Here is a 60948-nt window from a genome sequence, read left to right as displayed (position 1 = left end):
TGATCGTGATCACGGAGTGTGCAGCTGCAGCAGCAGCACGCCCGGCGCCACATATCAGACAGCACACGGCTGCTCGTCCTGAATCCTAAAGAGCGCCTGTGCTGCAGATTCGGCGCTACAGGCACAGTCGGCCATGATAGTGTAGCCTACACACTGCCTGCCCCGATGAATTCATTTTGGCGGTATCGATCCAATGATTTACAAGAAAGAGGATGAAACCCTTTCCCTGCACGCTGATCTATTCCTTGTAGCGCTGCAAGGACGTTGCAGATCAAAGCTATGGGTTTTCGAGCCTCCTACACAGACGTTCATTTCTCTCTCTTTGCCTCCCACACACACCATTCAAACACACTGCATCGCTTAGGCGTGCATGTGCAGATAAATCTTCCTCCCACACAGACAAACAGGACTTCGGCCCCACACACCTGACCGCCATCGTGACTCACGCAAACAAAGCACTCGAGGCGTGCAAAATAAACACAGTTGAATCATTTTCTCCGTTAACTACATATGAAAGCGACTTGCAGTTATGACTGGCATTCATCTGACTGCACTCAGTGGTTTTAATTGTGCTACCACGCTGTTATTTTACTGTGCTTGAAAACAAAGCATCTCTGGAATGATTATTAATCTGGTTTCTGTTTAAGGCACAAATATACGCGGATACTTTCAGTTTAATGTGTTTGGAGGCCACTGGCAGGAGGACATTTCTACATCTATATTTTTGGTTGCGAAGTCAAATCAGATACAAATTATTATTCAAATCAGAGTACGGTAATCTGTGCTGCTAGGAAAACTACTTGGAGATGAAAAAGCCCAGAAGTGACTGATGGGTTCAAGGGCATCAGGGGTCGGCTCTGAGTACCTTGTTCTTTGCAGGGGGATACAGCTGCCAGGCAGGAGGACTTCGTGGATGTAGTGGAAGAGGAAATGCAGGTGAGCTGTCTGATAATGGAGAATGCTAAAGATAGATTGAGGCGGAGGCAAATGATCCGTTGTGGCGACCCCTAAAGGCAGCAGCCGAAAAACGAAGAGGAATTAAATGCGGCCCAACCTAAGAGCACTATGCTGCGTCACCCTAACACAAGATGGCGCTGTTGGCGGCTGTTCTAATGGTCTGCCGCCCAAACAGCAGTAGAAGAAGGAGTGAGTGCGCATTGCAGTGAAAAGCGGATCGCGCTCGTTCTTCTCCCTCATTCGACCTGCATCGCCGCTCCCAGTAACTTCCCTTATATCTCCGTGAGAGACAAAGGTAAACGCTTTCTCTTTGTTACGTGTTGTTTCTACACGTTGCAAGTTATAATCTTATTCATGCATCTATATTTGTAAAGTATGAAACGCATATTTTTTTTCCAATGTGACCTCTTTCTATTGATTGAAACTATTTTTAACCGGCGTTTGATCGCTTTTTTTATTTGATCGTTTTAGAATGTTTTTTCGATGTGTAAATGCTATGGTGCACTTTGCAGAAATAGGTTAACCTATTTTTTCCCCCCATATTAATTGGGGTAGTTAGATAAGCTGCAAAATAAGGCAGCTGGCCACCCCTTGAGATGGCGCAAAGTAGCTCGTTGAAACAAAAGCGTGTAGCGCGGTGCTACAAAATGGCGCTGGAAGAAAAACCGCCAGCTAATCCGCTAACGAAACTGCGCCACGTTTTCAGGCCCCAGGCCTAGGGTGACTCCATTTTGACTTTTGTCGACGATCATCGATTAAATATGACGTAGCTTTAAGATAAATTCAGATTTCATGGTCTGTTAAACGTCGGGAGGTATGTAGGCCATTACTACGCAATCAGTGATCGCCATTTTATGAAACTGCTCCGGTGACCTACTTTCTCATTGCGGCTAACCCTAACCCGACTGTGCGTGTCGACGGTTTTTCGCCGACAAAGGGACCCTTTTCAGTTTTAAGGATTTGTGGGGAGACTTTTTTTTTTAAATTGCTTTCATTTTTTTGTAGCTATAACAAAAATGTCGGACGAGGGAAAATTATTCATCGGAGGTCTGAGCTTCGAGACCAACGAGGACTCTCTGGCTGCGGCTTTCGGCAAATACGGAACCATCGAAAAAGGTAATTAAACCTCTTTACCCCTCTTGAGTATATAGTTTAAAATTACTTCAGACATCAATATTTTACTAAATATGTGGCCTAATCGGAATTTCTCCCTGATTAGTGGACGTGATCAGAGACAAAGAAACCGGAAGATCTCGCGGGTTTGGCTTCGTGAAGTACGACAATGCAGAGGACGCTAAAGACGCACTGGACGCCATGAACGGAAAGGTAAAAATCACGCTACTCAATTTATAATCGAATTAAAAAATATTTATAGTTAATGTAATTGTATTTATACGTTTTTACATTTCCTGTTGTATTGCAGACGCTGGACGGACGTGCTATTCGGGTGGACGAAGCTGGAAAGGGAGGGCGCTCAAGAGGAGGTTTTGGCTCTGGCCCACGAGGAGGCAGATTTAGCGGCTCCAGAGGGAGAGGTGGGCGTGGTTATTCCCGAGGTGCGACGTGGGAATATTTTTAAAAAGTTGAACTTAAAGGTTTATTCTAACACTATCGAAATTAAAACTGCTTTGTTTGTAATAGGTGGATATGGTGGAGACAGAGGGTACGGAGACAGGAGTTATGGTGACAGAAGCTTTGGTGGTGGAGACAGGAGCTTTGGTGGCAGTGGATACAGGAGTGGAGGATATTCCTCAGGTGGCTACAGAGAAAACAGGTAAATAATCGGAGCTTAAAATTGTTTAATGCACTTTATTTTTACTGTATTTTAAATGCAAGTTTCTTGTTTATATAGGGGGCAGGGTGGATATGGTGAGCGTTCAGGATCTGGATCCTACCGCGATGGATACGACAGCTATGGTAAGCATCAATAATATGTATTTCAGGTATTTGGGTGCATTTATGTTGGGGCTGTCTGTACAAAATCTAAAGGAACACTGAAAGCACATCTCAGTAACTGGCATAGTCAAACTGTGCAGCACTCTAATTTTTAAATACCTGCTTTAAGTGGCGGGTTGAGATGCTGTACACTCCAACACTGTAAATTGAGATTTCACAGCCCCAACATGGGAAGCCTATCACCATGTATGCCCCTCAGTTTTGTGCTTAACTTGATGCCTCTTTCCAAACGGTTGCCAGATTTCTTTTGTGCCCTTCTCTGACAAAGAGGCTGGAAACCATTTGAACCACTTAAAGCAAACCCCGAATTTCACGTGTTCTCAAATTGCGAGGAAGGCAAGGACCCCCTTATGCAAAAAGAGGGAGGGTTGTTAGGCGGGTTGAAAGGGGAATATTTGTAAAACTCCAGTGTTCGAACTTGCAGTGTCTTTACCTCTGTGCCCACTTCTTATCCTCAGCTACACATGAGTAAACATCTCCCTGATTCAAGATCTTCACTTGGCTGGCTGTTTTTCAAAGATGCGCTCCTCAAGAAAAATGTCCACGTGTTTGCTGACCTTAGTTCTGTAGTTTTGTTGTAATAGTTCAGCATCTTTAAAAAGAAGAAAAATGTAGCAATGGGTTTTGGTCATTCCTTATAAAACCTGTTACAAATTACAGTTAAAGAATCTTAACCATGCTTAATTGGACTCATTTCTCAAAGATCGTGCAACTAAAAGGCATCTGTAATCTGATACTGTAAAGTCCCATTTTTGGGGATCAAGACAGTTCTCAGTGTGGCTTTTCATTGAACAGCCACTACCATTGCTCTAAACTTTGTCCAGCACTTGAAGTGCTTCCTGATTTGATTCCTTTTCTTATATATTGCAATATCTGGGGCTTGTTTGTGTTCCTTATTTTCCCCCTCAGTCTCTGACTGACCTACCTCCTGCCAGGTTTTAAACTGAGAGGAAAGATATATGCTCATAAACAGACTTTTGGGAGACTTTATGCTAAATTCAAATTAATATTAAAAAAAGAGAAAAAAACCTTAGTTTAACTGAGGCTCCTGTTTGTTCAATTTCCCAAAAGAGTGAATTCCTTTCAGACTGGTGAACTACACATCCGAAGTGGCCGGCTGTTCATGAAGTTGCAAATTGCAGCATGCTACAGTCTGTCCAAGGTATCTTCTGTGCTCTGCTCAACATCTGCATTTTTAATGTGCTGTAAAATGGACTAATCTTGTTTAAAGTGATCGAGAAATGTAACTTTGTTTCCCTAAAGCTTATATATATCTCAAACCGGGAACAGTTTTGTACTTTTTGTTCTTTGTATGATCAACTTTTTTTTGTCAGTTTGGCTTCATGGAGCCTATTAAACAAATTGTGGAAAATCATCATGATTGTTGCCTCTTAAAACAACCGCATGGGGACTAAAGCTGAGCGCTGTAGGCTCATTTTAATGTAATGCTGCGTGAGAACTAAATCATCTGCTTGATGCAATCAGATGGTGCCCATCTCTGGACTAAAGTCAACAATTTGGTAGGCTAGTCAAAGTTCTCAAAGCTTAAAAGGGAGGGGAGGGAAGGCTGTTACTGGGTATCTGTAAAGATCCACACAAGTTTAAAAGGGGGGGGGGGGAGAGCACAGTTGAATCAAGTGAATCCTGTACATGTTAAACGATCCATGAGCCGAATGTTGTACCTACTAAGTGTGCTGATCAAACAAAGTGGCATATGGGGGAAGTTGGTGCCTGGTCATGTTCATGCTTCATTACGTTCAAGAGAGGTCAAGAGCTCCTTCAGTATCCTACAAGTCCTTGGAGAGTGAAGTGTTGCGCCTACCAACAAGTGCTCCTCAGAGATGAAAGCTGCTCTTGCCTAGTCAAATGTGAAGAAAGTAGGCCAGTGCACGTGAGGTAAAAATCTCCTTTTGCTTTGCTCACATCCTTGAAACTAAGTTCTCATTGTTGCCATGAATACCTTCAAGTTAGCTGCTGTTTAGTCCTCTGCTTCAGATGTCTCCTACAAACATCACAAGTCCTCTTACCTGATTCTAAAGTCCATTGGGAGGTGGGGTTTCTGTCTGGGATATTAGTGCTCCACCTTGAGTCCACCAAAAAAATGCATTGGTCCTTTAAGTCGGGTAGTTTTGTGCTCAGTCCACTTTGGTCACTAGTCCACAAATTTGCTCCTGTAATGTCCACAAGCCCCAATTCATGTGTAAGGTGTCTAGACTGCATTCACTTTTCCTTTGTACCTTATGTGGTGAGTCATTAATACTGCATGCAGTTTGACTTCAAGCATCAGTTGGCAGGTTTAATCCACCCATTTCTCCTCCTCTAGACTGAAAACTGACTGGATGCTTCAGTGGGTCTCGTCACAGCTGAAGTAGCTGGATTTTTAGGCTGCAAGATCTCATGCAGTTGCTGTATCAGGTAAGTTGTAAAGCATGTTGTTACTCAAAGCTTTTGGTGGTTTTCAGTTTTTTGTTTTGTTTTTTTGCTCAAAACTGGAATTTTGTCAGGCTAAATAAGATGTGTTTGTTTCAGGTCCAATGAGCAGTGGGGTGACTGTCAACACGAAGGAATCTCCCAAATTCCTGAAGCACATTTCCTGATGTTACAGTAAATGTCGCAAACTGGGAAAACAGCATTACAGAGCTGCAGTTGATAGACAAACCTGACTATGTAGTTTTGCTTTGGCTTGAAACGTGAATAAAATCTGACACAAAAGACCTTTCTGTGGTGTTTCTTTCTTTGTAAACACATGCCTGAGGATTTGCTTACTTTGAAACTCACATTGGCTTTTTATTTCTAAAGATATAGAGACATGTCAGAATGGTTTAAAGGTAGGAGGGGAAAGTAATGTAGTTGAGGAAATATTGTGTGCTTAAGTTTAATTGTCATCTTAAGGAAGATACACTAGGGCCAGATATACATTTGTGTTTAAGTATGTAGGGTAATGGGTCATTGGTACAAATTTGTAAATAGCTGGATATGAATAGTGTGTAAAATACTACAATCTAATTACCCAGCTCATTGTCTTTGCAGTAGTCTGGTGTATGTAAGCCAATTTCAATTGGTTAACGTCTCACTTGTCAAGCTGTTGTGTTTAGACACACTGATGCTACCAAGCTATTACTTGGTATTATTACATACTTGGTAGAGGTAATAACTAATACTTGGTCTTTGTAAGATTTGAAGGATTACATTAGAAGTTTAACGTGATATGAAGTTGAAATATAATCAATGCATCAGATATGGCAAAAGTGTAAGATGCAAATCTTGACTTATGACCCAATGTGTACGTGACAAATGCAGCCGACTGCGCACACTTACACACAGGCACATGAAACAAGTCCAGCAGGTTTTTTTTACTATGCAAACATGAAGGCTGCTGGTTTGTCTTGTAAATTAGGACAAACAAGTTTAACAGGATGCACCGCTGTACTTTTTCTGTGGTTTCATAATGGCTTCATCTGAAAAGGTAATCGGACAACTTTGTCTTAATCTTCAGTGTAATTTGATCAGTGAAATAAAAGCTAATTACTACCTCAGTTTGGAAAGCTGATAATCAGGCAGTGGCTCACTTTTGTCAGTGTGCACTGACCTCCACACTGTAGTTCACCAAACTCATCTTCCTGTACTTGGCACACGTGTGGTGTCACATTTTACAAAGGAAGAGCTTCAGACTAGTAGATTTTGTGCTTGAGCACTGAGTTACATGTACTAAAAATACAAAATAAGGATTCATATTTAAGTATATTAATTCATTATTTAAATAAATATCAAGCATTTGGATGTCACAGCTGGTAGGTGTGTTAGTACTGTGCTAGTTCCTGTAGAAAAATAAACAGTCAACTTCATGAAATAAGAAATAAAGTACACTACATGGCTATAAAATGCAGTGGAGTAGAAGTATGACGATAAATATCTGAAACAGTACTGACATAAGTAGTTTTAGTTTCGCCCAAATTAAAGAACTGACACAGAAGCCAAGATCAGGTACAGAAAAACAGACACTTTAATTTGGAACATTTACAAGCTGAAGTGAACGACCACACAGGTCCAGGTGGAGGAGCTCGGGATGCTGGTGGTCTCGGTGGTGTTCACACGTACCACAGGAAGCCGAAACGCTTGTGCAAAAGCTCTTCGCGGGGCCTGAGGTTGAACAGCTCCTCTGACAGAGGGGTGACCCAGCGGTCTGTGTGAAAGACGCTCTCGCCAACCTGCACGGGTTAAAAAGATGCACAGTCAGCATCAACACAGGAACGCTGAAGTTCAGCGACAGACCTGAACTAAAATATAGATTCATTTGTTACCCTGTTTACTGAGTCTTATGTATTTTCACTTTGCATTTTTACCCAAACATACTTGGATTTTTGCAGTTTCCTTTATTTATTTTTTCCTTTCAGCTGCAGTAGTACGGGGTTGTTTAAATTGTGTCTCAGGTTAACCTTTGCATCTCAGCAGGCTCACAGCAAGTAAGGTAGGTGGGAAATCTAGATAAGTGTTATGCTTACAAAACAAAGCTGAAAATAATACTGTCGGTCAGTGCGTTTAAGAGGAAAAGTCAATCATCTTTTCTGTGTTGGACTGTACGCACCTATCTCAGCTAATATTTGTACGAAATGCAAATGTTTATAGTATGATTTTTCTTTGGTGTCTGAACCGTTTTAAAAATGAAAACATCAAGTATATTAAAAACTAATGAAAAGGCATCTATTAAATAATGTTGGACAGGTCATGAAAAATTCTTCTCTATAATTATATCATAAAGATGCTGTATATGAAAAAAAGTAATAAATGACTAAAAAATAATGAATAAGCAGGAGCAACTGATTTTTTTTAAACTTCTTACCTTCCAACCTGGAACGTCCTTCATGATGACTACCTCCTCTTCCAAGTTTTCCCTCAGCATCCGTAAGGTCCTAGCACAGAGACAACATTCAGCTCAGCATTTAAACAGCTGACCTGTGTTTGCAAGCTTAGGCAGTATAAAAGATGGACATAGTTCATGTGTCTGAAAAGGTCAATGGCCTTCAATCTGCATTCTTTCTAATGGACAGCAGAGGGCGACTCCTGTGCTTGAAAAAAAAAACCCCAAAGCATTCCCAAATTCCTCTGAGACCCCAGTAAACACTTTCCTGATGTGTTTAGGGACTCAGTTTGTAGTTTGTGTTTGTACTGAACAAACCATTGAGGCCATTTTGTCAATGAAAGTCAATCTGGGAGTCAGGAAGGAGAAACACCTCAGTTTGAGGCTTCATAATAGACAATTACAGACCAACATTTAGGTGATCTAAACGTTGGTTGGCTGCCTATGTCTAACTATTATATACAGTCTATTGTTGTAAACACCATTGAAAGAAAAAAAAAAAAACATAGTAAGCATGCACAAAAGTGCTCAGTCACCTTCGGTCATGCTCTGCCTGCAGCAGAGGCATCAGAGCTATCCTGGCTTCCAGCTCTTCAATCTGCAGTCGCCTGCAACACGCACACACAGTTTGAGACTGAGCAGTGCACACAGGTGTGACAGTAAGCAAAACCACATCACAATTCCTTGACATTTCTTACCTCCTCTCTCTGTTCCACTTGAATAGCCTCCAGTACCCAAAGACCATGATGCCAATGCCAATGCCAAACATACTATATCCTGCAGGTTAAAGAATGAATGAAGCAACAGAACATTATTGAGTATTAATGCACATTTTTAACATCTTTAAGTAGGTTTACATATGTATTAAAGCATTTACTATAATAATAGCTGCACAGGCTTATGCTGTTCTAACGTATTATACAGGAGAACTCATTGAAATATCCATCAGAGAATTTGCTTTTTAACAACATCAGACCCTGTTGGAGGAGCTGACATTCACATACGGTGTCACCTGCGTTCGGCCACAACTTTGGAAATAAATTCCCATCATTACATGTGGAAGATGTGGAAAACCTGAGTACGCTTCATTTTAAAGCAGTTTCACTGTGATATAAAGTCATCAGACTGCTACTGCTGACTGATGCCTCTTTGAGACTCATTTCAGATCTTTCTCGATACTGTCAAGTAAATGGTGCTAAAATTCAGTGTCCTGTACTGCCCTACAACGCCTTATAAAATTACTATAAAATGGATATTACCACATACTTTTTGGTATAGGGAGGAAAAATGTGTGAAAATTTCACAAACCAACTTAATGAGGTTCCATTAAAACATTTTTCCTTCTTTTTTTTTTCAGATTAACCCATTATTCACATGACGAAACTAATCTGCTGGAGTGCTGGAGTAACAAACAGGAAATAATCTTAATTTAACACTTAACATTAATATGTATAGCATTCTTACTGCAACCACTATCTAGTCATGGAGTTTAACACAGTGTTTATATGCATTTTATACTTTTTACACTTTATATTTTTACTTACCAGCCAAAAGCCAAGCAAGTAAGGTTTTACAACTCAAACGCAGGTGGGACAGTTTAGATAAAAGCGTCTAAAAGTCACTGTTTCTGTAGCTGCTGCTCTCTGAAACTCTTTGCAGTGCTTTTCAGTTGCAGTGTATTCTGATGTGTAGTCTTGTTGGCATTAAGTCTCTTTTTGGGTTCACATTAAAATAACTTTTATTCGTGGTCAGCTTCATTTGAAATCATCTATATAACGTTAGTGTCACTAAGAGAGTTTTGTACCAATTATTGTGCCCCAACGTAAAGAGCTGTGCAAAAGTCTTGAGGCGCGCCTGAGCTCTTTATATTTTCTTCCAAGGAGCCAGCCTTTCTCGTAATTTGCAAAGTAGTCTGACCAATCATTCTCCAGGCTTTCTGAAGGTCTATCCAAGCTTTTCTTTGGACATGGCTGCTTTTTCAATAATTTTCAGTCCTTGTACCTGACCACTGTCAAGGGAATGTTTCTTGTGTTTGTTAAGCCACTTAACACTGGCCTTTGAATAAATCAAAACACAAAAAAATGCACTTAACTCAAGGGATGCAACGGTGCTGTGTCTGCACATAACAGACAACTTACCAAAGAACACATTTTAAATTGTATCTTTATGCATTTTGTTACTAGCACCCTGTAACAAAAACCAATTGTTCATTTATATTCTTTTACTTGAATGTACAATAAAACTCCGAAAGACAACACTGTTTGATAAACATCAGATATTTTTGCACCGACAAGTTAATTGTCAAAGAGCTGAAAGCTTGGCATATTGTAGAATGTTGTGCAGTGTGCACTAAAAAACAAAAACAAAAAAATTCAGTAAACTTGATAAGTGGAGGACAACAGAGATGTCAGGTCTAAAAAAAAAATTTACAGCTCATGAACCACATCTGAAAGTCACCCCTGTAAGAAATGACACAGGATCTGAGAGATCAATCTGACCTTTCAACTAATCCATCTACTGTTTACTGAAGCCTAATCGCAAATTGTGTCAGCAGGCATTTTTAATACAGGTTAACAGAGGCACAAACGTTAGGTCTCAATGGTTGGCTGTCAAGAAGCCATTCCTAATAAAAGGAAACAGGGAGGAAAGGCTCAGGTATGTCAGATTACCCAAGAACTGGGCTGATCATCAGTGGTAACGTCTCTTGTAGAGTGATAAATCCAGATTTGAAATTTTAGCTTCAAATCAAGTCAACATGTAGAGAGGAGACCATGAAAGAGGTACATTAGAGTGTCTACAGCCATATGTAAAACAGGATATAGGCTCTGTCATGTTTTGGAGCTGCATTTCAGCCAGTGGTGTAAAGACCTTGTGAACACAGTAAAGAAGTGTGGTTGGATTTTGACCCATCGCGCAACACAATCTGGTCTTTTAGTATGTGCTGTAAATGCATGCCTGTATAAAAAAAAAAAAAAACCCCACAGTAGTGGAACACTATCAGCCATGGACTGGCCTCCCAAAAGCTCAGACCTCAACATTACTGATCATGTTGACTGAGAACAGAACAAAAGGGGACAGAAACACCCAAAGAAGAGCTTTGAATGCCCTTCAAGAAGTCTGAAGAAATATTCCTGAATACCACTTCAGACTACGCTGTCCTAAGAGATCATCTTAATCAATTAACTTAAACTTAATCAAGTAGTTGATTTTACGGCTTTAACACTGTTAACCAAGCAGCAAACGATAGAACAGCTAGAACAGTTTCATCAAATAAAACCTAATCCTCCGTTTAACAGTAGGCATTATCACTTTAACTGAACCTGCAAATTAAACGACTCCCTGTGTTAGCTAGTTAGCATGTCGTTCTAAACCTGTCAATAACAATTCACATTAAAATGTTGCTCTGCTGCAAAAACACTTGTACAACTGTTGTCGTGCTGTTAGTCAAGATGTTCCTTTTAATAACAAGGATAAATGTAAGACCCCGCATACACATTTTTATCTTAGCTTGGATCTTTGTATTTATGCTAACGGGTTAGCGTAACCAGCAAATATCACCTAAACTATCCAACATTTAACAACTGCTGAATGAATCTAAATGTCTGGCTACGTGAGCGTGTGGCGTATGTACCCGAAAGTCCTCGTTTCGGTAGATTTCTCTTATAATCAAAGGGAGCATAGCCTCCCGGAGGAGGCATGTCCTGCTTCACCTTGGACCCCGCCATCTTCCTCCAACCTCCTCCAAAACACGCCAGTGACGTCCCTGAAGACACTCTTCTTCGCTGGTAGAGAAAAACTGTAGCAGCGCTCCAGCGCCCCCACATGTTCGGACATATATTATATTATATTATATTATATTATATTATATCCAACTGTAATGTTAACATATATTTTATAAAAATGTTACATAATGTTCATTTTTTTATGTTGATGTGGTAAAGTGATAACTATAATGCAAATAACAGAATAAAAACATAAATATTCTATAACAAAGAAATGCCCTGAATCTGAGTAAAAGTACTTAAAAAGTGTATAGAAGCAAAGATGGATTTCCTAAAAACATCATGTTGCAAAAAATGCCAAAAGAAAAAAGCTTGTTGAAATATCAACAAGCATCATTGTTGCTTGTTGATATTTCCATTTCATCATGTGATTTCTTGCTGGCTTTGATTTTAGATTCACCTGTTTAATTTTGGACTGAAACACCAGAGGGGCCATTAGCTACGCCTCCCTCGTATCAAGTTTCAGAACTGCCTTAATTCTTCATGGCACAGATTCAACAAGAAGCTGGAAACATTCCTCGGAGATTTTGAGCCATATTGACATGACAGTATAAAATGGAATGTGGTGCGTTTCACCACATCCCAAAGCTGCTCTGTTGGATTGAGATCAGGTGACTGTAAGGCCATTTGAGTACAGATGACCTGAGCTTTGTGACATGATGTGTTACCCTGTTGGAAGCAGCCATCAGAAGGCGGGCACACTGTGGTTTTAAAGGTACGGATATGGTCAACAACAATACTCAGGTAGGCTGTGATGTTTAAATGATGCACAGTTGGTACATTGGAGCATAAAGAGCACAGAGAATACATCCCCCACATCAAGACACCACCATCAGCCTGATCTGCTGATATAAGGCAGTGTGGATCCATAAATTCATGTTGTTTATACCAAGTTCTGACTCCAACATCTTAAGAAATCTTGATTCATCAGCCCAGGCAATATTTTTCCAATCTTCTATTGGCCAATTTTAATGGAGTCATGCAACCTGCAGCCTTAGTTTGCTGTTCTGATCTGACAGGAATAATACCTGATGTGGTCTTCTGCTGCTGTAGCCCGTCTGCTTCAAGGTTGGAGTGGTGTGGTTCACCGATGCTCTTCTGTAGCCCTTTGTTGAAATGAGTGCTTAAAGCTGTCTGGCCATTCTTTAGACTCCATCTGATCTCTAACATCAGAGTATTTTCTTCAACAGAAATGCTGTTCACTGGATCCCAGTAGATTAGCAGTTTGTGAAATATGCCAGCCAGTTTGGCACCAACAACTGTGCTGCATTCAGTCCCTTAAAAAAATAAAATCGCCCTTCTTCCTCATTCTAACGCTCAAATTAAACTTCAGCAGGTCATCCTGACCACATCTACATGCATAGTTGCTACCATGTGAATGAATAGATATTTGTTAACAGCATACGTATGAATTTCGATTCTAGGCCCATAAGAGCAAAAATGTCACAGAGACAGTGATATCCCAAAACAGCAAATGAAAGCAGCAGTTTAAAATGTAATATTTTTTATTATTTATTTCAGGAGCTAGGAAAAAAGTAAACCAAATAAATTTAAACATAACTTTGTACATTGCAATTAAAATGACTGGAAAGCAGAGAAATTATGCATTATGGTGAGGGGCACAAGATAACGATGGTCTTGTGTAATCCAGAGTCTTAATCTTAATTGTGTGATCACACAACTCTTTAACTGTGTAATCCAGGAAGCTGGAAGATGTTTCCTTTAAGGACTGAGTCGAGGCTACATGTAGCCCGTGTCTCACGTGGACAATGGATAAATATCGGAGGCAAGATTTCTGGCTCCAGTGTGGCGAATTCAGCTCCTTCAGAGTTTTGCATTTTCTCAGTGATGATGTAACACTCAAAATAATCTTACAATGTTGACAATATAAAATAAGCAAATTACAGATGGTAATTACAGATGAATTAAGCAATGACACCACGCTTCTTCAGCTAAGGTGCAAAATGGGCTTAAGGATAGGCATGCTGTTAAACAGGGAAAAAAAAGAAAGAAAAGAAAAAACAAAGCTAGAATAATCTTCATTTGTGGAAACCACATTATACTGAGTGATCTTAACCATCAGTCCAAGAAAAAAAAAAAAAAAAAAGGAAAAACAAAAACACAAAAATAACTTACGGTAAATACAAAGTAAACTCAAACCTTTAACTACATGGGTGGTGTAATGAAAATTTTACAACTTGGTAATTTTGCTTTTACTTAAAATAAATGTGTATTTTGTCGAACGTGAACTCTTGGGTGTGATACAACTATTCAAGTGTCAAAAGGTTGGGTGCGTTTCACCCACATCATGGCAGAAAAGGGCTAACAAGCCTCAAACAGAATGCTTATTTTTATCAAAGGTACTCGCAGCAGACATAACCGTCTATCGTACATCATCATTTGAACGACCCTGTCTGGAGGACAGAGCCCAGAGGAAGCCCTTCAAGTATTTTCTTCTCTGCCCAGTCAAATCAAAATGGTTTCTGCACAATTATCAAATAACGATGAACCCCAAAAGAAGAAAAAAAAAACATTGGAAAATAAGCAAAACTAAAACAAGAATCATACAAAGGTATTAATTAAGGAACGTTTCTTCACTTTGAGAGATTGTAATTGCTTAACAAGTCCTGCGGGGGCGCTGTGGACCGTATTATTGGAGCTGAGGAACTTGGGAAAAAAACTAGTAAATGAGTAGCGGAGTACGGCTTCGACTATTTCCACGCGTTTGCAGTCTGCGAGATTGACGAGCGAGAGGGGATCATGTCCAGCAGGTACTCCCTCTGGCGAGCGTCCACTGTGGCTGATGTCTTGTGACCCGTCAGGCTGGGGTTCACGTAGGCCATGGTCACTCCTGTGAACATGCAGCAGAGCGGCAGGTCAGGTCAGGGCGTGGAAAAGAACTGCGGCGTTACGTCTAATGATTTCGAAAAACACTGTATGATTGTGTAACACCTGAATGTAAAGCCACCCACGGCTCCATAACGCACGGACAGACACCAAGGAAAAACGAATGAGAGTTATGCGCTAATCTAACACACAGTAGTGAGACCCAGGAAAAAGTATTAAAACCACCAAACTGAAGGATTACAGCAGGAAAACAGATTAATTTCCAGAAGGGGTGGGGGTGGGGTGGGGGGTGCCTTGTCCGAAAACATTTCCTATTCATCATTTTCTTTCTAACGTGTAAGATTACAGTGATCACAATTTTTTTCTCTTTAGAAAGAAGACAAATTAATGATAAAAATAAAAAAAAAAGTTGGATTTGGGGTGTCAAAGGATTGCTTTTGGACCAGACAGGAATTTGACAGAGAGCAGATGTCAGGCGTCAGAGTTGGGCTGGTATTAATGTGAGTCTACCTGTGTTGCTGCTGCTCTGCTTCTTCCATGCAGTGGATGAGGCACTACCTCCGCTGATAATCCTGTGGCCGCGGATTCCACTGCTGCTCACCTTTGAACTCTGCACAGAGCGGTGGGAAACATGGGCGTGCTTACCTGGCCGGCTGACCAAAGCCGCGGCCGCCACTGCGCTCTGCAGCTGGGAGGTGGAGGAAAAGGAGTGGGGGATGCCTCTCACCCCCACTGATGAGACACCGTGGGACAGGTGGCCCTGTGAGCTCTGAGGGAGGAGACACAAAAAGGCTGTTTGAGCTACGGCAGCTTTGACTCTACAGGTGTTCTCTGAAAAAAAGAGAACAAAACCTGATTCCAACCTGCTTGATGGAGTGATGATGAATGAGGTTTCCTCGGCTGGCCTGGTGGTGGTGCTGGAGGGAGGACACTCTGGCCTGAACTTGCTTCAGCTGCTGAGCCACCAGATGCTCTGCCTTCAGTGATGAAGAGGCAGATGAAGCGGATGATGAGGTACTGTGGGAGACTGGTGAAGATGTCTGCTGAATTATACGCTGCTCTATTTCTTGCTCTTGCTGCAGTGCTTTGACAAAGGCGGCTTTCAGCCTATTGGTATGCTCAGCTTTCAAAGCCTTTTTCTGGTTAGATGACATGCAGTCTTCACAGAGCACCGCCCCGCCTTTCGTCTTGTCCTGCCTCCAACGGCAGGTGAAGTCAGTGTTGCACTGGCTGCAGATGAAAGGTTCTCTGATGGTGGGCTTGGGCAGGGCTACACCCGTTTTTCCTGGTTGGAAACAGAGACAGGAAGCCCAGAGGCAATGAGCAAAGACAGAGCAGTGTGGCATCAAATAAGCACTGAAGAAAAACAGACACAAGCAGACAGATATTTGAATCCTGGGTGATAGTGGAGATGTCTTCACTCGGAAGGAACAATAGAAACAAAAATAAGCAGGCCAATTAGTAACAGGGGGAGGACAGCAACTAATCGCCATTTTCATTTTCATTACTGAGGAACATGACAGTTATTTTCCTAATTAATCAGTTAATTGCTTGCTTGCCCCAAAATGTCTATCAATATTTCCCAAAGCTGATCGTGATACCACAAAATTGCTGTGTAGCCAGAGATACTCGTTTTACTACCATATAAAATAAAAAGATGTTTGTTTTCTTATTTCGGATTATGTGATTGTTTCAATTGCTTTTAGGCAGATAATATAAGCAAGAAGTATTCTTACATGATGTACATACTGTGAATGCCTGCTTTTGAAACCTTAATAAAAAATATAAATTAAAAAAATAATAAAAAAAGATAAAAAGAACAAACTGTTAAAACCTAATTGCTGCAAAAGGAGACCGATTGGCAACCCTGATTATGAATGCCTTTAGTGATCACGTCTCATTGTTGTTCTGTAGAACCACAGCTCAGTTCACCTCTATAACAACAAAACAAAGCAAAGCACCAAAAGCTAAAAATCCACACATACCTCTGTGGATGGTATCCAGCAGATTCTGCACCACTTCTTCCAGTCCCACCAGGTAGATGAATTCATTATTGGCTGCAGAGGGCAGGAAGTTGAACTCTGGGGCAGGTGGCTTGGGTGGAGGGATCTCCAAGAGGGTCTTCTCCAGCTGCTTCCGCAGCGCGAGTTTAGCTGCAGCCTGACGGCTTGCCGGAGAGTCATTCAGACCCACCACAGACACACCGCTTCCTAGGGAAGAGCCCTTCAAACTGGATGAAGAGGCCTGCGTAAACAAGCAAAGACAGGAAGAAACACATGGTGTAAATATTCAGCCCCGACCACAATAGTGTCTCAAAGCTCTGTCACAATGTATTTCACATTTGTGCCAATGTCAAATACAACACAATACACAAAATCTGACTCATCTGATGATCTGACTACAAAAATACCTGCTACTTATCAAAGATGCTGACTTCACACACACGCACCTGGTCAGTCAACCTACTTTATTCCCCGGACTTTATCGTTACTCTTTGCCTGTTGGTTCTCCAGAAAAAGTCTGTTATGGGTGACTGTGCCATGTTCTCCTGTAGTCAGAAGTGTCCTGTTTAAGAGGCACCAGCATAACGGCCAACTGTCCTGGCCAGAGGACCCTTCTCTACGATTGGTTAGCCTGGCTCAAAATGAACTCTCCATTGCAGTAACTACACATTCTGAACAGTCTAAGCTATGTTTCAAATTCATTGCTTCAGTAGCAAGGCTAAGCTGGTCAAATGAGTGATGAAGCGCATCATCTGCCTGAGCACAGTTTGTGAGCCTGAGCATCAACAGGCTTCAGAGTTTTTATTCGAACATTAATCAATTTCTTCCAAGTTTAATTGAGGACTGGGAGAACTTGCTGTCTGCCACCTAATGCAGCCCTGTGGAAAAATAAGCTGGCAGAACCTCCTTTAGCGGCAATAACATGATGTAATCATTTTCTGCATGACTTCCTCAGTCTGTCATATTGCTGTGGAGGAATTTTGTCCCACGCTTTCATTTATGCACAGCTCTCTTAAGGTCCCACCGTAGCATTTCACAGTCTGCCTGAGGTCTGGACTTTGACTGGGCCATTGCAACACCCGATTCTTTCCTTTTTCACTCATTCTGTTGTAGATTTGATCATTGTTCTGTTGCATGACACAACTTGAACCAAGCTTTATCTGTCAGATAGACGGCCTCACATTTAGCTCTAGAATACTTTGGTATACAGAAGTGTTCACGCTCCACTCAGTGACCAGGAAACCATCACCCCTCCACCAGCGTGCTTCGCAGTTGGTATGCCGATATGCTGTGTTTGGTTTTCGCTAAATATGGTGAAACATTTCCACTTTGACCTTGTCTGTCCAAAGCACATCATTGTTTTTTGAGGTTTCTGAGCATTGCACAGTCTGACCTTGAATTTGCTGGGACGACCACTCCTGAGTAGATTGTGACATTGTGTGTGTTCACACACACCTAAATGCTCCACACCAGCAAACTGCCAAAACCCGTTTTCATAAAGGTGCTCACGCTTACTGATGATCAATTAACCAAGTGCATCTGATCAGGCTGCTACATGCCTTCTGAATTCCTATTGAAATGGGCAGTGTTCATTTTCACATGACTGTACATCTACAGGCTGACGGTACATCTTAGTCAACCTGTTTCCCCTGCAAGTAACAGTTTCCATTAACCGCCCGGCTTCCTATGGACTGGTAGATAAGGGTTCTTATTTGTTTTATTTTCAAAACTAAATGTGAGCTAACCAACAGTTTAGACTTCACTTTTTGTACATTCTGCATACTTGATTGCACCTCAGCGTTGTAGATAATCAATGAAAGAAGTAGTTATTGAGTGAATCATTCAAGATTTCTGACTGAATTCCCATCAGTTAAATTTAGGATTCTTTGTGATATTAAATGCTGAAGGCAACACATACACCAACGTGCAGTGGCTACAGCTTTCTCAGTTATAATCAGGAGCAATTTGAACTCTACACATATCAAATTTAGACAAAGTAACAAAACTTTAACTTCATAGTATAATACATCCTACGCTTCCAGCCTGGAAGAGTGAATCACTTCTCTGCCCACTCTTGTTTTTTTTTTTTTTACATTGAGGGACCGGTGACATACTAACCAGCGTGCTGCCGACTCTGATGAGGCCTGGTTGGATCATTCCTCTCTGGCCCTGGGCGTCAGAGTTCCGGGGACCCAACAGCAGAGGAGGAGGACCAGACCCCGAGCCTCCAGAGGCAGCCAGCTGCTGCTGCTGCTGCTGGCGGAGAGCCTGAATCTGCTGTGGAGACACAGAGATGGGCTAACCACGACAATGAGACGGGCAACACAGACACAAAGGTAGCGGAGGACGAGGAAAGGACATCAAAAAGCACCAAAGCAAAGAACACACAGAAAGAGAGGGAGGCGCAAAGAGAGAACATAAGTCCTACGTTTAAATATAACCTTTTCCCTATAGTCTGTCTCTTTAAGACAGCACTACCACGAAACACCTTTAGGCTATAATTAACTTGACAAGGATGAGTTTTCCCATGACTCACCTGTGCCCCTCTAACCAGAGGTGGCATGATGATCTGGGAGCCATGTTTAGACGAAATCTGCTGCCCTCCTCTCACCAGGGGTGGAGGGATGACAGTACCCGAACTCCTCCCTGTCAAAATCTGGTTTAAAGAAGAAAAAGTAAAAAAAAAAAACACCGTGAGAAGTGGCATCAACTATAGTGCAACTGTGCTTTCAAACAAATAATGTGCATGTGTGATATTAGTGTATTAACCTGTGGAGAGCCTTTACTGCTTGCAATTGTTCCTCGAATTAGAGGAGGAGGAGCAGATGAGCCAGATAAACCTGAGGGCTGAAAAACAACGTACAGAGATATTAAACTGAAACGATGCTTCACTCTGCTGAACAGCACAAGCTTAGATAAACCAAATCGCATCGTCAATCAACATATAAACAGCGGCTGTCCCTGTCAACGACATGAACTGCATGTAACACATGGTTTATCTGCACCATCAAGGCATCACCTGCATTATTCAACAGTTATCATGGCTTTAACCTATATATTTGAATAAAACCTGACCGAGAGTCGTTATCACTTTTTAAAATCGTTTATTTATTTTGTTATGTAATAATTATGAGGCTGTTGTCATGGTTACTGTCAGTTTTACTTAATAGAAGTTGCAAATTAGTGTGGTTTGTTGTGTCATCTTTCTGTAACCAACGTTTTTCATAAATGTATTTAATCACATAGTCTGTACGTAAACAACAGATTCCTACCACAGTGACTTGAGCCGTTGGACAGTGCTCTGCTGTTTCCAGCATTTTGGATTCATCCGATTTCATTTTGGATGGATTTGACACATAAATCAAAGACACTGCACGCTCATGCAGTAGCAACCCTAACGTATACATCACAAAATGAACATTGTGTTCCTCCCCCAGCCCCTCTGCTGGACATTAGAAAGAATGCAGGTTTTAGCCACTTCTGCATTGGCTTCACATTTTCGACCCATCTTTTCTCTGCCTTCTGTGCATCACCTTTGACAAGTTTGACTTTAGTCATTTACAACAAATTATCATCAAAAGAAAAAGAAAATGTGCAGACGACTCGTATAATCTGAAGCTGTAGGTGAGAGATTGTAGGAGAGGCTTTTAATGTTAAGGGCCAATTTGTAGCTGCTGCTGCTCCCTTACAAACTCACATTGTGGGTTGATGTCTTTTAGACTTGACTCCTTTTTCTAACCTGATGCGTGTAACACAATACTGAAAATTCAATAAATGAATTAAAATATTGTGAATATAATGAACTAGAGGGCTGATCTCATATGTGTTAGCCAAATGACCGTACATTAAATCAGCTCAACCTAGAAATCATCCAACACTGAACACACCTTTGACCTCCCAACTGGCTCAGTCACATGAGTGACAGGAACCCCCTTGCCTCTGCTGACTGTATTGAATTTTCACACAGGCTACCAATTGCAAGTTGGGGTTATTAAAAGTGCACACCCATGACCGCTTTTGATCGCAAAGTGATTGCACAGGTCACCTGATATGAGGCAAACCTTTCTGCAAACAGTTGCAGTCTAACTCTCAGAGAGTCGAAGGTTGGCAAATAACTGCTGTCTGATTTATACATGCATCAATCTGAACAAGTTTTGTCAATGAGCACACTCAGGGGACTCGACTCAGCTGGTTATATTCTTGTTGAACAGGAAGTCTGCTGAGCACAAATGTTAAAGAGTTAAAGTGAGCTTCTTTTTTTTATGTAGAGGGCAACAAATGTGATTTTCAATGATTTATCGCTGTTAATTGCTGTATTATCAGAAACAGATATAATTGCCAACATGAACACATTCAAATGCAGTCAGATAGACTGACTGTATTATGGTAACATTTATGGGAGATTTTAGTGACAGCGTTGGGATACTTCACAATCCACAGAAAACTGTGCAGGAACTAGAAGAGAATCACTAAAGATCAATGACCTGTTGGCAGATTTGTAATATTATCCCATCAATATCTATCCCTACACGTGGAAGAGTGCAATGATGTGTTGATGTGGGCGAAAGCTGCTAGTTACCTTCTGCAGAGTGTCCCTCTGAATTTGGCTCTGCCGCAGTTTCTTCAGCAGCACGAGCTTGGCCTCCTCCAGTCTCAGCTCCTCCTTCAGCTGCTTAATGATACGCTCCCTCTCAGCTGGGCTGCTCTTCTACATTCAACAGAGCACAGCGGCACGTTACAAAAAAATAAATTAAAAAAAAAAAAAAATGAAATCCCTTCAGGTTACTGAACATCCCCTGATTCCTCTGAGTCCTCAATCCACCTCTAACCACACAGTGCAACATCTCTGAGGTCCAAACTTGCACCCCCAGTACTAAAATCTATAAAAGCTCACAGCTAAGTGAGTCTCGAGCTCTCATCTTCCAATGCACGATTTCTGACTTTGGTCTCTCACCATGAGCAAGTCCGTGTCCAGCTCTTTAAAGTGGCTGAGCCCGTTCATCGGTGGACTAGGGGAGTCATTATCTGACAAAATGATGACGTCATCATCTTCAGGGGATGGAGGGCGCTTCTCTCTTTTTATACTCCTGGACAAAAATAAATAAATAAATAAATGTTAATAACAGCATTTAAATTGATGTTTCTGTACGGATTACATCCAGTGTGTTCCTTCAGTACTTTGAGGGATGTTATAATCATCCTACTCCACAGCTTGACCATTTCACTTCTTTCTATCCTCTCTCTATTCTAGTCAAAATTCAAAAGATGCATCATTTGAATGTGTTGTGCATGAATGTGTATACTCTTGAAACATCAGCATCCCCAGTGAAAAATCACAAATGTGATTTGAGTTTAAAGACAGGATTTAGCTGCGCCGTTCGAGTTCGCAGTGGCAGATCCGGATAGGTTGAGAAGCTTCAGAACGTGTATGGCAGTTTGAAGGAAGATAAAGCACAACTCGACCGCTTCAAGTATTGGCAGCCATTACTAATGCCTGTATTTAAGGAGGTCTGCTCCTCAACCACAAATATAATTTATGACCACAGGTTTATCCTCTTCGCTGTAATCTAACAAGTCCAGACAGCGCTCCGCACAGCTTCTATTCATATCGAAGGTTTACCAGCAACAAGGGGAACAGGCTTAAATGCCAAGGAGGGGCAAGGTGTGACTGACTTAAAGCTCCGGTGAAGGTCTTTAAGTCACAATGAAACGGCTGCTTGAGAGCACGCATTTCCTGTTGAAACAGGATACTGTGGGCAGGCGTTTGAAGCATTTGGAGTTGACCTGCATTCGCGTAAACTCGTCACACAAGGCACGCTAAGCAAATCTTGGAGAATTTTGGGATCAGTCATCACTTTTATCTACAAAACCACATCGTTATGCACATTTTACTCATGGCCTCCCCTCCAAACACTTACAGCTCCTACTGCAAAGTGACTAGTTGAGCTGCAGGCTATATGTGAGAGTAGATGACCTAAATACTTTGACTAGTGGCACTCAAAGACTGAAGGGCAGGAGGAATGCTCCTGTTAAAATAAGACAGGCCTAATGATTGCACAGATTATGCATTTCTGTGAAGCATAAGAATTTGGTAAAGTCAACAAATGACGACACGCGGCCCGTCTCTTCTCCTCGCCGTCTTTTTTTTTTTTGTGTCTGTCTGTGTGTTTATTCATGTGTGTATTAGTCTCTCCTGAGGGCTTAGCGCCATCATCACTTCCTGTGGATTAATCACTTCTCTTCCAAAGAAGTCACGTGACCTCAAAGTCATCATCACGTGACACGTTCACTTTTCCTCTCATCTCTCCCCCCCCTCCCCCTCCCCTCACTGTTCCTTCCACTGTGGAAACCATGGCAACAACCGGCTGGAACCAGTTTGTGACACACACGGCTTCATTTTGTGTTCGGGGAGTTTTTAGGGTTCAGGTGGTGGAGAGGGGGGAAAATGGAGGTAGAGCAAAAGTTCAGCATCACCTCTGAGCCACAAACACACACACGCAGCAGGATTACAAAAGTAACTTTGAAACATTTTTAGCCCGTTCATATTCAAACAAGGTGCCATTTGTCCTTTTCTAAAACCCCATAAGTGGGTTTTTAGAACAAAAAGTCTAGACAAGGAGCCGGCAGTGCTTCAGAAAAGCCACAAGGCACCTTCACATTATTATTTTTGTGTTTACTGTGAACCGTTTCTCACCCTTTGGTGGTGCTCATGTCCACGGGCTGCTCTCCTGTCTGAACTTCAACCTTAATAGTGGCCTTTACTTCCCCTGCGGCCAGCATGCCGCCGGACGCCTTTGGCTCCGCCTGCCGGACGCGGCTCCTTGTGTCCATTGCCCTTGCTTTGTCATTGCAGTCAGTCCGATTGTCTGAGCCGGGTTCGACCACCTCCTGTCTCTGGGACCAATTCCGATCATCCTTCACCGGCTGGGAGGTCAAGGGTAACACTAAAGATAACGGCAAAGGGCTCTGATCCTGCTCCTGCTCCTTGTCATGCTCTAATCCGGGCCTAGTCCGGCTCTGACCATCCTGTGCCAGAATAAGGTCAGGCTTAGGTTTAGTTGGGGTCTGTGTTGGCGATTCAGACGGGTCCAGTTTAGGTTTTTTGCTTTCATTGTCGGCATCGGAGGTTTCTACAGACTGTGGGGCAGCCTCCCTCTCCAGCGCCCTCTTCTGGCTGCGTGTCTGGCGGACAGCCTCCTCAGACATCCCCTGTAAATAGAAAGAAGAAGAATAACAGTGTTACGTGACGTGTTCAATAGTCAAGCAGGATCCCAAAATGACACGAAAACAAAAAAAAGTTTACATTGAAAATAGGGAGCATAAAAACTCCAGGAAAAGGAAATGTCCATTTTTATTGTATGAAGTTGGAAAAACACCACTTAGGTATATTTAAGATTCTACTCAGTCAAAAAAACAGAACTTTTAAAATCATATTTCCATTTCTAAAAGAACTGAAAGTGAAAGTCCTTGTATTTAATTTACATTACCCATTTATAGTCACATGCTTATGGCCTACATCAGGGTCAACGTAAATATATATATTTATAAAAATAAAAACTTAAAAAAATGTGAATAAACTACCTCAAAGTGTTTTGAGTGGATATGTCTGATGTTGGGTGAGACAAAATTTAAACACCACCCCTCAGCTGCACTTTTCCAGCTCATGGCTGCGTCACATACCACCTTGTTTTCCACTGGACACTCCCTTTTTGCCTTGACTGACTATGATCGTATGATATTAGGCACAGCCGTATTGCCGCCTCATTGGCAGATCTTTATGTGACTTTACACTTGCCAGCCCTTTTTAACTTCTCATTAACACTGTTATCTAATCACTCAACACGGCAGCGACTCAGTTTATTTAGGCATGTACACATGGTCAAGACAATCTGCTGAAGTTCAAACTGAGAATGAGATTGAGAAAGAAAGGGGATTTAAGTAACTTTGAATGTAACGTTGCTGTTGCTCCCACAGGGGTTGGCCTGAGTATTTCAGAAACTGCTGGGATTTTCCTACACAACCATTTCTAGTGTTTACAGAGAATGGTCCGAAAAAGAGAAAATATCCCGTGGGCAGCAGTTCTCGGAGTAAAAACGCGTTGTTAATGCCAGAGGTCAGAGGAGAATGGCCAGACTGCTTTGAGCTGACAGGAAAGCAACACTAACTTGTTACAACCAAGGTATGCAGAGGATCTCTGAATGCACAACATATCAAACCTTCGAGCAGATTTGATACAGCAGCAGAAGACCACACCGGGTGAATCTAAGAACAGTAAACTGAGACTTCACACAGGATCACTGAAAGTGCACAACAGGAGGCTGCCTGGTTCTATGAGGCTCGATTTCTGTTTCAGCAATCAGATGGTTGGGTCAGACTAAATAACATGAAAGCATTGAACCATCCTGCCTTATACCACTGATTCACAGTGGTCATAGAGTAATGGTATGGAGGATATTCTCTTGGCACGTTTTGGATCCCACAGTATTAACTGAGCATGGCTTAATTTTATGATCAGTGTACCCTTATACAAATCTCAAATAAAAGCTCAAACTGGTTTCTGACTGGTTAAACATGACAATGAGTTCACTGAACGGGAGGGTCACATCATGGATGTGCAGCTACAAAAATCTACAGCAACTGTGTGACACATCAGTATGGCCCAAAATCTGAGGAATGTTTCCAAAAGACAGACAGACTACACTAGCAAATTGGATGTATTCTGTCAGTGACTGGTTGTTTTCCATTTCATCTACTCTGCATTTATCCTATTGAGTGTGTAGCGTTTGATGTTTTACAGTGACCCTGATGTGAGCTATAAGGTAAAATATGTCGGCCAATTAATAAAGTGCTGCCGGAACTTTAATTTCTTCTGATCGCACATCCTTAATGTGGTAATCTCAGGCACACAGCTCTGAGTGCAAGTGCAACAGCCTCACCCAGCTGCTCTTCAAACTTCCTGTTAGTGAGGGGCAGCCAATCAGAAGAAAGCTATCTTATAAGGAAAGGTGATAAACCAGCTTATTTCAGACAGTGGATGAATTGAGGGGCTGCACCGAGTAAGACAGATAAAGGTTATGATGAACTGTTAGAAGAAAAATAACAGAGCCCCTTTTATTTAGGCTCTAGCCCAAGTCACATGTCATTCTCACAAGGCTAACACGGTAGGAGAAACCTGCAGGTCTATTACCCAATAATAAATTAAGGCGTCTATTTTACCCCAACTGCATTTGCGATTGTCCTCGTGTTGTTCAATAATGACGCAGACAAGACTGACCTTGAACCAGCTGCAGGGGACATGCTCTAAAAATGGCACCCAGACAAAACATCTTGGATTATCACGGTCACATAGCCAAGATGTTGACTCAAGTATAATTCCAAAACATCCCATTCTCCAAATCTCAGTCTAGACTAAAAGCCAGGAGAAAGGGGGACACTAGGAAAAATATGGGCGTACTCAGAAAGTGCTCAAGTGTTCAGGGCAAAATAGAAAATCAAAAAATGCACTTGAGAGAAGCAGAAAGGTCTTTTGAAAGACTGCAAAGAGAAAAAAAAATGCTGCAGAGAGATAAAACATCTATGACAACATCGTAATCAAATCAGAGTTAAAGGGACTTGGGGTAGAGCGAAAATTCACTGGAGCATGAATTCTGTTCAAATATTCATAACAACTCATGAATCCACATATTTTAGAAATGTACGTATTCACGTGGAGGGATTTTTCATTGGCTGCGAGGAGCTCACGATGCGTATACAACTCTTTCTGAGTGGAGCACCATATCCATTACTGTCCAATATCCCCTGAACACCAGATTCAATCCCCACCAGATGTTGACATGGCAGCAGTAGTGGAGATGAGGACATACAGCGGCTCGCTCTGTCAGGCGGACGAGCATTACAGAGTGCACTTGTGCCCTCGCAGAAGTGCACCAGTACATGGCACATAGTGTCACACATTATCCCTACAGTAGCTGCTCTGAATCAGTCAGAGTCGGGTCAGAAACGAGAGCGGACGCACGGGATGACGGCAGATACTCCACATCAGTCAATACATGCTGATGGTTTTGATAATGGCCTATCAAACTGTTTGGCTGTACATCTCTGATGCACTTTTCATATCAGTGGATATTGACCCATTTATCCATAATAGCATCCTGTGCACTAAGAAAAGACTTACAAAAGGGTCAATCATCCCACTGATGACTCTGGATTTGGGCACGTGCCTCTGAGGTGTTTTCTGCCCCATCAAGTACACATGATGCTGTAATATCTAAACACCAATATGCCTAAATATAGGTATAGTGTGAGATTATAAAGACAGAATATGACTCATAATTTCCATTACTAGTGGTGCTGATTATGCCGCGTACTTACATACTGTAGTTTGGTACAAGAATGATGCTGGTGATATGATCACAAAGGATTTACTCAGAAATTTTTATATCCAGAGCAATAGCAAAAAGCCAGGTAAGGCTCGCTATTGTTCACTGTGTACACACTCATTGAATTGGTTATTATTGAATGTGTAAAAAGGCAAATGTTGATCCATATGGCATGCTACACACAGAGAGTAGACAACCTGTGCTCAAAGTTCACAGGATCTCAAACAGACAGCACATTCAGAGATGCACAAAGGATCTTGCTCTCTGCTGGAAGAGCATGAAGAAGCAGCAGTGCACCGCAGTTATGTACTTATGCATATTTATGTCTTTATGTTACAGAATCAAGAGCCAGTCCTCCCAGGACTGTGGAGGCCCTCAGTCTGCCCAGCGACGCGCCACAGGAAGCTGCGTTCCTTTTTTTGTTTTGTTTTTTTGGAAGGGTGTGGGAAGGAGGAGGGGGGGGGTTCGCTACAATTAACCCTTACAACCTGGAGTACTTCTCCGTAACACACACACCGTATGCGCTTCCAACCCCTCCTCCCCTTCCTGTTCTCAGAACGGCTATGGCGGCGAGCAATGAGCGCACTTAATGTATCCATCATGCACACATACAAAATGCACGCAGGGTGACAATGCAGCATGCAGAGCAATCACCTGATAGCAGAGAGCTGACTAAGTTTTTATAATACTCTGACATCACTGAGACACACATGACATGACCCTTCCCAGGATTCAGTGGGACACACAAAGCACTTTTCCTGAGAACCGGTTTAAACCGGTTAGCTTGTGTGTGTGTGTGTGTGTGTGTGTGTGTGACTCTGTCAGTGTGTGTGCGTGTGTGTGTGTATGACAGAGAGAAGCTAAAGCTGGTTTTAACCCTTCAGGTGCTGGAGCAGGCGCAGGGCTTCCACACTGACGGCCATTATACAGTGTGTGCGTATGTGTGTTTGTGTGTGTGGTGTGGCGGGGGTGGGGTGTTGTGATGACATTATTAATTTCTGGCGCATATAGCTGTGAAATGATGCTGCTGGAAGGAATTAGACATGGGGAACGCCACCCATCCCCGCACCAACCTTACACGGGCACTGACCCCATCTTTGTAATGGGGGATCTTTAATGGCTGGCAGGTTTCACATTTCATCTTCATGGCAGTTTACACACACAATTCCTTCAAACCCTCTTCGCGCGCACACACACACACACACACACACACACACACACACACCCCCAAGAACTTGACATCACATGCAACCAGTGCAAAACCTCTGAAAGCAACCGAAAGCAAAACTGAACTTTACATGTCTCACAAATTCAGGCTATATAGCCAAACTTAACTGCTCACTTTTCACACACACACACACACACACACACTAAGAGGAAAAGCTACACTGTCCACTTCAATATTACACTTGTTACAGCAGCAGGCGGAGTGATTAGTGTCATGTATGATCTGAATCACATTGTATACAACATTATCCTGTTAAATATTCAAATCAGATGGAAATCCTCAAACAGCATTAAACGACACTGCAAAGACTTGACAGCACAGCGAGAGATCGCGCTCATAATTCTCACGGCGGCTGGGCTGACTGGTTGATTGTCACTTCTTTAGTACATTTTCACCAGACCAAAGGTTTACCATCTGCATTTCTTCCCAAAGTAGAAACATTCACTTGATTTCGACCAGAAGCTGCACTGTCCCTTTGGTGTCTGGTGAAAAGAAGTTACATTTTTCTGTCCTTGAATGATAACGCCATTTTTTCCCCCACTAGTACCTACTCGACTCAACTCTACTCGACACTTAGGTGGTAGTACCTGGTACTTTGCTAGTATCTACTTAGCCGGGGTTCTAAGCGAGCTGAAAATGTAATGTCAACAGACTGCATGCCACTGACTGGCCAGAAAATGATGTCATTGGATGAGTCATGAGAGAGACTCCTTTGCAAGAATCAAACTCGTCATTTTTGAACCCCGGATACAAGGAAAAAGACTCGACACTAACCGACACTGTCCACCAACGACGAGGTGCAGACGATGTCCTCCATTGTTGTGTTGTTTTGTGCCGCATACTCACAGTGTGATGGCATTCAATTGCAATGGAAAACGACCGAAACCGATTCGAGTCGAGCAGAGTAGGTGCTAATCTAAAAGAGCCACATGAGCCACCCAACTGAAGCCCATTAGATATTAGACAAAAACATCTGAATGCACACTGTCGTTGCATTACTAAAACTCTTTATCAGTGTTTTTAAAAAAGGGTAACATAAACAGCTGTAATTTAATGACATTGAAGAACAAAGTTAATCCAAGATTCTGCAGGTTTTGCAAAATGTAATGTCTTGCAGTTTCGTCCTAAAGCCACAAGTCTGTACTTGTAAAACTAGACTTCAGTTGGTCTTCCAGTTTTACAGGGACACAACAATGTAGGAAAACACGGCATCACTGCTGCTTTCAGAGACACATTTTCCAAAATGATGGCAATTTTGATTTTTTTTCTAATAAAGTTGCCGTGTGCACACTGTGCTACTGAAAAAGACACAACAGAGACTGTACTTTCTGAGAGTGCTTAGGAAGAACAACATCACACAGAGACTGCTGGTGTCTTTCTACAGAGCCTCCATCGAAAGCATACTAACGTACTGCATAGGCATATGGTACGCTAGCTGCACAGTGGCTCAGAGGAAAGCACTCCAGGGAGTAATCAACGCTGCCCAAAGGACAATCGGCTGCCCTCTCCTCAAACTGAAAGACCTACACAGTTCCCTCTGCCTCAAAAGAGCCCATAACATCATAAAGGACACCTCACACCCTGGACACTCCATGTTCGAACTGCTGCCTTCAGGTAAACGGTATAGAACAACATACACAAGGACTAACAGACTCAAACACAGTTTCTACCCAATTGCAATATCATGTCTCAATGCTACTAAAAGTAGATGACTTTCATTGCCCTGTTGTCATTTGTGCCCTTGATGTTGGAATGCTTTCAGACATGTTTTGTTGGATGCGCTAACAAATTGATTGAGTGATTGATTGTTTGAGTGATATATCAACTAGGTCGTATGTTGAGTGTCTGTATGGGGCCTTAGGCCTGGATTGCTTGGGTGTATCTACGGTATGAGAATACTGTATTTTATATGTATTTCTATCTTTTATATCCTATCATTATAGTTTTTAAGTATTTAATTATAGTTTTTAAGTATTTATCTTTTGTGATGTTGCACTGACCAGAGACATCTTTCAATTTCATTGTACCTGTGACAATGACAATAAAGAATATTCATTCATTTCCAACATTTAGTTGTGTTTTGGAGGTTTCCATGTGCACACTACAAGAATGCCCACAAGACTGGTCCTCTAACAAGTCCTGCCCATGTCACTATATTGTTTAAGAAGTGACCATTAATGAGAATTGACGTGGCCCATACATCCGTGTAAGACGCCTGACCAACAGTAATACGAACGGCACATATGCAAGTTGACTCAGTGTCCAGAAAGTTGCCAATCCAACTCTGGTCAGCTGTCTCAAATGCCTGATATACATTTGAATCCTTTTTGTGACATTTCTCCAATCAAACCCAATCATCTCATTAACAACTGGAGTGTATTTAAATCACAGTGATCACTGCCACATTATCAAGGTGCAAAGTGCTACTTTAATCTAGCATCAGGTTCCTACCACTATCAGGGTTTTGTCTTCTCTGTCTTTTTCTCCTGCTATGAGGCAGTTATTTATCACATTGATCCTGTCAGCTATCAGTCAATCATCTTCACTCACACCAGCAGCCTCGCTCTCAATTATCACTGATGTCCACCTTTACATGCAGTATGTGTTCAGCACTTTATTTACCCACGAGAGACCTTTTACCCTGTGAACACATATTTCTACATCACACGGGGGCTTCAGGAAACCGTGCAACTATGCGGCCACTCTACCTTGGAAAACTGCTGAACCAGCAAAGTATTCGTTTCCATTACCTGGTTGCATCTGTCAGAATAACAAATGATAGCAATGATAGTGTCCGTGCACTAACTAAAAAGCAAAACCTTCGCGGCCCCACTCACAATAGAAGAATGTCATCGGAGGTGTATGCTTAAATAAGATGTTGCTTTGGAGCTAGTTATGGCCAAAGCTCACTTTTGTGGGTCACTGACTTGCTCAGTTAAATAACTTCAGATCTTGAGAGCTCAGAGCTTCACACAGCAGCATCTACACGAAACGAACTGAAAAGGCAATTAGGGAGCAACTTGCTCCACACGTATTTGATGACGTCTCTGATGTTTGACCAAACAGGTCGCCCTGTGACCCCCAGTAGTTATGTGGAGCAGCTCAAAATGTGGCTAGCAGATGACCCTTTACAGAACAGTAGCTGACTGCACAACAGCCCTGAACCAGCCTTGTGTGTCTGTGTGTGTGTGAGAGACATCGCTGGAACAGTGCTTTCTGGAATGGCTGAAAATTCATGCGCTGTTTCTGACTCACTCAGTCTTGTCATTTGAATACAAACAACACAATCACTCTGGGGTGGATAGTACTACTACTGCATCACGCTGCAGATGCACAGTTTCTACACAGGAAGGACAGGTAGCTCAACAGCCAAAGCGCTCCCCTCTCCTCTGACCCCCCCCTTCCCTTCACTAAAGGCAACCTGCACACTGTTGACATGTAAATAATGCTTTACAGGGCCTTTGTTCACACAAACAAGCGAGGGTTCATTCCAGATCACCACAAAGAGGCAATAAAAGTCTCCTAAAAGCAGCAGCTCGCTTTTGCAACAATGCCATCCCCAGCTTACATGGCATACATGGGACTTTTAAGTGGCTGCATTGTGTTGCAATGAGAACTAACAGAAACTGATAGGAATCGGACAGAAAACCTAGATTTGTTTTTATTTTATTTTTTATAGCTGTCTTAGTCTTACAATAGTAAGACTTTTAACCACATATTTGTAGATTTTTGGATCATTTTCACAAGCCGTCTTAATTTTATAATAATTATTTTTTAATGAATAAAAGACGATTATGTAGCTTAACAAGAAGAACTTCACTGCAGTAACTCTGATTGTGGCTCACACTTTCAGGCATTAATGCTACTTGGAAAGCAAGTTGATACAAGTCAGCAGACATTAGTCAGCTATGTCCTCTGCAGGTGACGGTATGCAATAAGACGCTGAAAATCAATCAACTGCAAAACTAATTAAGTAATTAACCAATTAAAGGCTACACGATCACGACTCAGCAAGAGTAACCAGTGCCGTCACAACACGGCGTCAGTCCGCGTGTGGCTCGCTGCACACACCATGAGCAACGCCGGCTTCCGTCACGTTCAGCCATTAGATATCCCCACGTTTTAAATCCACCTCAGCGCGTCCGCATGAACGGACGGCACAAATTTAGCGGCGAACTGGTGTGACGGCAGAAATCCTGAGCCCACAGCTTTGTCCCGAAGCGCTGCAAAAACTCGTGCTGTGGAAATGTGTGCGTGCGTGCTCCTGTCTGGCTGAGAGGAAGAGACAGAGAGGGGAGTGTGTGCGGTGTGTGTGAGAGTGTGTGTGTGTGTGTGTGTTCAGCTTTAAGAGGAGGAAGACTACGGTTGTCACAGAGAGAAGTAGGAAGATTAGCTACCAGATAGCAGAACCAATACTGGTGCCACGGGGCTTAAAGCGGGCAGCGGCGTCCACCATTAACGTTTCCAGCCGCCAGTACACAGTCCAAAAAACCAAACTCAGCCCTTTAAAAACTAAACCCAGCCCACACTTACATGTGCAACTAGCCGGCTTTTTTATTATTGACACCGCCTCGGAGGAGGTGTGCGTGTTATTAGTTAGCGAGCTAACATTAGCTACATCGCACAAACAAAAACACGAAGCCACTTTTAGCTCGGATAAAGGCACTCGGTGTGTGTGACCACCAGCGGCTGCCGGACACTTTAAGCCAAACTACTGAAAGTCCTCCGAGCCGGGGCAAGCCGCTCGTCAACATGACCCCCACACACAACCAGAACCGAACCCGAATCGTTGACCTGGCTCGCACCCCCGATGCGGGACAGCCGTCGAGCTCAAAAAGGACCCCCAAACTTTCGCGATACTGCCCTAAAAGTGCGGCTTCAGGAGGCTCACCGGGACGGTTTACCTGTCTGTCCCCTCCCGAGGAAAAACCTCCGAGTCGGAACTCATAAATTTCATCGACCGGCCCACGGACTGAGCCGCCGCCGCCGACGACCGTCGAGCCGCTGGCGATGTAACGTTGTAATCCTTACCTCGTTAAACGACTTCTACCGCACCAAATCAAGTCCAGCCATCACATTTACTCGCCGGTGCTCCTGAGGAAACATTAAATAAAAGAAATTTTGGCTGAGCGAGCCCCCCCTCTTCTCCTCCCCAGTGCTCAACCTTTGGCTCTGCGGAGAAGTGTTACTTTTCAACAGCCCATCAGCTTCTTTATCGTCACAGATAGGTGGAGGAAAACCTGGCTCCTCTCGACGAGTCCGAATAAAAGGCTCCTCTCGATCCCCTCACTAAAAAAACTTCAGCTTCACATAAGTCAACTTACTCGGTAGCTTTGTCTCCCGTTCTTCGCCGATGGTCGACCAAGGAATGTTTAATCTGCAGTTAACCTCGATAAATCGTTGCTTTTTTTTGAAATCCAGGGGATATCCTCTTTTTTCGGCCCTCCCCGCTGCCGCGTCTGTTGCCAAATAATGCGCCTCAACACACATGGAGCCGCTGCGTCCTCTTAGTGGGCATGCGCACCTCGCCATACCAGGGCGACCGGATCACATCATGTAAGTCACTGACCACGGAGGGCCAAAGCAGGACGACAATGTCAGGGCCCCCCGGGGTCCCCGGAGTGACCCGTGAGTGTACCAGCAAGTGTACAGATCCCCTCCAATACACACTCACACACGCACACACAGTTACAGTACTGACCCATGAATATGTAAAACACCACATATTTCATCCCAAACACTCACTAGCATCCTCTTTGAATCACCACAGCTTCTACGGTGGCTCTAACTCCAAGTCAGGACTCAACTCACAGATGTCAGAGTGGCTTTATTGCCAGCCTTATGAGCACGGTGACACAAGTAACGCTTCAAACTTAGCATGTGGACAAATAATCAATTTGCACACAAAACAAAGCGGACAGCAGCTGCAAGAGCGAGGAGACAATCCGCTCAACTGCACCCGAGCCCGGACCCTTAAAGGTCTCCAAAGTGCAAGCAAATGCTGATTTATTTCTACTTAAAGTACATTATGAGCTTAATGGGGGTGGTCCTGTTTTATTTCATAATGTTGAATCTGTGCCTGGCAGAGGCGAATGTGACTAAATTGATTTATCAAACCCTTATTTATTAATTTTTTATTTATTTTTTGCTATGTTGTGCTGATGTAGTCCATATAGACACGTATTTAATCACGTTAGTGGTTCATGTTGTCTTTACATGCCTGATTAAAGCTCAGATTGTTCACATTCATACAGTCAATGAGTGATGCATAGTAAACATGCAACCCAGCAGTTTAATGTTTGCATTGTACATGATGGTTTGCAGGGTTTAATGGCGGCGAGGGCAGCTGCAACCCCCCCCCCCCCCAGACTTAGATAAGATAAGATAAGATAAGATAAGATAAGATAAGATAAGATAGAACTTTATTAATCCCTCGGGTGGGTTCCTCTGGGAAATTCGACTTCCAAAAAAAAGCACAGCAACGACCAAAGTTACAGTTACAGAACTGTTATATATATATATACACACACACACATATATAAATACAGAGACAAATATAAATAAAATATACAAAGGGGATAAATAGAATAAATAGGAATAAAAAATAAAAATACAAGTGAATTGCACATTTCAAGTATTGAGTCTATTGCACTGTTGACTATTTACAAAAAGTATTGCACAAGGTATTGTACAGTGAGGTGCAGAGGCACTACAGCTTAGTTGTTCCCCCCTCCTTTGTCCTCCTGTTTCCCCTCCCTCTCCCCTCCAGAGAGGAGTTAAACAGTCTGATGGCGTGTGGGACAAAGGAGTTTTTAAGTCTGTTAGTTCTTGTCTTGGGGAGAAGCAACCTGTCACTGAACAGACTCTTCTGGTTGTTTATGGCCGTGTGCAGAGGATGCCCAGCATTGTCCATAATGTCCATCAGTTTCTTTAATGTCCTTTTCTCTGCCACTGTCACCAGAGTGTCCAGCTTCATGCCGACCACAGAGCTAGCCCTCCTGATCAGTTTCTCCAGCCTGGATGAGTCCCTCTTTGCTGTGCTGCTCCCCCAGCACACCACAGCATAGAAAAGTACTCCAGCAACCACTGACTGGTAAAACATCCTCAGGAGCTTCCTGCAGATGTTAAAAGACCTCAGCCTCCTGAGGAAGTACAGTCGGCTTTGGGCTTTTTTATACAGGTGCTCTGTGTTGCATGACCAGTCCAGTTTATTGTCCACCCACAGCCCGAGGTACTTGTACTTGTTGACCACCTCCACCTCCTCCCCCTCTATCTGAACTGGCAGTGGACCTGCTCTAGACCTCCCGAAGTCCACAACCAGTTCCTTAGTCTTTGAGGTGTTGAGTTGCAGGTGGTTTGTGTGACTCCATGCGACAAAGTTCCTCACCAGACTTCTGTACTCCTCTTCTTGATCATCCCAGATACACCCCATGATGGCCGTGTCATCTGCAAACTTCTGAATATGGCATAATTCAGAGTTGTAGCAGAAGTCAGAGGTGTACAGGGTGAAGAGAAGAGGGGACAGCACAGTTCCCTGTGGTGCTCCTGTGCTGCTGACCACTGTGTCAGACGTGATGTCCTTCAGCCTGACGTACTGTGGTCTGTCGGTGAGGTAGTCGGAGATCCAAGCCACCAGGCAGGGGTCCACCTCCATCCTGTTCAGTTTTTCCTGAAGCATACAGGGCCGGATGGTATTAATAGATAGATGTCATGTGGGGAGTAAATATACATATAAATACTCCATAAACACATTGTCTGCTGAGCTCAGTCTGTGATCTTCCACAAGCAAAGTCAGCGCCATGTTTACCTTCAGTGTCTCTACAGCAGTAGTGCATCAGCGTCACATCCTCAGCATCGTGTAATTATCCGGCCTCACATTTGTCTCCCTGACCTCAAATTATGATCTAAGGTAACCATCCTCACTTATCTCCTGATTCAGAGTCACTGTGTGCAGCAGCATGTGATGCAACTCAGAATAGATCCAAGTCCTGAACCCAAACATTAAGGCTATTTGTGTCTCTCTTTACAGTGAAGAAGGTGTGTGTGTGGTGGGGGGGGCACAGAGGAGGTTTGCTTTAAAGAGCGGTCAGCCAGCCCTGCAGTTAGAATCAGATCCAAACATGCAAGTCCAGAGCACTCTCAGCTGGGTTATACTATGCCAGTGACAGAGTCCCTTCTGTAAAAGCTCCAGCTGGCGTGCTCTTTCATGACAAGACCTGCATCGCTTCAAAGCATCCCTGTGAACTGAACTCATCCTCATTCGTCCACTACCGTGCATATAAATGGACATCCATATGTAAACGTGTGTGTGCCTGGAATACAGCGATCTAAGTACGACAGAAGTCCATAAAGACTGAGCGGGAGCGGGAGTGCTAGCCTCCAGGTGGGTGCAGAGGGGGGTGGTTAGAAGTGCTTTGTCAGCCTCACCCTCCCATTCTTTAAATGACAACAAAAAGAGCTCTCTCTCTAGATGTTGCTGTGTCATCGGGTCTGATTGTTTCTGTCCCCTCATCCCACTGTTCCATCTCCTGAGGCTACAGATTGTCTCGTGTAAAGCAATCACATCTGTAGCAAGGGAGCCATCTTCACATAATCACCCAGCACAAAGAAAAAAAAAATCAAATTAAGATGAAGGGGGGGGGGGGGGGGAGGCGGTCTTGAGTTTACAGGTTGTGATGAATCTTTCTGTAAATATTGCTCCTCCTCCTCCAGCAGACCCATAGAGAAGAACTGCGTTATCCCAGCTCTATTAAAAAACAATCAGGGCTGTGAGTTGCACTTGAGAACACTGAAGTCATCTCTTCTGTGTTATTTCTGGTCACTTTCTGCAACCCCTGGGGGAAGTTTTTCCAAGCCACAAGTCAAAGCACTTTGAATGAAAAGACTTCAAAGCGGAGCGGTCCACCTCTGGAAGAGGTCTACAAGGTGGAAGCCTTGCCAGACTTTTTTTTTGTTTTTTTAGGATACATAAACTGAAGATATTAGATGTCTGCTATTGACATTTAGTGAACATTTGCTTTTAGGATATAAAATACAGAAAATACAGTTCACTTGGGACAGGCTTGGACTGACTGACTGATTTCATCAAACAAATCAGTACATTTATGTTAATGACAACGTTGTATCCCGGTAGATATATGAGTGATTCACTACCCCTCCAACAGGAGGGCGTTATGACAATAAATGAGTGAAATCTTGGAGACTTTGGGTGTCTTTGGGTTTTATTCTCACATTGTGTGGACAGTGTTACACACACACACACACTAATTGGCTGATTCATCATTTAATCAAAGTGGATAATTAACCAAACGAACAACCTTGAAGTGAGTACTATTGACAAAGTGTGAAGCCAGAGACTTAATAAGGCTTATTGGGTTACATACATGCTTGTCATGTGATCTATGTTAGAAGTGTAAATAGCTTGTTTAAATAGGCTGGACCTGTTAAGTAACAAAGTAGCTCATAAAGATTATTAAACCAAGCAGATTTTATTCTCACACACACACACACACACACACACACACACACACACACACACACACACACACACACACACACACATATATTTATATATATATATATAATTGATATGCTAGTAGGAATGGTGTTTATTAAGGTCAGGATTGTACACTCTGCAAGGTTTTACAGGTCCAGTCCAGGTGGAAAGGGTTCAGCTCAGAAATCATAGTGAGGCGAGGCCAGCCTGCAGCTCCTCTCTCCGTGTGGAGCAAGCCTAATGGCCGCCCGTTACGACATGACAGCTTCAACTTAATCCTCATTAAGCACTGTAACAATGCAGGAAGTAGCAGCAGCAGTCACGATTAGGCGGGCTCACTATTTGGCAGGAAATGGCTCCTTTCAGCAGCTACGTCCAAGACACCTAGAGCGTCCCAAAAGTTTTCACTTCTCACTGTAACCTCCTCCTCCTTCGGTGGAGACAGTCACCCGGCGGCATCGGTGCACGAAGGAATAAAGGAGGAGAGAGGGGGTGGGTGTAGGTGTACTGGGATCAGATTGACTAGAAATCAGGTATTGAGAAAAGATGAGCTTTTGTAAGGGGGTCTCCGATGAATGCCGGTATCTGCGTCAGGCTGCCTAACCTCATGTTCGTGGGTGGAAATTTCGTGCTTTTTCTGAACGCGGACAAAGGCAACTGCGCATCAAGTTAACACGCATGCACACATTTAGCGAACAGAAGGAGTTATTTGATCATTTTCACATTAAACAAGTTATAAATTTGAAGTCAGGGCGCAGATGTTTGCTGTTCCTGTGAATTCATTTGTAAAAGCTTTGAAGGATTCATGATTCCCACCCTGCTGGCCTTTCTCCAACTTGCGTAAAAATCAATTTAAGCGTCTTTAAAGAGGAAAATGAGTCTACGGGCGTGCCGATCTGACATAACCACCTATAAGAAAGGGATCTATTAAACCAACTCAGCCTGGCACCAATTAAGTGTTCATTCAATGTTTTAGGGGTTTCATTGGTGCTATAGGGTCCTCACCGGTTTACATTGTAAACTGCGCTGATGTTGCACCATCTTTCTAACGTGTGAATGATTACTGTCTGTTCTCTAATCAGATTACGCAGATGAAGTTTGGCGTAATCACGGTGATAAAAATGTAATGGAGTCTCCACCGCGCGAGCGCATGTGTGTGTCTGTCTCCCTCTGTGGCAGGACTCTGCAGGCTGGCTGCTCACTGAACAGTGAAACCTTGTCTCCCTCTGCCCCCGGTGTGCCTTCATGTCCTACCTCACATGCATGCCTTACCTCAGCAGAGAAGACAGATGGCTGATTTTCAAAATAACTGCTCCAAATTCATCATCCAGAGTGAATGATGGGCTGTAGGTGTAAAGTGGTGGACGTGTAGCTTTTTAATTTTGTGTACTGAGGTTTGAGAATATGTTGTGGCACACATTTTCACTTTTCACATCTTCTGCAACTCATTCACCAAAATGAAGAGGTTTTAAAAGTGGACCCAGCTTTCACCACACCTGAAACACGAGACCTTTGTTGGCTTTTTGTCTGAGCAGGTGATGGTCTTCACTTCCCTTGTGGTCCTGATGTCATTCACACTTTTCATGCGCTGCAAAGATATTATTAACACATACAGCGGTTATGTACAGCAGTAGGCTTAATGTGAAATTACTATTTTCTATTCACTGTTCTCACTCCTACATAAGGATGCATATACTGTAGTTTTTCACACCATAACCTTTTCTCCTTAAATTAATCAAATGTAAGATTCATGTCTGTCTTTTAAGCATGTCTTAACCTCCAGGTCACCTGTCACCCATCATGGTTAGGTTTATTGAACCTACTAAAGAAGCAAACTAGAAGATAGTACCTATTAAATTTATCTTCATACAGTGGGGTTGCAATTTTTCTATTAAAAGTTTTTCAGTTTGGGTGATTAAAACAGATAAATTCTATTAAAAAATAAAACTATCCCAGTCTTTAGATGGTCAACCGGCTCCAGAAGATGGAAAAACTTGTCATTTCCACACACACAAGTAAAAAAAAAGAAGAACAAATCCAAGTTGAATCATAGAGAAATAAACTCCAGCATGGTGGCTTTAACAAACTCTTCTGGTTGATTTTCACTCATCCCCCCCGGCCCCTGCCCCATGGTTGTCCATGCTTCCCCAGGACTGGCCGTTAGGCCCACACCACAGCTCGGAATCCGCTGCATTAATCAAACATCATCTCAGGCGTTCATAAAACGTCAAACCCTTTTAGAAGACAGGCTGTATAATTAAAATCAGGTCTTGTGGTTGAACTTAACTTCTGTGTGGACTTGGAGAATTCTTTGCAAAACAGCTCTTTGACTTTACGTCACGCACAAAGTTTTGGGTTTCACATTTTTTGGTGCATTTTCCTCCACTACGATCCATCTGTACGCCAGGAAATTAAAAGGCGGACAGACATCACCGTGCGGCAACGCAAGTGCAAGTGAAGACTGCTCTTAACACATTCAAGCGACTCGCATAAATCGATGCAGACTTCAAACTGACAAAACAACAATGTTTTTTGGACATTTTTTGAAATAATGTACAAGAATTATGAAACACAGTGGACGCACTGAACATGTGGACAAAATAATTCAATTACAGCACATCAGCCTGGTTTCCCACACAGTTCAATGTGATGTAATGCAGAGTGTGTGCTTCTACTGGAGAAGCTAAAACAGCTAAATCTTTGGTATGGCTCTGCAGGCATTATTTCACTCAATCATATGTGCTGAACACACAGTTATCAGGCTTTCTCCTCGCTGCAGCGCCGCACGTTGTTTCAGAGTGAATCCAAGTGTAGAAGCATATTCAGTGAAAACAAACAAATGATTCAACTTTAGAATCTTTATTCATAAAAAAATTTATACAAGTGTTAAAGTTAAGTCATGAAAATGACAACATGGCTAACAGAAATTAAACATTCCCTTTCATCACATGCTGTAAAATGGCAATAAAATAAATGGCAACCACACCGTACCAACCGAACGTCTTTGCTTTATCGCAATAATCACTATGCAGCTGACGAAACTCAGTAGTTGATTTTTAAAATACATTTGTAAAACTGTCTTAACTAATTAAATCTTTTCCTACTTTAGCATGAATTCAAAAATCATATCCTACATGCTATATAATAATAATAATAATAATAATAATAATATATCAAAACTATTATAAACTGTGTCGGCAAAAAACAAAAAAAACCTTAAATAAATAAGTTATTTAAATATAGATACATAAAGACATCGTCTGGAAGAGATAAGTGAAACGGAAAACAGTATAACTCTGAAAACGTTTACAGGTTTCATTGTGAAACGGCACATGTGCAAAGAGGTAACAGTCGGTTCTATTTTAGTAGAAATGCTATTCTTATTACTGGTTTGTTGACCCGGGGAAAATGTGCACAGCATAGAGATATACACAGTGAGAGTGAAATGAAAAAATCTAAAGGGAAGCACAGTCAGGCTGCAAGACTGTAGTGTCAAAAGATGTCAGATTAGTCTTTTTTTGTGACATCGCAGTCACATTTTACACTTTACATACAACTGGACGTTCAAGAAGTTCTTATGTTGTTTCCAAAATGCTCCGCTGGTTTGGCCGTTTCATACAACTTTAAACATTTGATCCTTTTCAGCGAGTAAGCCATATCAAACATATCATTGCATAACATTAACATAATTACACATAGTATGCTTTGTAATGCGTATCCAAATATATCCTGACAAATACTCTATCAAAGTCTGTCGGCCTGTGCTTTTAAAGAGACAAATACTGAACTCGTGCACAACGAAACGACAAGCTAAACGCATCTGTCTGGCCACTGGTTTGACTTTAAAACAAACTCTTCAAAACCAAAAGCTTTATTTGACTTAATATAAGAACACATTCATGGTGGTTTGGAACAAAGGTTAAGAGACGAACTGCGTCTGTCACGTTCGTGGAACAACGCGGGTGAATTTAAAAGAAAAGTTCAACAAAACTGCAGATCTTTTGTTTTTTGTTTCATACAGAAAGAAGCAGGTCAGGTGGTGGGCATCACAGGTGTGCTCAGTGGAGTCTGTTGCTCAGAAAAAAGCCACACACAGTTTTTATACTAGCCTATGTTAGCAGCAACACACAGTACTCACTCACTTCCATTATTATTTGAGGTATTTAAAAGAACCCAGTGTTTTCTGAAAACATTCAAAGTGACTCTGTTATGCTTTAATGGAGTTAAAAGCCTCGCAAAGTTACAAAGACCAACGTTAGTGTCAAACTGGAGTTATTCTCAATAACAGAACTTCCTGAAACGCCAGTTTACAGTCCAGGCTTTCTACCTCACTGTGTATAACACAATGCATGCATGCATGATGACTAGTGTGACACACCCACAGACAAAGATTAAAGAGCTGATTAAATCCAGATGCAGTCAGCTGTTATTCTGCATCCACTTCTGCCAACTTAAAAATGTATCAGGTGGTCTTCATACACTCTGAGAGTTACTGCAATGTCCCCACAACATGAGGAAAATCTCTATAAGCTTAGTGTTTGTATGCTGTGTGGCTAATGTGGCTAACAGTACTGTTGTTCTCTCCAACTCTCTTCATTCACATGTACTGCCTGTTCTAACACCCCAAACAAAACTCATTTACAGATCTTCACACAAACCCACCTCAGTACGACTAAAGCAAACTAGCCATCACTTTGAAACCATCTTTCCTCCCGTTGCTCTCTGCTGCTAAAATCGCTGTTCGATAAAAGTCACTGTTCACATTGGCTAAAAGCACGTCAGTGTTGTGGTTTCAGGTAAATTTCAGAAAGAAGGTAAAAGGCAGGCAAAGTCGGTATGCAAAGGGATTTTAAAACCGAGTGCTTCAGACAGTGGGTGAAAAGTGGCACCGCTGCAGTGTACAGTGTAAAAAATATGAATGTGTGAAAAACTATTCTAGTGAGTATGAGCCTATAAAGAACCACAACAGGGGCACTTTAACCCAGTCAAACCCAGCTGTGATGCCCCAGTGCCCCAAAAACGATGAGGGAAAGCACCAAATGGAAGTCTGCCAAATGACACAGTGCAGTGTGCCTCACTTTTTCCCTTAAATTCATTACTTCTCCTTTCTCTCTCTCGCTCTTTTTTTTTTTTTACCCTTTTATCAGCTGCTTCTACTTTCAGACACCTCAGTTTTCTTTAACCGTTTTGTCTGCAGCAGCTGCTCTGTCTCTCATTTTCTCCGTCACTGTGGCATCGAGTTCTCAGAGTAGGCTGCCCAGGCTGGTCGTGGGTCCATTCTGAGGCTGGAACTGCACAGGAGGGAGGCCGTCTGTCCACTGAAACACAAAACAGAGGTTCCTTTGAAAACCCAACCAGGGTGGAGTGACTCACTGTTTATAGTGTGACTGATTGATGATGTGCTCACACTGATGAGGTTGTGTTCAGGGAGGCTGCAGGCTGCGATGTGGTCCTGCAGGAGCTGCTGGGAGAAGTTCTGATGCATCTGCGCGGCCTCGTGGGCGTCCATGGTGTTTCCACAAGCCTTGTTCAAATCTGCTGGGAAAAGATTAATTGTGTATGCTGATGATTGTTAAATGATTTTGGATCCAAACACCATTTCCAAACCTAGAATGCGCCGTATGTGTGCGTGTGTGTACTGTGATTAAATGATTTTTCACCCACTTGTTTTTCCCCAAGCTTCGTTCAGTTCTAATTCAGTTGTGGCTTCATTACTCTGTGATTTATTGATGCTATAACTGGCTGAGAAATGCATATCACTGCCCTTTCTGCAAGGGATCTTTCACCGTGAACCGAATACTGGTGCAAAATGATCAGCTGGAAATCAAAAAGCGCTTTTGTTATTCGAAGGGAGCGACAACTGTGCCAGGAAGGCGATGGTGCGTTCTTAGTATGTTCACTTGGCCAAAAATAACAATGTAGTTCAAAGAAACGTAACGGGCATTGTGTACTGTGCTGTAGCCGTGGAGCCATGGAGTTTATTTATCATGATCACATCATGAATTTTGACTAAAATAAACAAATTACTGTTAATTATCAACCACTGGGTTATCCATTACACCAAGCTAAAGCTGTCAAATAAGAGAATCCACAAATAAATACCATATTCATCAAAGTTACAATGTTCTGTTTCTTTCTTTTTGTTGTTACTGAAAATAAGCTAACTAACTGTTAACTATTATGGTGCTATAAGGGGGATGGGCTAGATAACAGGTGGCCCACCAACAGAGTACCGTGAAAAGTCTCGAGTCACCTCTCATTGCTTTATGTTTTCTTCTAAGGAGCCAGACGTTCTTGTAGTTTCATAAAGTGCTCTTGAGCAATAGTTGTTCAAGCTTTCTGAAGGTCTTTCAGAGCTCTTCTTTGGTCTTTGGCTGCTTTTTCACTCACTTTTTAGGCCATTCCTTGTATCCGACCATTTTCAGGCTAATGTGTTTGTTTTCTTTGTTATGCCACTTAACACTGACCTTTGAATCACTCAAGGATAAAAAAAACAAAAACTTGGGATGAAGGGGATGGGGATGAACCAGTGTTGTGTATACACATAACAGAAAACTGCACAAAGAACCAATTTTAAACCGTATCTCTATGCACCAAAGTGCCTTAAGACAAAACAAAACAAACAAAAAAACTCCGGTTCGACAGGCATAAGATATTTTTGCAATAACAAGGTGATTCTGAAAAAGCTGTTAGATAAAAACTTGGCATATCTCAACTTGGTGTGCAGTGTGTTCTTAAAAAAGTTGAGGACACTGGACAAGTGGAGGAACAAGTTGCAAGACTAAAACTATCCACAGCAGATGAACAGAATCTGAAAGTAATATCCTTAAGAAGTAGGAAAGAATTCAGTAAAGACCTGAGAGATGCATCTGGATCTTCAGCTGATCCATCTACTGTTCAGTGAAGCCTCATCAGAAATGGTCTCAGTAGAAGGGGTGGCTGTCAAAAAGTCATTCTTAAGGAAGGGAAACAAGGAGGAAAGGCTGAGGCATGCCAAACTACACAAGAGCTGGACTGACAATCAGTGGCGAAGATTTTATGGAGAGATTTAAATTTTTATCGATTTGTGTGGATGAGGTGAGGAGAGGGGTACAACAGTGAGCGTTTACAGCCAGCTGTAAAACACGGTGGAGGCTCTGTCATGTTTGAGCTTCCTTTTCAGCCACTGGCATTGGGGATATAGTCAAAATTGATGGAATTATAAATTCACCTGTACCATCAGATTCAGATACACCATGAAATAAAAGCACTAAACTGCCAAAGGCTTCATTTTTCAGCATGACGACGATCCCAAACACACTGCCGATAAAATAAAAGCATGCCTGGATATCAGTGGATATGGACTGGCTTCCCAAAAACCCAGACATCAACAATATTGAAGCAGTGTGGGATCATCTTCACAGAGAACAGAACAAAAAGGCAGAAACATCCAAAGAAGAGCTTTGAATGTCCTTCAAGGAAGTGTAAAGAAATATTCCTGCAGACTACTTAAATAAATTACAAGAAAGCTGCCTAGACAGTTCAGCCTGTGTTAATGATTAAAGATTGTCAAACCAGATGTGGACTTTTAAGCTTGTTAGAAGTGTACAAACTCTGTTTTTGCCTTATATACTGTATTCCCATGTATATTTGTACATGTTTCAATAAACCACTGCATTTGTTTCCTATTTTCAGAGCAAAATATAATGAAATAAGAGGTGGCTTGAGAGTTTTGCGCAGTCACATAGTAGCTCATGCTCAAACACTACTCACAGGACTGTGAAGTGTTCAAAAACAAAGTGATACATTTACACTGCTTGGCTGTACTGCACCGACTAATGAGAATAAAACCCCACTGCAGGTGGAGGAGGCTCGCAAACAGAAATGTTTGAGTTCACAAAGTTTATGGCTACATAGTCAGAAGTAACTATGGTGATAAAAATCATGAAAATATGTGAAGATATGAGCTTGTCACTGATGTCAGCATAATGGTGACAAAAGCTCCATACCACACCTTTCTAATCTGGGAGTCGACCAATAGGATCCCTCCATGATCATGACTAAAATGATGAAACATGTGACAAAGCTATCACATCATTTCATGGAGACCTTTCCTCATTTTGTGCGTACACAATTTATCAGCACAGAGAATCTCTGACTGTGTGACCCTGTGACTAATGTGCATGACAGTTATGCTCTGAAAATGGAAAGGGGCCCTCAAAATGACCATGACCTTTAGGGCAGTTTGGGTGAAGACCCATTGGGTAATCACTGTGTCGTGACACTAGCTCATTGGTCCTTCAGTCCGATGAGCTAAACTTAATAATTAAGTTGAAACATCATCTCTCATAATAACTTCTTTAAGGTTCACAACTGAATGTATTCTTCAGGTTGAACTACTCCAAACACAGCGCTTGTCCATTGCGACCCCTTCAGGCCAAATATTGTCACAATTTTGTTGTTTGTAATCTTAAGAGGGATTTTAGCTCATAAAACTCCTCTCGAGATTACAAACTATTTGGACCCATCTTAGGTAAATTAATTTTATCCCATAAACTGACCATAACACAAAAATTGAAGAAAGGCTCTGTGACAGCTGTACCTTTAAGAAGTGCCGAAGACCAGAGCTGCACAGACATGTCTGGGATCTTGCTTGCCAGCTGCATGGCAGGAACCACCATGTTGTTGCTTTCCTGGAAAAAAGAAATGAAGTCGCGATCACATCCGCAGTCCTAAAATAACTGTGCCACAGCGTGCGTGGTCTAACGTGCAGAACATGCGGTGGTTTGCAGTCTCACCCTGTGGTTGCCTAGAACAAAGAAGATGTGGCCCAGTAGGACGAGCGAGCACGCCATCAGCCTGTTTAGATCCTCTGCATTAGACATCTTCAGAGTCTCCCTTAGAAATCTCCTGTTGATATAAATTTTCACGATAATCTCCCTCATCCCAAACAACAAGAACAGAATATTAAAAAAAGTAACTTACTTTGCCTCGTTGTAACGTCCCTGAAAGAAAGACAGGAGCCCTCTGATGTAAAACGCTGCAGCTCGAAGGCAATGAGAGCTGAAAAAGTCAGTTATTTTATTTTAAAACAATAAAAAATGCCAAAAAAGTAACAAATCTGCACGATGTGTTTGTCTATGCAGCCTCTATAGTTACCTGACAGGAAAGTTGTGATCAGGGTTAATCCTCTCTAAAAGGCTATATAGCTGTTAATAAAAAAAAACACAAACACACACACAGAAAAGGGAATTTAAACCAAAGGAGGCAAACATTTATTTAAAAAAAAAAAAAAAAAGGAATTTAAATACTACTAAAGCAGCAACTTTCAAACCTCTTGATGTCTGTTCCCTTCCCGAATGTAGACGCTTGCCAGGTTTGTCACAATGAACGTCCACAGTTCCTGATGTGTCGTCATCTAACAGAGGAAAGAGACACAGGGACTCACTGACAGCACAGAGCTATCTGAACACCACAGAGCCAAAAAATAATAATAAAATTACAGTCATTGCTGACAGACGGTCACTTTGTGTAAAAAAGTTAGCCGTGCATGAACTGATACAAACAGATGTTTGGTATCCTACCGGGTTTCCAGTATCTGGATAACCCGAAGAGTTCATGGCGAGTTCACAATGCACCTGGGACTTGGGATCTAAAAAGAAATGAAAGGACAAACAAATCCGGAGCTGATGGCGATGACGAAACTCACCTGCAGAGCTGCAGTGAACTGGGCTTCAGCATTGTCCATGCAGTTCACTGAGATACAGTACAGGCCCTGAGACACAAGAAGAGAAAACAGGTGTTAATGCTTCATATTAAATGAGACAGTTGTAGTTTGTAAACAGTAAGCGAGCAGTTAGAGAGGCACTTGAACAGAACCATAAGCTATAGAACATCAACCACAAGTGCACACTTATGTGACACATTTCATTGGGATTTAACTGAAACCTTGAAAAAGCACAGATCGTAAATGGGAAGGTTGTACATGCATCAGGGACCAATGTAGATACTTCTGCTGAACTTCTTTTTATAGCATCAGTCTTCTGAAATGCACTGAATGTCCTATTTTCCATAAAGCTTTGTATCATCAGTCGTGTAAAAAAGAACGTACGCAGTTTCAAAGCTGACATTTTACATATCAGACGTAAAAAAAATAAAAGAACCATCTGGTCCTTAATCAGGTTCGTGATCAACAGCAAAGATGATGGAGTCAAAATCCAGAACCAGTGTGTGAAAAACTAAGTACACCTAATGATTCAATAGCTTGTAGAAGCACTTCTAGCAGTAATAACTTGAAGTGAACATTTTCTGTATGACTTCAATCTCTCGTGTTGCTTTGGAGGAATTTTAACCCACTCTTCTTCACAACGTTGCTTCATCTCGTGGAGGTTTGTGAGCATTCACTTATGCACAGCTCTCTTAAGGTCCCAGCACAGACTTTCAGTCGGGTTAAAGTCTGGACTTTGACTCGGCCACTGTTGTAGGTTTCCTTGGGATCATTTTCCCACTGCATGACTCACTGTCAGCCAACCTTTATCTGTGTGGCAGATGGCTTCACATCTGACTCTATAATACTTTGGTATATAGTTTTCTAATGTGCCAACTGAGGTCTGCAGTCTGAGATGTAGATCTTGAGTGTTTCTGCAGTTTCTCTGAGCAGTACACGCGCTGACCTTGGGGTGAATAATCATCCTCAGTGTAGAATGAACTTCAGTGACTCACTTCCCAGACTGATGGGCAGCAAAAATTGTTCCTTTAATGTCACTGCTGATGTCCTTCCTTCTTCGTGCTGTGTTAAAACACACCTGAATGCTCCAGACCACGAAGCTACCAAAACCTCTGCTTTCATAGAAGTGCTCACAGCTGCTGCTCATGTGCATTTTCTTTAACTGCAGACTTACCAGGAGTGTATGAAGCTGGGCTGCGTGGTTGGTAAACAGCCTGGGTGACTGCTGGCACAGCTGGCAAACCTGAGAAATCTGAACACAAACCATTGCAATCTTAAGCTACAACTGCAAACTGCTGAGAATCTCCAAAGTACGTTAATGTCACAGAATCTATGCTTTTATCCAGAATCATTCATCTGACAACGTAAGGATAAAATCTCTACAGCTGGTGACTCACTTCTTGTAAAGCTGTGGCCTTGTGTCCAGTGACCAGCCGGCACATGATGATATGCTCCAGCAGGATGACTTGAAACGTGGACAGGATGGGACTGCTGTCCAGCACTTTGAGCACACAAATCGGAGGTGATTGATTAACACCATCATCAAGTAGGAAATAATAAGCGAGTGTACGCCATCAAACTTACTCTTCAGCTTCTCCAGCTGCATGAGCGCCTTGTCTGTGTACTTCTGTGCTTTCTCCAAGTATCCCGCCTGCATGGAGTGCATCACAGTCACCTTTTCAGACAAAAACAAACAAGCGATATTACACAAAACGTTATCTGCTTTTGCACTATACTTTCAGAGTCTTTCGCAAGCTGTGTGTCAGTAACAGCATCTCACCAGATACACAAGCACACACATGTGCTCCTTGGGCAGCCAGTGGAAAAGGGCTGCTGGATTAGTGGGAAGGATCTCATCGTCGTGGAGAGTGGAGATGGTCTGGATGCACTGCTGCAGCTGCTTCAGACAGGGCTTCACGCTCTTTACCTGAATCCGACACGTGCACAGACACTTTGAAGGTTACAGTCGGTCATTTAAAAGAAAAAATAAAATTGAATACTCTTTTTATACAGTGATTAGTGTGTAAATATGCCTTCCAACAAATGTATGCATTCTCATAACTTGAGAATTAATCCATTAAAAATAAGTAGGAGCAGGCACCAGTGAGTAGAAGCTGACATGTTACCCTTTAATCTTAAATACAGTGGACCTTTCACCAAATCCAGTTTTATGTATGTGGCTAGAGACCAGCCGCATAAGTAGGACACCAAAGGTCAGGGAGAAGAGAAGTCGTAGCCGTTCCTGTGACGTGGAAGCAAATCGTGCCTGCACTTCCAGACTCCAGATATGAAGAATCATAAATGTGTTTTCTTGTCAGAGAAGGGGCCCCGTCACCGAAGAAGTGAAAGCGTGAAGGAAAGAGATAACCCACCGACATCTAGATAAAACCTCCTCAACACCTGAAGCCTCATCTATGAACTGAAGTCAGGGCTCTAACACACAAAAAACGCACACAAGCATCTTATCTCCAGGTAGCTGACAATAAGATGGCTAAACAACATCAGCAGCTGGTTATAAGCTAACATTATTGCCAGGCTCGAGTGTCCTGAAAATTCCACTTTTCCTGCGATAAACTGATTACACTCTCTCACCACATGAGGGTTTATTCACCAAACATCAGAGCCCAGCAATGTTAGACCCACTTTAACGAAAGTTTCACCAATGCTGGCTAACAACAGCAAATAGAGCAGCGTTTACTGGCAGAAAAGTTCAGCATATCCTCAACAACTCATCACAGTAATGCTGTTATCGAACAGAACTGAGCTTCACTGACTCAACAGCCAATATCCTTTTACAAAGCTTCACAGCCTCCAATACACTAAATAGATGTGGACACATATTGATATCTGAGGTAAACAGCGGACAGACAGCCTACACTGATTACAGATGAGCGGAGGTGAGAGTTGTTTGACCTACAGAGGCCACCGTCGCTGGAATTATGCATTTGAATTGGGATGGATAAGAAGACAGAACTTAGTTATCCGCAATCTGCAATCTACTGACATCTAGTGGTGAGATTTTACACACTGCAGCTTTAACTTTGCTCTGAGCATCATTTTAGCATAATGTAAAAGCATACAGATTTATATTTGATATCTGGCACAAGTTATGGGGTTAAAAAAAACAACTTGATTTAAAATAGATGTTTCTTACATTTTTGTGAAACTTCAACAATAACGTATCTATTTAGAGCCGGTAATGAACCACGGGAATACCTGTCCAGCATCCAAGTAGTGTGTAACCTGCAATACCAGGAAGAAAACTCTCAGCGACTCCTTCTGAATGGGGTTTCCCTGCCAGTTCTCCACAATGGTCCCACATAGTGTCAGCAGCGGGTGGACCTCGCTCAGCTTCCTCTCCATCAGCAGTAGCTACAGAGCCACAAACACACATTAAGAAGCTGCATAATCAGAAAACAACACAAGTTAACACATCGAGCGCTTTTAGTTAGAGGAGAATGATTTAAGCTTACCATTCCTTTGCTTAACAAGAAGAGGGCTCTGTGGGAAAATGAAAGAACAAACTTAACGTGAGTAAATGCATGACCACGGATGAATCACTTATCTCACTCGGAAAACAGAAATCTGACCCGTTTACCTCGTGTATTCTGATCCCATGACTCTTGCGTACTCTGCTCCAACTCCTAATAGGTCACAGGCGGACACCAAATCTTTCTCCAGTGCGTGCAGTTGCTGAAGGAGACAGAACAACATTGCGCTCATACATCAGCCGCGCTTCAAATTAACATAACGGGCACGAGTAGGTTTGTAATGTTGAGAGGTTTCTTACTGCCAGCTGAAAAAGCAGCCTGCAGTGCCAGTAGGGAGTTTGCTGGGAGATCTGGATGGCCTTCCGCAGCACCGGCTTTGCAGAGTCCACCAAGTTCTTGGAGAAAGAAGCAAATAAGTAATTGAAAGAATCTGAATTCATTTTCTCTTGACTTTAAGTCACAATCTAATTGGAATCAGAATCAGCTTTATTGATCAACTATGTGTACACGCACAAAGAATTAAGCTCCAGTTACTTCTTTGCTCTCAGTGTACAGAATAGAGTAGACAAGAGAGGATGCTAACATGACATCAACATGGCACATAGACAGTTATATATACACAAACACACATGCATGAGAGCATGCATTTTATTCATTCAGATTATTGGCCAGAGGTTTTTCAGGTTGTTATCTCTGAGTTCTGAACACAAGGCTTGCACGTGACTCAGGTGTGCTCAGCGGTACAGCAGTGAGTATGCCGTCACTGCGAGCAAAACCCAATAAAATAAACAAATGCACCTCTGCAAAAGTTTGTCCAAGCATTGTTTTTTTTTACAAACAGGGAAGATGATGATAACATGGATGTACATACCTGTTGACAGTAAAACTCGGAGAGAATACTCGCTGCCTCAAACTTGACATCTTCAAACTGAGAGATCTGATAGGTGTTGTTAAAGATGCAACCTACAATGTGAAAACTCACCTGGTTTTAAGGAGATGCTTAAGTGGCACAACTTAAAAAAACAAAAACGGGTTGCATGGGTTTTAATACTGCACATGAAAAAGGATATCTGCTGTGATATGAACCACTAAGGAAGAAAAAAAAGGAAACAGATCATCAGTGAGAGCACGGTGGACCCTGGGTGGTGCAGTGATCATAAAACGGTGGTGGTGGTGTTTCTAGTACTGATCATCAGTGCTGCTCACCGCTTTCTCCAGGTGACTCTGGGCCAGCTCGCTGTTCTTTGTGTGGCGGTACAGCACCGAGCCCAGCTGGAGGTGAGTCCGGGCCTCGACCCTCGGGGGCGGCTTGAACTGAAACACTGCTTGCAGACAGTGGACGCAGAGTCGGATCTTTGGAGGACTCGACGTGCGGAAATGTTCCGCAAAGCCCAGCAGAGCCAGATACCAAGGCTCCGGGGCCTCTGTGCTCGCTGCCATCCCAAGTCGTCCGGGGATAAAAACAACAATTTACCGTTGGGACAACGTCCCCAGCTTCAGCTTGCCCCAGCTGCGCGTTCCACCTCTGTCATTTGCATGAATCAGAGTAATAGCGCCAGGGAGCTAGTCCGAAGAAAAATAACTTCCGGTTATAGCTTTTCAAATATGGACACACCAAACAAGAACATATTTAGTATGTTGTAAACCTATCTGTTAAACTTGCCTGACGTGGATACAATATTCAAACAGAAAGAACAATTTTCCATCATTTAGTTTTTTGACAAGTTACTTTTATAAATAATTGAAATCCCCTCCTTTATTTTGAAAGGGTATTCGTCAAAGTAAAAATATCATTTCAAATCCTTTTTATCATCCACTAAAAAATACATGTTACGTTAAATAATCACATATAAATAATATGAATAATTTACTGCCATCTTCTCAAGATATAATGTAGTAATTGTAAAATTTGTAGAGGAACCTATGCTTTTCAGACTATGTTCGAGAAGAGCAAAAATTTGTGTGGGACATTTGGAGAAATTTGCTATTCACGTACATTTTTCCGCAGAACTTCTCTTCTCTGTGAATAGTACCAAACAGTCGACAGCGAAAACTGCGTTACTGTGATCGCTTCATTCATAATACCGGAGAAAGCATCCTCTTTCAGGGCGGAGGTAATATCCAAAGCATTTGACTGAATTACTTTTAATCGGCTGATATAAAATAACAATGAAAACAACGAGAAATACCACAGTAAGGGTCTTATTTAACGATTGCCCTGGAAACTTCACCGGCTACAGTAACAGGGAATGGAGCTCATGTGCTTTAGCCAACAATAGCTGTCGGTATTAGCTACCTTAGTGGAGACTGAATCCGCCCAACACTGCTGAGGTTTCACTTCGTTGTTGCATTTAATTTCAGAGTTGAAGATAACGAGGCAAAATGGCCAAACGGAGAATCACACAGGAGACCTTTGATGCTGCTGTCAGGGAAAACATGGAGGAGTTTGAGATGGACCCAGACGAGGCTTTGAGGGAGGCTGTGGAGCAGTTTGAGTCTCAAGGTAAATGTCACAGTTGGTTAATGTACACTGACTGTTACACACTTTGTCAGGGTGACACCGTGTCGGTTAAGATTGATATAAACTTCAGGCCGAATGACAAGGTAAGAGTTGCATGTCTATTGAAATTAAGTCACTGATGGTCAAGCTGCAGAAGACTGGAGCCATGAGCATGTGCAGTGCTCAGGAGGAAGACCACAGAGAAGGTTGTAGTGTAGATGAATGTAGTGAACGAGGATACACAGAAGGTTGGTGTGACGGAGAAGGATGCCAGTGATAGGGTGAGATGGAGGCAGACAATGCCCTGTGGCAACGGCTAAAGAGAGCAGCCAAAAGAAGAGGAGGAGGAGGAAGAAGATGTAAAGTGCTCATGAAACATGTGTCCTTTATTTTTTTGGTTCTGTCACATTTTATTTTGTTTTATGTTAAAATTTCTTTACTTTAAAGTTTTGCCTTATATTCTAACATCTGTAACATGTCATGTTATCTGTATGCATGCAGATGTTAGCCAAGATCAGGAATGTCAAACTCATTGTACATTGCAGGCCGCATACAGCCCACTTTGATCTTAAGTGTGCTGGACCATTGATACAGCTTTTTCTATTATTTTCACTACACATTTGATTCTGGGCCCTGGACTTAATGTTTGACAACTCTAGCCTTGATCCTTCATTTAATGGGAAGGTGAACTTACTATGCTGATAGACAGATTCCCTGTTTACTGCACTGTGCACTGCGAATTTTTAGTCTGTTTGAAAAAATCCAAAGTAAAAATGTTTCAGTTTTTCCACATCAGCAGCATTAGAAACGGTCCAGATCATAAAACTCTGATTTTTGATCGGCCAAATCTAGATTAATCTCTGTTTTTGATTTGTGTAACCATTCTTTTACCTCTTTCACTGTGGTTTTATGATTAGTTCAGTTTGTCTGTTTGGTCACTGTATTACTCAAAACTTATGAAAGGATTGGCATGAAACTTTTTAGGAGAGGTGGAGCTTGGCCTAAAATTAAAGTGATTAAATTTTGGATTCGATTTGCATTGTGAGAGCAAAACTGAACATTTTGCAACATGTCTGTACAAGTACACTGTTACATCCCCACAAATAAGGTCTAGGGGTAGGTGTGGGGGAGCAGTAACAAATAGAACTGAAAGGCAGAAAAGGAAGCCAGTTCATGCATGGTGTGTAGGGGCTTTTCAGCAAAGGTATGCAGTCTTAAACTGGTCTTGCTTTATTTGTGTGCTTGTAAAAAAGAAGCAACATCCCTTTGTCTTTTTCCTTTTCAGTCTGTTCAAGTTTCATTCTCATGAATATGTCTTTGTAGCTGGTTCTCCTCAGTAACAGAGAGGGAAAACTGTACACAGACACACAGAGCACACACACAGACTTCTTTATTATCAAGCACAAAAGAAAAACGTTTGCTCAACCAGCTGCCCAGATTCAGAGCATTATTGTTTCTGTGCTTTGCTCTGTTCTCTCGTCCTCTAGCACCCCTGCACTTACCATGTAGGGAAAGAGAGTATTTAGCAAATGCAAGTGTGCCATGCATTCAACCATCCCATCCCTTTCCCTCTTACAGCCAAGCTACAAACTATATCCCACTGCCACAATCCTCAATAAAGTAGCAAACTCTTCATAACTGGATCAGTTGGCTTCTTTTCTCTTCAGACTTTAATCAGCTATAATTTACTTTTACTGCTGCTGTCCCTCCTGTCCCCACAGTGACCCTCTCCATTTGCTTCTGCCATCTATCTGTCCGTTGCTCCATCCATCTATCTGTCCCCCTGGGCTGGAACCTATCCCAGCTTACCATAGTGCGGGAGGCAGGGTACATGCTGGACAGGTCGCCAGTCTGTTTCAGGACTAACACAGAGAGAGAGACAACTATTCATCCTCACATTAACACATATGACACATTTAGAATCACCAATTAATCCAACCCCACTAACTCCACGCCTTTGGACTGTGGGAGGAAGTTGGAGCACACACAGAGTTTAACTTTCCTTATTTTTTTAAAGATAATGACAGATTAACTTTATGAATTCACTTATTTCTCAATCAAATGTGCACAAAGCACTGATACAAAGCTTCTTTTCTTTTTCTTTTTTTTTTACAAACAAATCTTCATATATAGATCCCGTGGCTGAGGTTTGCTGCTTCTAACAGAAGCTACAGTAAAGACATTTTGGGAATGTTGGGAAAGCAATAAGTACTAAAAAGTAATTTATTCCTTGTCCTTACTTTAATCAGCTTGAAGCCTCTGTCTTGAATAACAATTAACACATAAGGTTAGTCCACTTCTCGCCCAGCGAGACCTGTGAAAGGCTCCAGGCCCGTCAAATATGAAGAAGAGAGTGCACTGACACTCTGATAATTACAATAGCTTTTTTTTGTTGTTACTGCCACTTCTGAGATGTTAAAATGGTCAATAAAGAAGTTATGTTGCCCTTTGGAGCTTTTTTTTGTGAACTTCATGTTGTGCTGTGAGTCAGCATTAAATCTAATCGTATGTGTTCATGCAGGTGTGGACCTCAGTTGCATAGTGAAAGCTGTCCCAACATTATCATCGGCTGACAGTCAAGAAGAGCAGACACACGAGGTCCTACAGGTGAGTCTTGATCTGTTTTACTGAAAAGAGAATGCTTATTCCAAAGTTTTATCTATATTAAAAATGTTTTTTTTTAATCATTTCAGGCGTTGGAGTCCCTCCGAATTGGAAGAGACTCTGCTGGTGTGACAGCAGACCTAAAAAACTTCACTGAGCAGTGCTCACTGGGATTCGCCCAGCGGTACCTCGCTGCCCAGAAAGACGCCTACCCCGTCATTCTGTCCTACTGCAAAAAGAGCACGGAGGAGCAGGGAGCAGCATTAGCTGCGCTGTCTGCTCTGGCCGCGCTGACGGATGGACAGCCAGACTTGCTGGATGCAGAGGGCCGGCAGTTCCTATTGGATGTCCTTAAGAAGTACCAGGCAGAGTCTTCTGTTACACGGGTCGCCATCAGTGCCGTGCGGCACTGCTGTTTAAAGCACGAACAGAACAGGCAGGATTTTGTTAAAGGCGGCGTCCTGCCGCTGCTCACTGTTGCCATCACACAGCACGGTGAATGTGCGGAGATGGTTAAGGAGGCCTGCGCAACTCTCCGAGTCATGACCTTTGATGATGACGTGCGGGTTACGTTTGGGCACGCTCATGAACACGCCAAGAGTATTGTTCTTGAACACAGCGGACTGAAGGTGTTGATTGAGGCTGCCAAAGGTAAGGCCAGCTGATCATATCAATATAGATTTAGCTTCTGCGCTTTCTAGTCGCTTTGTATTTGCTGGTACACTTAAATAATTTTGATTTCTTGGATATCTTCCATGCAGCTCACCTTGGCAACACTTCTGTTTTGAGTGAGCTGTGTGCGACTTTATCCCGTCTGGCTGTACGGAATGAGTTCTGTCAAGACATCTGTGATATGGGTGGATTAAAACTCATGATGACTTTGCTCGCAGACAGCTATGAGTCAGCGGTAACGTACAAGAAGCAAAGATCGTGATGAGGATAGAGTCCAGGTTTGTTTTTTTTCGCTGAAGTGTTTGTCTTCCCGCAGGAGCTGGTTCGGCAGGTTCTTAGCGCGATCCGAGCCATAGCAGGAAATGATGACGTGAAAGACGCTGTTGTTAATGCCGGTGGAGTTCAGCTCATTGTCATCGCCATGAACAGGCACATGAGCAACTCTGCTGTGAGTGTCACTGTTGTACCTACATGTTAAATCATGCTAAATTGGTCTCTGTGCATTGAAACAAACAAACACACAAATGAGGGATACACTGACTGAAAGAATCCTCTAAGATGTTCTAAGATTGTGCTCACTTTCTGCCATAGGTGTGCGAGCAGGCTTGTGCATGCCTCTCTGTCCTTGCTCTACGTAAACCCAACAACTGCACGGCCATCATGGAGAATGGAGGTGCCTTGGCTGCCCTGCAGGCTATGAAGACTCATACCGATGTGGTGAACGTGCAGGTAAGATCATGTCGTCAGTGAACAATATGCTCCCTGGGATCTGGAGTCTTTGTGACTGTGATTCACGTTTGGTGTTCTGCTCTTTACAGAAACAAGGGTGTATGGTGCTCAGAAATCTGGTCGCACGAATGCGTAACTTCAGCCAGCCAATCTTGGAGATGGGAGCAGAAGCGCTGATAGCCCAGGCGCTGCAGAACCATCAAGACTGCGGTGATGTAGGCAAAGCGGCCCTGAGAGATCTGGGATGTCAGGTGGAGCTTCGGGAGCTGTGGACCGGCAAACATGGCAGCCTTACCAACTGAAAGTGGAGCACAGCACCACTGCAGAAGGTTCGCAAGGAATGTTCAACACACCTTGCAGGGATGGGGTGGGGGTTTAATAGCAGACATTCAGTCCCGCCCACTGTGATTTCATTTCCCGGCAGAGGTTTAGGTGAGGCTTAACCATCAATTGCCATTGCATGCAGCCACATGATGAAGGAGAGACGCTGGTGATGTCAGTCTTCCTTCCATATTCGTATGAAAAAATAAAATAGCTTGTTAGTTAGCCACTTAACCACTAAAGTACAACAATCAATAGCCATAGACAGTATAAAAGATGGCTGTCGCTACCGTGATGTCACTCAGTGATTTGTGAAGCCCTGTTTTGATGCCTCAAGCTGAGAGTTTTTGCCATCACCATCTTGATGTTTTGAAATCAGACGTGATGAGTGAGGGAGGGAACTGTGACAGCACGTGCTTACTGGCAATCAATCACAGTTGTTTAGCTAATGAGATTATCTTGAATAATCTTCGTTTCTGACACTTAAGATGACCAAAATTTACAAAATAGACTGAGTTTTTATTCAGTATGTCCTAAAATATGTGACAGAGCCCATAAAATCATCAGTTTATGGTTTACAAAAGTCAAGATTGTTGTTCTTTTTCCCTTTTCGACTTCTATAGGACTATGGGATAGTATTTTTGTAGGCACAGATGATGCCTTATGGTGTCCATTAAAATTAATCCAGGTTTAAGATACCATGTTTGATACTTTGTTAGTAGTACTGATAGCCAGTAGCCTAGCTAGCTGAAGTAAGACAAAAAACATTTGAAAGCATATGAAGAAAAGCTTTCAGCTTTAGTTTCACATCTGGTTGAAAACATGTGGTCATTAAATGCATGAAGAGGGACAAAGAAGGGTGTGCTTTAGGGTGTGGCAGGCTTGTAAATGAGAAAGTGCCCTGACCCTTGTTATCTCGGTGAGTCCACCCCTCTCTTGTCTTGTCAGGTTTGAAAATACAAAGATAGTGAGACTCGAGGCTTCAAGATGATTTTTTTTAACCAGCAATTTAATTTGCTGTATTTCAACAAAAAGTTACAACAACCTGTGGCCCTAGGGTTTTCTTTGAGGTCTGTAAACACAGCAGATGTAAATGGGTTTAATCTTACCCACAATCTATCCCTGTTTTAGTGGTAGCCCAGCTAAAATCTGCCCACATTTCACATTTGAACCAACAACATTGGCCCTGTTCTACTTGCCACAAACACTTAAATATGTCTCCCTGAGTGCAATTTTGGCTAAAATGTAATCCTGTCATGTTTATATCTAACATATAAACATAGTAGAAGCAAATACTCTCTTAGTGAGGCATATTTGCACAGTACATTTGCTGAAAAGCATTTCAGCCAGTGTGAATCAACACACGACCAGTCACGATGCTTTTGCAAGAATCGAAAGTGTTTTCCAGTATAAAAAAGTACAAAAAGGCCTTTGTAGTGCTGTTGTATGCGTTTTTATTATTTATGTAAAACTTTTTTTTTTAAGTGTTTTTGTAAAATGTTGTATGAGTGCATTTGCTGCTATGCAACTGCTCTGTAAGTGGTGACTTATTTCCTGTGTTGGCAGGGCCAAATTGTACATGTTTTGAATGCCTTACACATGCTTTACTTTTAGTTTGTAAATTTGTCATTAAAGTTTAACACAGTATGATATCATCTTCTGTTATCTAGCTGTGTGTGATAGTAACAGACCCTGTATCTCTAGCAAGAAACTGCAGGAGGCCCACTGCCTGCTAAGTGGCTCTCCTACTCACGCCCCTCTAACTGACCTATCCAAGCGTGCCGCACCTCACTGAGACTTCATTTCCCACAATGCACCTGCGCTCGTCCTTGTCAAACCTCACTGTGGTCATTGCGAACCGCCTCGCCTGGCTGACAGGAGTAGTAACGGCAGAGCCCACAATGGAGGAAGCCTGTCACTTAGAGTCACTGCAGCTCTAGAGCATGTGAGAAACGTATTTTAAAAGGCACCTTCAACATTAGGACACATTTCCAGTCAAGACATTAGCTCATGGTTAACATTTGCAGTACGCTGTTACCGAGAAAATAGACGCGAATTAAACGGCGGGCTAACGGCTAGCTTACCTTACTTAACCTGGTATTTGGCTAACTTAGAAATAACTCCTGAAGAAACTGCTAACGGCTGGAAATAACGCGCCAGTAGAGGGGATATCAAAACGTGACAGCTCTTGATGCCGGTGTCGGCTTTATAAGGTAAGCAATGTGTTTGTGTAAGCAGTGACAGGTCGCTGCTTCAGAGGGTGGCTGTGTTTTGTTTGCGGGCATGTGTCGACAGGTTTGGAGCAGCGGGCAGAAACAGAAAGGCGAGGCATGGTGATCGTTTAATGAATAAGTGTCCACTTCTACTGCAGTAATGTTGACTTGTAACCATGCTTTGGTTTACAGTTTAATAAATGCCGAGGCAAATGGCAACATATGGGACACGGCGCTGTTACAAGACTGATGTATTAAGGAGGCAGGCAACATGAGCAGCTCATGATGTTGATGATCCACTTCTCTCCAGCAACACTACACTCTTACATTTGCTGATTATTCAGATAATCCGCAGATAATTGTGATGCCTTTTGAGTATTTATGCTTATGTATTTTCTGTTTCCCACAGCTAGCATGTGGTCATATTTTGCTCTCAACTTTTTCCACTTAGACTTCCAATAATTTTCATGGACTTATTCTTGATAAATACAGCACAAAATTAAACCCACGCTTTACCCATAAGTATTAAGTTGCCTTTTTTGACTCCCTTATTCTTGATAATACACTTTCTATAAAATCTCCACTGCTGCATGTGTATAGCATGGGAATGCTGTCCTGTATTACAGAGTAATGAAGCCTAAGGCACACAAATTAGACATAGCAGGACAGAAACAAGTGAGGAATAAGGAACTGTAAGATGATATGCATGGGGAAAGAAGCTTTAGGGAGGGGTGTGAGATGGCCTGAGATTTGGGATGGTGGCTGCTGTGAAAAGGTGGGTACAAGGCCTGTTGCACTGCTGCCAGTATTTGCTGCCTCTGACCCAACTTTTGAGCCAACCCTCCGTTTACAGTTTCACTGTTGTCTCTCGCCAGCCTCTCACTGCTTCTTCTTGAACTCTGGTGTTTCTAAGGGCTGTTTTGTTAATGTTTTAACAAATATTCAGCATCCACAAATCCTGTACTGAGCCTGTATGTATATCAAAAACTAAGTGACCCATATTCTCTGTAATAATATAAATCTGAAAGGGCAGATCATCACTTAATCATACCAGTGCCAGTATTAGTTTGTTGGCAAAACTGTAAACAAGAAAAACTTTTAGGGCAAGTCAGCTGTTCATCATGCTTGAAGAATTATACAGCAGAAAATGAATGTTACACAACAGATAAACATTAGTCATAGTCATAAGCAGATTTGATCTTATAC

The 60948-nt window shown here is 42.3% G+C and overlaps 6 protein-coding genes across 15 annotated transcripts in view; 3 read left to right on the top strand and 3 right to left on the bottom strand.

Moving 5' to 3' along the window:
* Positions 1–1176: 1176 nt before the first annotated feature.
* On the top strand, positions 1177–5622 carry cirbpa (cold inducible RNA binding protein a). 6 transcript variants are annotated; one of them, XR_014907058.1, is made up of 8 exons: positions 1177–1252; positions 1963–2073; positions 2177–2283; positions 2381–2513; positions 2599–2731; positions 2810–2874; positions 5237–5328; positions 5443–5622. XR_014907058.1 is itself a non-coding variant. In XM_085377984.1 (7 exons), the coding sequence occupies exons 2-7, from the start codon at positions 1974–1976 to the stop codon at positions 3383–3385; spliced, it is 531 nt and encodes a 176-aa protein (XP_085234110.1). In that variant the 5' UTR covers positions 1177–1252; positions 1963–1973; the 3' UTR covers positions 3386–5230. The 6 variants fall into 6 exon arrangements, 5 of the variants coding, with proteins under 5 accessions (XP_085234110.1, XP_085234109.1, XP_085234107.1 ...); XM_085377984.1 differs by lacking the exons at positions 5237–5328; positions 5443–5622 and adding an exon at positions 3372–5230 and having other exon boundaries at positions 2381–2492; XM_085377983.1 differs by lacking the exons at positions 5237–5328; positions 5443–5622 and adding an exon at positions 3985–5230.
* A 1277-nt stretch (positions 5623–6899) lies between these two features.
* Positions 6900–11520, bottom strand: ndufa13 (NADH:ubiquinone oxidoreductase subunit A13). The gene is made up of 5 exons (XM_085377357.1): positions 11403–11520; positions 8470–8548; positions 8308–8379; positions 7754–7823; positions 6900–7121 (listed from the first exon to the last, which is right to left on the bottom strand). Exons 1-5 carry the CDS (start codon positions 11494–11496, stop codon positions 7002–7004), a joined length of 435 nt encoding a protein of 144 aa, XP_085233483.1. The 5' UTR covers positions 11497–11520; the 3' UTR covers positions 6900–7001.
* A 2210-nt stretch (positions 11521–13730) lies between these two features.
* Positions 13731–33465, bottom strand: LOC146613552 (transcriptional repressor p66-alpha). 5 transcript variants are annotated; one of them, XM_085377352.1, is made up of 11 exons: positions 33335–33465; positions 23098–23612; positions 21358–21490; positions 20983–21111; positions 19173–19250; positions 18940–19059; positions 18522–18701; positions 16386–16644; positions 15264–15685; positions 14911–15169; positions 13731–14404 (listed from the first exon to the last, which is right to left on the bottom strand). In XM_085377352.1, exons 2-11 carry the CDS (start codon positions 23607–23609, stop codon positions 14265–14267), a joined length of 2232 nt encoding a protein of 743 aa, XP_085233478.1. In that variant the 5' UTR covers positions 23610–23612; positions 33335–33465; the 3' UTR covers positions 13731–14264. The 5 variants fall into 5 exon arrangements, with proteins under 5 accessions (XP_085233478.1, XP_085233482.1, XP_085233480.1 ...); XM_085377356.1 differs by having other exon boundaries at positions 15046–15169; XM_085377354.1 differs by having other exon boundaries at positions 18522–18680.
* A 7782-nt stretch (positions 33466–41247) lies between these two features.
* On the bottom strand, positions 41248–52214 carry mau2 (MAU2 sister chromatid cohesion factor). Its single transcript, XM_085377362.1, has 19 exons — positions 51910–52214; positions 51777–51791; positions 51575–51643; positions 51003–51098; positions 50811–50905; positions 50686–50713; positions 50429–50584; positions 48993–49139; positions 48797–48887; positions 48610–48713; positions 48387–48464; positions 47195–47260; positions 46820–46903; positions 46645–46694; positions 46471–46548; positions 46284–46395; positions 46088–46178; positions 42914–43041; positions 41248–42824 (listed from the first exon to the last, which is right to left on the bottom strand). Exons 1-19 carry the CDS (start codon positions 52141–52143, stop codon positions 42750–42752), a joined length of 1797 nt encoding a protein of 598 aa, XP_085233488.1. The 5' UTR covers positions 52144–52214; the 3' UTR covers positions 41248–42749.
* Positions 52215–52779: 565 nt separating this feature from the next.
* On the top strand, positions 52780–57510 carry armc6 (armadillo repeat containing 6). Its single transcript, XM_085378327.1, has 8 exons — positions 52780–52817; positions 53065–53206; positions 55725–55810; positions 55897–56458; positions 56569–56714; positions 56796–56927; positions 57071–57208; positions 57298–57510. The coding sequence occupies exons 2-8, from the start codon at positions 53086–53088 to the stop codon at positions 57508–57510; spliced, it is 1398 nt and encodes a 465-aa protein (XP_085234453.1). The 5' UTR covers positions 52780–52817; positions 53065–53085.
* A 1867-nt stretch (positions 57511–59377) lies between these two features.
* Positions 59378–60948, top strand: part of LOC146613549 (mitochondrial coenzyme A transporter SLC25A42) — a 10490-nt gene continuing 8919 nt past the window's right edge. The window contains exon 1 of the mRNA XM_085377958.1: positions 59378–59742. The gene's annotated coding sequence lies outside the window, so the exon portion shown is untranslated. The remainder of the gene's footprint in view (positions 59743–60948) is intronic.

This window comes from Diplotaxodon limnothrissa, linkage group LG18 (genome assembly GCF_057381915.1).
Source record: "Diplotaxodon limnothrissa isolate DT_005_m linkage group LG18, D_limnothrissa_male_GT1.1, whole genome shotgun sequence".
NCBI lineage: Eukaryota > Metazoa > Chordata > Actinopteri > Cichliformes > Cichlidae > Diplotaxodon > Diplotaxodon limnothrissa.
Note: the sequence above shows the minus strand (reverse complement) of the source record. Positions and strands in the feature narration are given on the sequence as shown.

What these genes read in the sequence shown, in the direction of transcription:
- LOC146613552 (XM_085377352.1), bottom strand. Translation starts at nt 23,609, where the DNA reads ATGTCTGAGGAGGCTGTCCGCCAGACACGCAGCCAGAAGAGGGCGCTG. An exon ending in AGAGGGACACTCTGCAGAAG is followed by an intron (nt 19,251 to 20,982) that starts GTAACTAGCAGC and finishes GTTGTTTTTCAG; the next exon opens with CCCTCAGGTTTATCTGGCTC. An exon ending in CTCTGGTTAGAGGGGCACAG is followed by an intron (nt 18,702 to 18,939) that starts GTGAGTCATGGG and finishes TGTCGTGGTTAG; the next exon opens with CCCATCTCTGTGTCTCCACA.
- cirbpa (XM_085377981.1), top strand. Translation starts at nt 1,974, where the DNA reads ATGTCGGACGAGGGAAAATTATTCATCGGAGGTCTGAGCTTCGAGACC. An exon ending in TGGACGCCATGAACGGAAAG is followed by an intron (nt 2,284 to 2,380) that starts GTAAAAATCACG and finishes GTTGTATTGCAG; the next exon opens with ACGCTGGACGGACGTGCTAT. An exon ending in GGTGGCTACAGAGAAAACAG is followed by an intron (nt 2,732 to 2,809) that starts GTAAATAATCGG and finishes TTGTTTATATAG; the next exon opens with GGGGCAGGGTGGATATGGTG.
- ndufa13 (XM_085377357.1), bottom strand. Translation starts at nt 11,496, where the DNA reads ATGGCGGGGTCCAAGGTGAAGCAGGACATGCCTCCTCCGGGAGGCTAT. An exon ending in AAGTGGAACAGAGAGAGGAG is followed by an intron (nt 8,380 to 8,469) that starts GTAAGAAATGTC and finishes TGCGTGTTGCAG; the next exon opens with GCGACTGCAGATTGAAGAGC. An exon ending in AGGACGTTCCAGGTTGGAAG is followed by an intron (nt 7,122 to 7,753) that starts GTAAGAAGTTTA and finishes TAACCCGTGCAG; the next exon opens with GTTGGCGAGAGCGTCTTTCA.
- armc6 (XM_085378327.1), top strand. Translation starts at nt 53,086, where the DNA reads ATGGCCAAACGGAGAATCACACAGGAGACCTTTGATGCTGCTGTCAGG. An exon ending in GGAGCAGTTTGAGTCTCAAG is followed by an intron (nt 53,207 to 55,724) that starts GTAAATGTCACA and finishes GTGTTCATGCAG; the next exon opens with GTGTGGACCTCAGTTGCATA. An exon ending in CCGATGTGGTGAACGTGCAG is followed by an intron (nt 57,209 to 57,297) that starts GTAAGATCATGT and finishes TGCTCTTTACAG; the next exon opens with AAACAAGGGTGTATGGTGCT.
- mau2 (XM_085377362.1), bottom strand. Translation starts at nt 52,143, where the DNA reads ATGGCAGCGAGCACAGAGGCCCCGGAGCCTTGGTATCTGGCTCTGCTG. An exon ending in ATGGGATCAGAATACACGAG is followed by an intron (nt 50,714 to 50,810) that starts GTAAACGGGTCA and finishes ATTTTCCCACAG; the next exon opens with AGCCCTCTTCTTGTTAAGCA. An exon ending in ACTACTTGGATGCTGGACAG is followed by an intron (nt 49,140 to 50,428) that starts GTATTCCCGTGG and finishes TGTCGGATTCAG; the next exon opens with GTAAAGAGCGTGAAGCCCTG.